At 43.0% G+C, this 72,089-nt stretch overlaps 1 protein-coding gene across 1 annotated transcript; it reads left to right on the top strand.

Moving 5' to 3' along the window:
* The first annotated feature begins 36,766 nt into the window (after positions 1-36,766).
* LOC137095426 (keratinocyte differentiation factor 1-like) lies at positions 36,767-68,857 on the top strand. The gene is made up of 3 exons (XM_067462089.1): positions 36,767-37,835; positions 49,468-49,548; positions 68,771-68,857. The coding sequence occupies exons 1-3, from the start codon at positions 36,767-36,769 to the stop codon at positions 68,851-68,853; spliced, it is 1,233 nt and encodes a 410-aa protein (XP_067318190.1). The 3' UTR covers positions 68,854-68,857.
* The last annotated feature ends 3,232 nt before the right edge of the window (positions 68,858-72,089 follow it).

Raw genomic sequence — 72,089 nt, 5'->3', positions numbered from 1 at the left:
GTGACCCTGGACTCATCGCTGAGCCTGGAGCCCCAGGTTTCAGCGGTGACCAGGGGAGCATTTGCACAGCTCAGGCTCGTGCGCCAGCTGCGCCCGTATCTTGGGAAGTCTGACTTGGCCACGGTGGTACACGCTTTGGTCACATCCCGCCTTGACTACTGCAACGCTCTCTACGTGGGGCTGCCCTTGAAGACGGCCCGGAAGCTTCAGCTAGTCCAGCGCGCGGCAGCCATGCTGTTAACGGGAGCTGGACGCAGAGAGCATACAACGCCTCTGCTGTCCCAGCTCCACTGGCTGCCGATCTGCTACCAGGCCCAATTTAAGGTGCTGGTGCTTTCCTACAAAGCCCTAAACGGTTCCGGCCCAAAATACCTTGCAGACCGCATCTCGGCCTACGAGCCCACGAGGGCCTTGAGATCATCCGGGGAGGCCCTTCTCTCGGTCCCGCCTGCCTCACAGGCACGTCTGGCGGGGACGAGGGAGCGGGCCTTCTCGGTGGTGGCCCCCCGGCTATGGAACACTCTCCCGATTGAAGTTAGACAGGCGCCCTCCTTGATGGCCTTCCGTAGGGGCCTAAAAACATGGCTCTTTGAGCAGGCCTTCAACTAAGTATAGTTAATTGACACTGGAATGAATTAGGACTGCGATTTTTGGCTATGACCCCAGGACTTGACGAAGCGGATTTTTAGTATAAGTGTATGTTGTGTTGTATCTGTCTGTTTTGTATGTCTAGACCCGCTGTACACTGTCTTCTTTGTGTTGTTCACCGCCCCGAGTCGCCTCCGGGCTGAGAGGGGCGGTCAATAAATGCAATAAATAAATAAATAAATAAATAATTGTGTTGCCTGACATTACCACTGCCTGCTGAACGCCTGAACATTGTCCTGATGTGTACTACTTTGCTTAGTGCTTTGTGTTGCCTTACATTTCAACTGCATGCTGAATGCTGGAACATTGTCCCGATGCGTACTACTTTGTGCTTTGTGTTGACTTACATTACCACTGCCTGCTGAACGCGGGAACATTGTCCTGATGCGTACTACTTTGCTTTGTGCTTTGTGTTGCCTTACATTTCAACTGCCTGCTGAATGCTGGAACATTGTCCTGATGCGTACTACTTTGCTTTGTGCTTTGTGTTGCCTTACGTTACCACTGCCTGCTGAACGCGAGAACATTGTCCTGATGCGTACTACTTTGTGCTTTGTGTTGCCTTTCATTACCACTGCCTGCTGAACGCGGGAACATTGCTCTGATGCGCACTACTTTGTGCTTTGTGTTGCCTTTCATTACCACTGCCTGTTGAACGCGGGAACATTGCCCTGATGCGTACTACTTTGTGCTTTGTGTTGACTTTTATTACCACTGCCTGCTGAACTCGGGAACATTGTCCTGATGTGTACTACTTTGCTTTGTGCTTTGTCTTGCCTTACATTACCACTGCCTGCTGAACGCGGGAACATTGCCCTGATGCGTACTACTTTGTGCTTTGTATTGCCTTGCATTACCACTGACTGCTAAATGCGGGAACATTGCCCTGATGCGTACTACTTTGTGCTTTGTGTTGACTTACATTACCACTGCCTGCTGAACGCGGGAACATTGTCCTGATGCGTACTACTTTGTGCTTTGTGTTGCCTTTCATTACCACTGCTTGCTGAACGCGGTAACGTTGCGCTGATGCGTACTACTTTGTGCTTTCTGTTGCCTTACATTACCACTGCCTGCTGAACACGGAAACATTGTCCTGATGCGTACTACGTTGAGCTTTGTGTTGCCTTTCATTACCACTGCCTGTTGAACGCGGGAACATTGCCCTGATGCGTACTACTTTGTGCTTTGTGTTGACTTACATTACCACTGCCTGCTGAACGCCGGAACATTGTTCTGATGTGTACTACTTTGCTTTGTGCTTTGTGCTGCCTTACATTTCCACTGCCTGCTGAACGCGGGAACATTGTCCTGATGCGTACTACTTTGTGCTTTGTGTTGCCTTACATTACCACTGCCTGCTGAACGCGGGGACATTGTCCTGATGCGTTCTTCTTTGTGCTTTGTGTTGACTTTTATTACCACTGCCTGCTGAACGCGGGAACATTGTCCTGATGTGTACTACTTTGCTTTGTGCTTTGTCTTGCCTTACATTACCACTGCCTGCTGAACGCGGGAACATTGCCCTGATGCGTACTACTTTGTGCTTTGTATTGCCTTGCATTACCACTGCCTGCTGAACGTGGGAACATTGCCCTGATGCGTACTACTTTGTGCTTTGTGTTGACTTACATTACCACTGCCTGCTGAACGCGGGAACATTGTCCTGATGCGTACTACTTTGAGCTTTGTGTTGCCTAACATTACCACTGCCTGCTGAACGCGGGAACATTGTCCTAATGCGTACTACTTTGCTTTGTGCTTTGTGTTGCCTTTCATTACCACTGCCTGCTGAACGCGGTAACGTTGCGCTGATGCGTACTACTTTGTGATTTCTGTTGCCTTACATTACCACTGCCTGCTGAACACGGAAACATTGTCCTGATGCGTACTACGTTGTGCTTTGTGTTGCCTTTCATTACCACTGCCTGTTGAACGCGGGAACATTGCCCTGATGCGTACTACTTTGCTTTGTTCTATGTGTTGTCTTACATTTTCACTGCCTCCTGAATGCGGGAACATTGCCCTGATGTGTACTACTTTGTACTTTTTGTTGCCTTACATTACCACTGCCTGCTGAACGCGGGAACATTGTCCAGATGCGTACTACTTTGTGCTTTGTGTTGTCTTTCATTACCACTGCCTGCTTAATGCGGGAACATTGTCCTGATGCGTACTACTTTGCTTTGTGCTTTGTGTTGCCTTTCGTTACCACTGCCTGCTGAACGCGAGAACATTGTCCTGATGCGTACTACTTTGTGCTTTGTGTTGCCTTTCATTACCACTGCCTGCTGAATGCGGGAACATTGCCCTGATGCGTACTACTTTGTGCTTTGTGTTGCCTTACATTACCACTGCCTGCTGAACGCGGGAACATTGTCCTGATGCGTACTACTTTGTGCTTTGTGTTGCCTTTCATTACCACTGCCTGCTGAACGCGGGAACATTGCTCTGATGCGCACTACTTTGTGCTTTGTGTTGCCTTTCATTACCACTGCCTGTTGAACGCGGGAACATTGCCCTGATGCGTACTACTTTGTGCTTTGTGTTGACTTTTATTACCACTGCCTGCTGAACGCGGGAACATTGTCCTGATGCCTACTACTTTGTGCTTTGTGTTGCCTTTCATTACCACTGCCTGCTGAACGCGGGAACATTGCTCTGATGCGCACTACTTTGTGCTTTGTGTTGTCTTACGTTTCCACTGCCTGCTGAACGCGGGAACATTGTCCTGATGCGTACTACTTTGTGCTTTGTGTTGCCTTTCATTACCACTGCCTGCTGAACGCGGGAACATTGCTCTGATGCGCACTACTTTGTGCTTTGTGTTGTCTTACGTTTCCACTGCCTGCTGAACGCGGGAACATTGTCCTGATGCGTACTACTTTGTGCTTTGTGTTGCCTGACATTACCACTGCCTGCTGAACGCGGGAACATTGTCCTGATGCGTACTACTTTGCTTTGTGCTTTGTGTTGCCTTACATTTCCACTGCCTGCTGAACGCGGGAACATTGTCCTGATGCGTACTACTTTGTGCTTTGTGTTGCCTTACTTTACCACTGCCTGCTGAACGCGGGAACATTGTCCTGATGCGTACTACTTTGTGCTTTGTGTTGCCTTTCATTACCACTGCCTGTTGAACGCGGGAACATTGCTCTGATGCGCACTACTTTGTGCTTTGTGTTGCCTTTCATTACCACTGCCTGTTGAACGCGGGAACATTGCCCTGATGCGTACTACTTTGTGCTTTGTGTTGACTTTTATTACCACTGCCTGCTGAACGCGGGAACATTGTCCTGATGTGTACTACTTTGCTTTGTGCTTTGTCTTGCCTTACATTACCACTGCCTGCTGAACGCGGGAACATTGCCCTGATGCGTACTACTTTGTGCTTTGTATTGCCTTGCATTACCACTGCCTGCTGAACGCGGGAACATTGCCCTGATGCGTACTACTTTGTGCTTTGTGTTGACTTACATTACCACTGCCTGCTGAACGCGGGAACATTGTCCTGATGCGTACTACTTTGTGCTTTGTGTTGCCTTTCATTACCACTGCCTGCTGAACGCGGTAACGTTGCGCTGATGCGTACTACTTTGTGCTTTCTGTTGCCTTACATTACCAGTGCCTGCTGAACACGGAAATATTGTCCTGATGCGTACTACATTGTGCTTTGTGTTGCCTTTCATTAGCACTGCCTGTTGAACGCGGGAACATTGCCCTGATGCGTACTACTTTGTGCTTTGTGTTGACTTACATTACCACTGCCTGCTGAACGCCGGAACATTGTTCTGATGTGTACTACTTTGCTTTGTGCTTTGTGTTGCCTTACATTACCACTGCCTGCTGAACGCGGGAACATTGCCCTGATGCATACTACTTTGTGCTTTGTGTTGCCTTACATTACCACTGCCTGCTGAACGCGGGAACATTGCCCTGATGCGTACTACTTTGTGCTTTGTTGTTGCCTTACATTACCACTGCCTGCTGAACGCGGGAACATTGTCCTGATGCGTACTACTTTGAGCTTTGTGTTGCCTAACATTACCACTGCCTGCTGAACGCGGGAACATTGTCCTAATGCGTACTACTTTGCCTTGTGCTTTGTGCTGCCTTACATTTCCACTGCCTGCTGAACGCGGGAACATTGTCCTGATGCGTACTACTTTGTGCTTTGTGTTGCCTTACATTACCACTGCCTGCTGAACGCGGGAACATTGTCCTGATGCGTACTACTTTGTGCTTTGTGTTGCCTTTCATTACCACTGCCTGCTGAACGCGGGAACGTTGCTCTGATGCGCACTACTTTGTGCTTTGTGTTGCCTTTCATTTCCACTGCCTGTTGAACGCGGGAACATTGCCCTGATGCGTACTACTTTGAGCTTTGTGTTGACTTTTATTACCACTGCCTGCTGAACGCGGGAACATTGTCCTGATGTGTACTACTTTGCTTTGTGCTTTGTCTTGCCTTACATTACCACTGCCTGCTGCGCGGGAACATTGCCCTGATGCGTACTACTTTGTGCTTTGTATTGCCTTGCATTACCACTGCCTGCTGAACGCGGGAACATTGCCCTGATGCGTACTACTTTGTGCTTTGTGTTGACTTACATTACCACTGCCTGCTGAACGCGGGAACATTGTCCTGATGCGTACTACTTTGTGCTTTGTGTTGCCTTTCATTACCACTGCCTGCTGAACGCGGGAACATTGCTCTGATGCGCACTACTTTGTGCTTTGTGTTGTCTTATGTTTCCACTGCCTGCTGAACGCGGGAACATTGTCCTGATGCGTACTACTTTGTGCTTTGTGTTGCCTTTCATTACCACTGCCTGCTGAACGCGGGAACGTTGCTCTGATGCGCACTACTTTGTGCTTTGTGTTGCCTTTCATTTCCACTGCCTGTTGAACGCGGGAACATTGCCCTGATGCGTACTACTTTGAGCTTTGTGTTGACTTTTATTACCACTGCCTGCTGAACGCGGGAACATTGTCCTGATGTGTACTACTTTGCTTTGTGCTTTGTCTTGCCTTACATTACCACTGCCTGCTGCGCGGGAACATTGCCCTGATGCGTACTACTTTGTGCTTTGTATTGCCTTGCATTACCACTGCCTGCTGAACGCGGGAACATTGCCCTGATGCGTACTACTTTGTGCTTTGTGTTGACTTACATTACCACTGCCTGCTGAACGCGGGAACATTGTCCTGATGCGTACTACTTTGTGCTTTGTGTTGCCTTTCATTACCACTGCCTGCTGAACGCGGGAACATTGCTCTGATGCGCACTACTTTGTGCTTTGTGTTGTCTTATGTTTCCACTGCCTGCTGAACGCGGGAACATTGTCCTGATGCGTACTACTTTGTGCTTTGTGTTGCCTTTCATTACCACTGCCTGCTGAACGCGGGAACATTGCTCTGATGTGCACTACTTTGTGCTTTGTGTTGTCTTACGTTTCCACTGCCTGCTGAACGCGGGAACATTGTCCTGATGCGTACTACTTTGTGCTTTGTGTTGCCTGACATTACCACTGCCTGCTGAACGCGGGAACATTGTCCTGATGCGTACTACTTTGCTTTGTGCTTTGTGTTGCCTGACATTACCACTGCCTGCTGAACGCGGGAACATTGTCCTGATGCGTACTACTTTGCTTTGTGCTTTGTGTTGCCTTACATTTCCACTGCCTGCTGAACGCGGGAACATTGTCCTGATGCGTACTACTTTGTGCTTTGTGTTGCCTTACATTACCACTGCCTGCTGAACGCGGGGACATTGTCCTGATGCGTACTACTTTGTGCTTTGTGTTGCCTTTCATTACCACTGCCTGCTGAACGCGGGAACATTGTCCTGATGCGTACTACTTTGCTTTGTGCTATGTGTTGCCTTACATTTCCACTGCCTCCTGAATGCGGGAACATTGCCCTGATGTGTACTACTTTGTGCTTTGTGTTGCCTTACATTACCACTGCCTGCTGAACGCGGGAACATTGTCCAGATGCGTACTACTTTGTGCTTTGTGTTGTCTTTCATTACCAATGCTTGCTGACCGCGGGAACATTGCCCTGATGCGTACTACTTTGTGCTTTGTGTTGCCTTACATTACCACTGCCTGCTTAAAGCGGGAACATTGTCCTGATGCGTACTACTTTGCTTTGTGCTTTGTGTTGCCTTACGTTACCACTGCCTGCTGAACGCGGGAATATTGTCCTGATGCGTACTACTTTGTGCTTTGTGTTGCCTTTCATTACCACTGCCTGCTGAATGCGGGAACATTGCCCTGATGCGTACTACTTTGTGCTTTGTGTTGCCTTACATTACCACTGCCTGCTGTACACGGGAACATTGTCCTGATGCGTATTACTTTGTGCTTTGTGTTGCCTTTCATTACCACTGCCTGCTGAACGCGGAAACATTGCTCTGAAGCGTACTACTTTGCTTTGTGCTTTGTGTTGCCTTACATTTCAACTGCCTGCTGAACGCTGGAACATTGTCCTGATGTGTACTACTTTGTTCTTTGTGTTGCCTTACATTACCACTGACTGCTTAACGCGGGAACATTATCCTGATGTGTACTACTTTGCTTTGTGCTTTGTGTTGCCTTATATTACCACTGCCTGCTGAACACGGGAACATTGCCCTGATGCGTACTACTTTGTGCTTTGTGTTGCCTTGCATTACCACTGCCTGCTGAACGCGGGAACATTGCCCTGATGCGTACTACTTTGTGCTTTGTGTTGCCTTACATTACCACTGCCTGCTGAACGCGGGAACATTGCCCTGATGAGCTAACTGTCCACAACTTCAAGATTTTTTGACTGAAAACTCGTGTGTGTGTGTGTGTATGTATGTATATATATTAGTGTGGTGGTGGGGGGGGGTGCCAAAATACTCTTTGCTTACCATTGAAAATTACCTGGGGCCGCCTCTGTATGCATGTATGCTGATGCTGGGGTAATTCTCTCAAGGAATTCCCTCAAGTAATTCCCTCAAGTAATTTGTCTCTAAATAGCAAAGAGCATGAAAGGTTTGATCTGATAATTCCAGAACCATTTGCAAATAGGATCAAACAGTGAGGTCTTCTGTTTGTTCAATACATACTTGTCGGTCTCACCTCCACTTGTCCTTCATTTCTCAGTGGCCACATCTCTTCACTGTTCTGGCTTTCAAGGACACCCTGTCTTGAGTTTAAATTAAGCCTCACCTAGTTCCCCTATAAAAACCCTTAATGCTTACAATGCAATCATTTTTTTAGCATAACTGCATCTGTAATGTATAACTATCTTCTATCTATACATATGTATTTATGCACATGGATGTGGCTGGAGTGTCCACTTACACAAACAAGCTCCTGCCTCCGCAAACAGCTATAGCTCCCACCTCCCGTTACTCAGGAGACACCAAAGGGCCTCCCTCCAATGGCATTGCAGGTTATAGTGAGCACCATAAACATATGCAAGAATCCCTCCAATGTCCTCCACAAATGCCATATTGCCCACTACCCAAGTGAAGGCTTTCATACAGGGACAATTTCATCCTAGATTTTATGTGTTTCCTCCGCCACAGACATCCCAGTGTTCCTTACTCTCTTCATTGGTGTAAAATTTGCATGGCCATACCCACTGCCTCTCCCATAACCCTTTTCTATACTTTTCTATGGCACTCAGCAAACAGGGGAATTTAGCAGCAACTGAACATACTAGAGAAGTTTGGGGAAAATTCACCATGATCTATAGGAGTTGTAGGCACTGGGATATATAGTTCACCTGCAATCTATGAGCACTCTGAACTCTACCAACAATGGAATTGGACCAAACCTGGCACGCAGGACATCTATGACTAGCAAAAAAATACTGGAGGTGTCTGGGGGAAAATTCACCTTGATTTGGGGGAATTGTAGTTCACCTACATCCAGAGAGCACTGTGGACCCAAACACTGATATGCTGAAATTTGATTACTGGAGGCATTTGGAGGGAAGTGACCTTCTTTTCTGGAAGTTATAGTTCACCCACAAGCAGGGAAATTTTGACCTCCACCAATGATGGACCTGGACCAAACTTGGCACACAGAACCCCCATGACCAACTGAACCTACTGGAGGGGTTTTGGGGGACTGACTTACCATGGTGGGAGTTGTAGCCAGAGAGCACATTGAACCCTATCAATGATGCAGCTAGAGCAAACCTGCCCAAGATAACAACTTTAAATACTGATGGGGGTTAGCCTGACATGATGTGAGTTGTAGTTCACCCACAACCTCCTCTACCCCAAAGACTTCAAACTCTTTCTTGAGAGAATTGTATTCACATTCAAAGTCAGTATGCAATCAGTGTAAAAAGTCAGTTGACATGGTTGCTCACTTCAGCTGCTTTATATCATCAGTAGAAAGTGTTGTGTTATCAGAAAGGGCCTGATGTGTTTTGTTAATCATTGGAGAACTTAAAAGTGTAATTCAGTGGAAGCCATGAGATTGATAGGGGAAAATGGATATAATACTCTGGCACGGTAGCCCACAAATTATGTTTTCTTGGTTTTGGCTCCTTTTGGGAGTTAATGTTTCCCTTTCTGGCCTTTCATCGTCTAAATCAATGGTTCTCAACCTGGGGTCCCCAGATGTTTTTGGCCTACAACTCCCAGAAATCCTAACAGCTGGTAAACTAGCTGGGATTTCTGGGAGTTGTAGGCCAAAAACATCTGGGGACCCCAGGTTGAGAACCATTGGTCTAAATGGATACTGGTGCCACAATTTGATTTGTTTCTCAGGACAATGGAATTTATAATTCAGCACAACTGGAAAGTGTCAAATTGTGAAAGGCTGTACTTAAAACAGTGTGTAACAAAATCTGTGATTATGTTTTGCCATTTGTCTGCTGTAGTTCTTCTCTTCTAATCAGTGAAATGATATTTCCTTGTTCTTTAGGTTCTATGAATCATTTATAGCGTGAAACATTGATATCAAAACTCCTTTAAAAATAACTTTTGCACAAAAATATAATGTTGGGCATCTTCCTAAAACAAAAAAAAAATTCCCTTTCAAAGTATTTATTGTTTATTTACTACATTTAGATACCACTTTTCTTTCCCTAAGTGGTTTCCAACATTATAAAGGCAAAATTCAATGCCGTACATATATGTGAAAACCAAATGATAATAGCAAGACAATAACATAAATTAACCTAACCAAATTAAAACATGAGCATAAAAAATTAGACATAAAGCATAAAAAATTAAAATAGATAAAACAATAACATGTATATTTAAACCCATTGATAAATAACACAATTTAAAAACAGTTATTAAAATCACGTCATCCAAAATCGAGTCTGTAGTCATTCCATTGGTCCATTGACTATTCCTTATTATCTTACTGCACTACAACAGTGTTTCTCAGTCTGGGGGTTGGGACCCCTGGGGGAGTCATGAAGGGGTTTTAGAGGGGTCACCAAAGACCATCAGAAAACACACCTGATGGTTGTAGGATCCCCTTTGGCAGAGAAGGTTGAAGTTCTCTCTGCCTGTCCTTCCCTTCCTTTTTGGAATCAGAGGAGAAATCTTCACACCAAAAGCCCTCCTTCCTTGTGATTGGTCAGCCAAGGGGAGAGCTGTTTCCATGTTGGGACAGGAGAGCAGGTGTGCTCGGCACATGGCAATGTGGTACACATATGCGGGCGAGGAGGAGCATTTGAGGCTGGAGGAGGTTCACTCCAGCAAGTCCCTTCAAGGCATGGTGGTTCTGTGTGGGAAGTTTGACCCTATTCTATCACTGGTGGGACTCAGAATGCTCTTTGATTGTAGGTTGTGCTGGTACGGCTGTACCAGGAGCTCCAACTTTATTTTCTTTCTGTTATCTGTTTTGCAGTCATAGGACAGGCCTCCTGTCCATCATAATTAAGCTTTGGTTCCACCACTTGTTCTGGGCTCTGGGAGGGAGCCATTTTGGGCAGTCTCACACAAGGTAGCTAAGCTATAGGACGTAGACCAGCTCGTCCCGTAGAAAAGCTTCCTTTCTCAAGACCATCCACGGAAACTGAAGTCCAGGGAATTCCAGTAACATCGGGGATACAGAAACAGAAATTCCAGGAGAAAGGTCCCAAAAGCTCTAGCTGAGAGCTCTCAGCCTCACAGCAACAGAGGGGAAACAGCCCCGAAGTTTTGGAATCGGTAGTAGCACTCACATTGATGAGGCATAGATAGTAGGCCTGTTTGATCAAGAAAAAATTTGTTTCTAAAATCGATTTGTAATTGGGGTGTTTTTTTGTTTCGATATTTAAAATATTTACAAAACTTTCCAAAAAAATGTTTTGTTATTTACGAAATTTCGTAAATATTTACAAAACATTTTTTAAACTCCATTTGCCTAGTTTCTTTAGAAATTTTTTCTTGATCAAACAGGCCTAATAAACACCTATAAACATGTATACTTCCCACACACATTTCTATTACACAGAGAGAGACAAACAAGCCTCGGTGGAGCACAAAAGAGACAACAAACCAATGCACCTGGATGTGCACAAAACAGCAGAGGGAGAGGATTGGGAGGGGGGGGGGAGCATAAAGGCACCAAGGCTCTGTCATACACAAACACACACACACACACATACAAAGCGACCCTGCATCTTGCAAAAGGGAGGCAGGAGAATGGGAGGAGAGAAAGAGAGGATGGAGGGGGGGGGTTGCAAAGAGCTGCTGCAATCCGAAGGCGGGTGAGAAGGAAGGAAGGAAGGAAGGAAGGAAGGAAGGAAGGAAGAGGAGGGGGCGCCTGGCTGACCTTTCTCTCCTCCCTCTCTCTCTCTGTCTCTCTCTCCAAGGAGGCTGCTTCCACTCGCCCAGGCTGCCTGGCTTCCCTCCTCGCCAGCTTGGTCCCCGTTGCTGCTGACAAGCCCAGCCTGGCTCTCCTGGCTGTGCGGCAGTGGAGGCTGCTTCTGCTTCTGCTTCTGCTGCTGGGCCTGGCTGGCTCCCTTTCACGTGACGCAGCCACATGATCTCACAGCTCGCCTTGCGCTCAAAGCCCCGCAGGAAGTGCTAGGAGGAGGAGGAGGAGGGCGCAGGAGCCCGAGCCGATTGGATGCGCGCGCGCGCGCTCCGCTCACCCTGCACTCACTGCTGGGGTGCTTGGGAGTGCCGGATTGGCTCCCAGGCACCAGCAGCACTCAGCAGCCTCCATGCCATTAACGACACGAGCTGAAGCTCGTAAAATATATGGGGCTGCTGCTTCGATATTTTTAAACCCTTCCGGGTTTGAAAATATGTTTTGATATCGCGTCGGATATGGCAAAAATAACGATTTATTAACGAAATAACGAATTAACGAACTAAACCGCACAGGCCTAATAGATAGAAAGCAGTCTGGGAGAGGTTAAAAAGGGTTTTTCCTACAGAGAAAGTTTAGTTAATCAAAGTCAGGTACCAGTCCATTGAAGACTAGACTAAGAAAGCCTTGAAGTGTTGTTTGAACCTTTGAAGATTTGTTGTTTGTTCCATAATAAAGACTTTGTTGTACCATTAAAGACTCTAAAGACCATCACTTCAGAAAAATCCCTAAGAATATTTCTTTGAGGTGCCCCTGGCTTCCCACTGGGCTTAAAGTATATGTCCCATAGAAAAGTACAACTGCTACAGGCCCAGTGTGCAACAGAACATAAGTGAACTATAAATCCCAGCAACTACAACTCTCAAATGGCAATGTCTATTTTCCCAAACTCCACCAATATTCACATTTGGGCACATTGAGTATTCGTGCCAAGTTTGGTCCAGATCTATCTCCCAAAAATCAAAATCAAGCTTAAGTGAGTAAGGGGGGAAAGGAAGGGGCCCGTGGCTGTTAGGAATTGTGGGAGTTGAAGTCCAAAACTCCTAAAAGGTCAAAGTTTGCCCCTGACTGGTCTAGATTAAGGGAAGTAATTATGTTCAGAGGAGGGCAACTAAAATGGTCCAAAGTCTTCAGACCATGAATCCCTTTGAGGAGCAACTTATAGAACTGGGTATGTTTAATCTGCAGAAGAGACGGTTGAGGGGAGACACGATAGCCATGTATAAATATGGCAAAGGATCTCATAAGGAAGAGGATGCAGGCTTGTTTTCTGCTGCGATGGAGATTAGAAGCAATGGGTTAAAATAAAGGAGATTCCACCTGAACATTAGGAAGAACTTCCTGACTCCAGATCTGTTCAACAGTGGAAGTCTCTGCCTTGGAGTATGGTGATAGGGGTTCCTTCTTTGGAAGCTTTTAAATAGAGGTTGGATGGCCATCTGCCAGGGTGCTTTGGCTGTGCTTTCCTACATGGAAAAAGGGGGTTGGACTGGATGGCCCATGTGGTCTCTTCCAACTAGCCTAAAAGAGTCCCACACCTTGTGTGACCGTGGAACAGAACAGACAACTCTGCATCTGTATGCTTATCCACTGTGCCCTACCTCATGTACAGAGAAAGAATTGTTGGATTCTACAGACAATGCTGTTGCTGTTGCCCGTTTTTGGTCAAAAGATATTTAGCCACTTGTGTTTCTTCTATTTTTATCAATTTTATACTAATTTATGCAATGCTTTTGATACAAAATAAATAAATAAATGATTCTACTTCTCTCCATTTAAAAACATAATTGTATATACCATACCACCTGCCTTGTGCTCCCTAAGGTGCCCATGTGGGTGCAGTGAAGGAGATAAGACTCAACACCAGCCCATTAATCTTCAATATATTCGATGTTACTGTTACATGAAAGAATGGCCTGCCTCAGGGGAGTGTGCCTGTGCCATCAATGTTTAACATTTACACAAATGATCAGCCACTTTCAGAAGGGACAGAGAGTTTCATCTATGCTGACAATTGTGTCATTACTGTTCAAGCAGGGAGCTTTGATATGGTGGAACAGAAGCTCCCCGATGCTTTAGATGTTCTTACTTTAGTTGCTCTTACAGGGAAAACCAGTTGATTCCTCATCCATCTAAAATGCAGGTGTGTGTTTTTCACCTTAAGAACAGACAAGCATCTTGAGATCTGAGGATACCTGGGAGGAATCCCACTGGCAATGGAGCATTGTAGCACACTCAAATAACTGGGAGTTGCTCTGGACTGTGTTCTGACTTACAAAAAAGCTCTGCTTGAATATCAAGCAAAAAGCAGGTGCTAGAAACAATATCATATAAAAGCTGACTAGCACAACCTGGGGATCACAACCAGACACTTTCTAAGATCTACAGAGATACTCATAGGAACACCCCAGCAAGCAAGAGTTCAAAAGTGGCAAGCTAAAACCCAGAACCTCAATCCGTGGCTGATACCAAATGAAAGACTCCCTCCTGGGCACACAGAAGACTGGGTGACCTGGAAGGCACTGAACAAACTACACTCTGGCACCATGAGATGTAGAGCCAACCTTAAGAAATGTGGCCACAAAGTGGAATCCACGACATGTGAGTGTGGAGAAGAGGAAACCACAGACCATCTATGACAATGCAGTCTGAGCCCTGCCACATGCATGATGAAGAGTCTTCTCACAGCGACACCGGAGACACTCCAAGTGGCCAGCTTCAGGTCAAAAGACATTTAGTATAATGCCAAGTTTGTAACTTCATTTGTGGTTTTTCTGTACAATATAACTGTATTCTCAATTTGCTTCTGACACCATAAATAAAGTGTTAGTTATTGTCTGTTGTTTCAAGTACCAAAATGTCCTTGTTGTTTTCTATAAGTGGAGTACATATTAGGACAACAATAAAAAAAGCATTTAGGGTAACCTGGCCAAATAAAAAAGTTAAAATAAATGGGTTTTTTTTAAAGCCAAACCATTATTGGTGCAGTCTCACTACAATATTAAGTGCATATAGGGGGTAAGCCCCATTAAAATGCAGAATCCCATTTCTGCATAAGCATGTTTCTCTCTGCCTTAACACTAAAGGCAATGTGATCCATAGCATGCACTTGATCTCATAACCATATGTGTGTGTGTCTAGAATTTGTATTTAAAATTGATCCCCCCCCCCAAAAAAAAATTTGAGTTGACTTATCCATAATTCAGTGTAAACTGACCCTCCAAAAGAGCACTGGGTTTCCCCCTCTCTGCAGATGACTCTTGACTTGTCCGTAGGTCATATTAAAATCCATAATTTTGTCCCCTTGAGGTCTATTTATGCACAGGTGTATTCAGTATATATATATATATATATATATATATATATATATATGGATTCCAAGTAACAGTGTAGTATGTATGCCAGAGTAGTTACTTATACATCACCCAAAAAAAGCCGTTGCTACAAAATAGTCCTAGGTTTGCATTGAATTTGTATAAGCACTTCTATATGCAGATGAAGTTGGAATGCAATCCTGTTTCCCATGGTAGGAAAGACTGATCAATTCTTCATTGTTGCTGTGCAGCTTCCAGCCTTTATTCTGCGTTATCAGATTCTTTATTATCCAATTTCACCTGGATTTGGATTGGATGTCCTTCAGTTTAATAGGGGGGCATCTTCCAATGCAAGATTGTCACCTGTAAAGTAAGACACATAGCCAACTGTAGTACTGCAACAGCATCTGTTGAAACACAAGGTGTTCAGATGCTGTTGGAACAACAGCATCTGAACACCTTGACTCGTATGTTTTTAGCCCTGAAGGCTGTAAAAATAAGCTTGAAGAAGTGTCAGTAATGCTGGAAAAATAGGAGAGCCCAATGAAGTGTCAACTCTTCCTAAAATCTCTGGCAAGCCAAAAAGACCACAACTTTGGGTGATCCTTTCTTACAGCTACTCTACCTCTTTTCTCCAATTATTCAAATGCTACAGGAATTACTTACTTAGGTGATCCCTCGTAGTCCGAGGATGATAGTCCTCCAAGTTCGGTGTCCTGGCGGTGGGTCCACAGGTGATGTGGACCCTATTCTTGATCTGCATCTTCTTCCGCAGTGAGGGCATTGGTTTCCAGGTGGAAGGCGGTCTCGGGTTTAGCTTGATGCGCCTTCCTCTCTTTCACCCTCCATTCGTGCTTCAAATTCTGCAGCACTGCTGGTCACAGCTGACCTCCAGCTGGAGCGCTCAAGGGCCAGGGCTTCCCAATTCTCAGTGTCTATACCAGTTTTTGAGGTTGGCTTTGAGCCCATATTTAAATCTCTTTTCCTGCCCACCAATATTCCATTTTCCGTTCTTGAGTTCGGAGTAGAGCAACTGCTTTGGGAGATGGTGATTGGGCATTTGGACTATGTGGCCAGTCCAGCGGAGTTGATGGCAGAGCTCTTGCTTCAATGCTGGTGGTCTTTGCTTCTTCCAGCACGCTGACATTTGTCCACCTGTCTTCCCAACAGATTTGCAGGATTTTTCGGAGGCAGTGCTGATGGAATCGTTCCAGGAGTTGCATGTGAGGTCTGTAGACAGTTGATGTCTTTCTGCCATGTTTGGAAGGCTTTCCTTTTCTTGTCAATTAGCTGTTGGATCCCATTGTCATTTTCATCAAACCAATATTGATGGTTCTTGGTTTGATATCCAATAGTTTCTTCACAGGATGTGATGATGGAGGTCTTCAGTTTGTTCCAAAATTCCTCAACATTTTCGGGGTGTTGGGTGGGTAGATGGTCCTTGAGTGCTGTTTGGAGAAGGGCTCATCTGGAGGGCTCCTGAAGGGCTTGGGTGTTCATTATGCGCCTTGTCTTTCTTCCTTGGAGTCTGCGCTTGGGGGCAATCTTGATAGCAATGGTGGATCGGATTCGCTTGTGGTCTGTCCAGCAGTCATCTGCACCTGTCATGGCTCTTGTGAGGAGCACGTCACAGCGGTCTCTGGCATGTGTGATTATATAGTCTAAGATGTGCCAATGCTTTGACCAGGGGTGCTTTCATGATGTCTTGAGCTTGTTTTTCTGGCGGAAGAGCGTGTTGATGATGACAAGGTTGTGTTCTGCACATTTGGTGAGAAGCAGGATGCCATTCAAGTTGCTGTTTCCAACCCCGTCCTTTCCTATGGTCCCTGGACACAGGTCGAAGTCTCGCCCGACTCTTGCATTAAAGTCCCCCAGGAGAATGATTTTCTTCTCCTTAGGTATCTTCAATAGGCGGTGTCCAGTTGACAGTAAAAATTTTCCCTGATGTCTTCATCATCTAGTGTTGGTGCATAGGCACTTATGATGGTTGCCTATTGGTTTTTGGCAAGATCAATTTGGAGGGTTGAGAGCCGTTCGTTGATGCCAGTGAGTGCTTCATTGAGATGTTTCACCAGATCATTTCTGATAGCAAAGCCAACTCCGTGCATTCTTTGGTCTTCTTTGGGCAGTCCCTTCCAGAAGAAGGTGTAGCCCCCTTTTTCTTTCTTCAGCTGTCCCTCTCCTGCTCTCCAGGTCTCCTGAAGGGTTGCTCTGTTGATGTTAAAGCATCCCAGCTCCCTTGCAATGATGGCAGTTCTGCATTCAGGGCATTCACTGTCAGTGTTGTCCATCAGTGTCTGTACATTCCATGTACCAAAGTTCATTTTTCTTTTTTGGCTGCAGGGTGGTGGCCACACTGGACGCGGCAGTCCAGTCAGAGATAAGAGAGGCAGACTATGTTTACTGCACCTTTTCTAGCCCCGTCCCCGTGTAGGGTGAGCAGAGTGGGTCTCAAAAGGGTAACTCAGTCATGGATACAGCTGCCGAACTATTCAACTGCCTCGGACCTTGAGGTAGAATGACTGAGTCCATATCCACCGCCCATGTGCCAGTTTGTGACTAGGGGCTTCCAGATTTCACAGTCCTTCCCCTGTTGCCACTCGCTGATCACCATGGGATTTTGGTTGGCTTGTTTTTATTTTCCTTGGAAGACGCCTGTGCATGACTTTTTTAGTGTGTGGAGGTCAGTGCACAACTGATCAACAAACAGTCTTCACAGAGTGAGGTTCCACTGGTGGTGTAGTTTAACACAATGACCATGGTTTCTCAATCTGTTGCAGCCTTCTTCTGCCTTCATAGCCGTTGTAACATGTACCATATTATCCTCTGCCTGCTCCGCCATTGATGTCTTTGGGTCTTCGGATTATGCTTGGTTTGGAACTTCCCCTGCGGCCACTCCTGGGAGTGCATGACTCCAGTCATTGTGCCCGCAGGTTCATTGGAACATGCAAGCCCCCTCACCACGACAAGATGACAGTCCATTGAGGGGGGCTACAGGAATATTGCCCAGAAGAAAAGGTGTGTTTCTACATATTTGTATTTAACTATTTGTAGTACTGAATATATGTTTATTTCATATAGAAGACAGGAGCAGAATTCAAAATGATCTTAACAGATAAAGAATAGGGTCCTCAAACTTTTTAGACGGCTAACAGTAGGAGACTCCATATTATCTGACATTTTCATTTATCCGATGTTCTGCCATCCCATATATGTCAGATAAGTGAGACTACTATATAAACTACAATTCCCAGAATCCCATCTCACAAAACCAGTGGCCATGCTGTCCAAGGCAGTTGCTTTTTCAAATATTTTTCAAATATCTCTGAGATATTTAATCTCGATCCATGATACTAGCTGTTCTTCAGTCTTTAGAGCTTTCCACTGTCTCTGCACACACAAAAGAGCACTCCTCCTGAACCTTCCAGCTGTTTTGGAATGTATTTTTCTTTTTTATTGTTTTTATTAAATTTTCTACATTTACAATAAAAGAAAGGGGTCGAGGCAAAGGAGTGGGGGTGGGGGGTACATAGACCTTGGAGTGGGGGTGGGGAAGAAAGGAGGGGGGAGGGCAGGAGGGGGACAGGGAACATTATACAGGAGGTAGGGGGGAGGGGGAAGGGGAAGATAGTTTTTACTTCCAGGACTGCCCAGGTTATTTCTATCCATTGCATCAGTTATACATGTTTGTCCTTGTTTATACCTCTTCGAATTTTAACTTTAATACAAAGTGTTGCATTTTTCTTTCCATAGTCTTATTTGAAAAAACCATTTATATTCCCACAAACATATTAATCTCTTTGCTTATTGCTATTTTTATCTATTTTTTTGTCATTATTCTCCTTGGATTTTAATTACACATCCATGATATATATCTCTTTGTTCTGTTCTCTAACAAAATCTAAGACTGCTTTCCAGTCCGTTTTCTTGGGCTTTGCATTACTGAGATTTTTTGAGTTAGTATGTCCATACTGATTATATCTATTATCTTCACTGTCCACTGTTCTACTGTGGGAATTTCCTTTGTTTTCCACACTTTTGCTAGTGTCATTCTTGCAGCTGCAATTAAGTAAAAAAGTACTTAATTTTTTTCTATTTTAGTATCTAATATTCCCAACAGTAGTGTCTCCGGTCTTGGATTTAGTTTTATATTTAAGATATTTTCTATGTTTTTATGAATTTGTAGCCTGTAGTTTTTTATTTTTCTACAGCCCCACCACATATGGATGAAATTGCCTTTTTCTTTTTCGCATTTCCGACATAGGTCTTTCGTTTTACCCTTATTTATTTTTGCCAAAATTTCCAGTGTTAGGTACCATCTAAAGAAGATTTTGTACCAGCTCTCCTTAAGATCTGTAGCATATGTATAATTGATCTTTTTTTTTTTTGTCATATCTACTCCCAATTCACTAATGGAATAGATCGTCCAATATCCCTTGACCAATTTGTCATGTTGTCTTTTATTAGTTCAGTCTCTGTAATCCATTTAATCGTTGGTTATATATTTTTTTGATTAGTTTTGTATCTGTGTTTATTATTTTATCCCAAAAGTCTCTTTCTTTTCGAAGCCTATTGCATTGTCAATTTTGAAATTTTCTTTTATTTGGTGGTACTGGAACCATGATATTGTGGGATCTATTAATGTAAGTTCTTCTTGTGATTTGAGGTTCGCTTCTTGGTTTTCCATTTTGACTAGTTGTTTATAAGTCAACCATTTCTCTCTCGGTAATTCCCTTTTGTGGTAAGCCTCATTGGGTGAGAACCACATAGGTTTTTTTTTGATGGAGTCTTTCTTTGTATTTGTTCCATATCTGCATGAGTGCGGCTCGTATTGGGTGGTTTCTGAAATTTCTTTCTTTCTTGTCCTTCCCCCTCCAGAGATATGCGTGCCAGCCTTGAACAATGTCAAAGCCAACAATGTCAAACAATGTCAAGGATTTACTTCTTTTTTAATGTTACCCAATCTCTTATCCAGGTGAAGGCTGCCGCTTCGTAGTATAATTGTAATTCTGGAGGGGGCCTCCTCTTTTCTTATCATCAATCAATTTTTTTGCACTTATCCTATGCTTTTTCCCCTTCCATATGAATCTCTTTTTGCCATTTCTGAATCATATTGCTTGTTCTTAGTATTGGGAGTGCTTGGAAAATAAATAGGAGATCTGGTAGTATATTCATTTTAGTGATTGCCACTCTTCCCAGGAGAGAGAGGTTTAGATGTTCCCATCTTTTCAATTTGTTTTTAATTTCTGTCCATTTTTTATTATAATTGTTCTTTATCAAGTGTGAGTTACTGGGTGCAATTATTATTCCTAAATACTTTACTTTTGGGACTACCGTAATACCTGTGCTTTCTTGAATCTCTGCTCTTTTTTTATTCCCATGTTTTTAGTAATAATCTGTGTCTTATCCTTGTTGATCTTCAATCCTGCCACCTCCCCGTAAGTTTCAATTTCATTTTTAAAAATAATATCTTTATTAAGTTTCCAGTTTACATTTAAAATCGAGATGTGTGGCCAAAGCCACTGAAAGATGTGAAAGATAGAATATCCCTGAAAAGAAAGGTGGAAAGTGAAAAGAAAAGGAAAAAAAAGATAAGGTAAAAGAGTAAGTATATATTTAAGACCCATAACCGGTTAAAAAAAGAAAGTTGTTTTCGACTTCCTGAGGTCTTCCAATGGTCTTTTCTGCTGATCTTCTCATCTTTTTTCTTTCTCCTCTCTCCCCATATTCTCACTCTTCCTCTTCCTTCCCTCCTTCTCTTCCTTAATTAAATCAGAATTCATTTTCTTTGCTTAAAATATTCCATCACTTTTTCATCACTTCTGTTTCCAGAAATTCTCTTTGTTTGTGTAAGTGTTCTAACATTTGTTTTGCCTCTTTGTTTCTTTCATGTACATTCCTTTGCTTCTTGATATTAAAAAAGTAAGTCTGTCTATATTCTTGATTTCCAAGATTTTTGTTAATCTCTCATTTTCATCTGGTATTTCCTTTCGTTTCCATCTTCTGGCATAGCAAATCCTTGCTACCATTGTTATTAAAAAAAAGAATTTTGTCTGAGTTTTTTTTCTATTTTTAGTTCATGCATCCCTCATAAAAATAATTCTGCCTTCCATGGAATTTTGATTTTTAGAATTTCCTGTAATTCTTTTTGAACCCCTTTCCAATATTCTTTTGCCTTTTTATGGATCCATCAGATATGAAAATATGAGCCTTCTTTCTCCTTGCACTTCCAACACCTTGTGCTGGTATTTTTATTACATTTCCCTAGTTTTTTCGGTGTCATATACCAGCGGTGTGCAGTCTTCAGCCAGTTCTCCTTCAGATCAATAGCGTAGCTATATTTTAGTTTTTCTTTCCAATTTTTTCCCCATTCCTCTTGTTTTATATTTCTTCTAATGTTTTCATTCCATCTCTTTCTGTAATTTTTATCTTCTTTGGATTCCAACTTCCATTCTAACAGTTTTTTATATATATCATCATTATTAAATTCCTTTTTGATTCCATTATGCTATCCCAAAAGTTTTTATCCTGATTAAAGCCAATCTTCATGTAATTTTTATATTTTTCCTTTATAGGCCAATATTCCAACCATGACACTTTTTGTTCTACTGTGTTCAATTCCTCCTGTGATTTCAAAATTATTTCTTCTCTTTCTTTTTTTAGCAGATCTTTATATTTTAACCATTCATGCCATCCTATGCAACGTCTTTGTCTGGCTTCTAGAGGGGATACCCACATAGGGGTTTTAATATAAAGTTTCTTTTTGTACTTTTCCCATTCAGAACTGTCGATCTTATAAAATGGTTACCAATTTTTTTCTCCCCCCCCCCTTTGTACCAGATATAAGTGTGCCAGCCTTCCCGCAGCTCTGATCCTTCCAATATTAATAACTTCTCCAATTTTGCCCAATCTTTGGCCCATATTAATGCGTTCACTTCTAGGTATAGTTCCAAATCTGGTGCCGCTATTCCTCCTTTTTCCTTTCTTTCTGTCAAATTGTCATAGCTAATTCTCAGTTTCTTATTTTTCCAAATAAACTTTTTGGTGTCCTTGTTCCAATCCTTTAAAATCTTCATATTCCTTATAATTGGTAGGTTTTGAAATAAAAATATCAGCTTTGGGAGCACTGTCATTTTCACTGTTGCTATTCTACTAAGAACCGACAAATTAATATTTTTCCACCTTTCCAAATCCTTCCTTATCTCCTTCCACTTTTCAATATAGTTATTTTGTAATAAATGCAGATTTTTAGATGTCAATATTATCCCTAAATATTTTAACTTTGTTACTATCTGTATGTTCCACTTATTTTTATTTCTTCTTGTTCTTTTTTCTCAATATTTTTAGTTATCGCCTTCGTTTTTTCCATATTAATTTTAAATTCTGAGACTTTACCGAATTCTTTAATTGTTTTTATCCATTCACCTAAGTTGTTTTTTGGTTCTTTGATTACACAAATTACATCGTCCGCATAGGCCCGAAATTTATATTCCTGTCCTTGTATCTTCGCTCCTACCAATGTTTTCTCTTCTCTTCTTTTATTTAATAGTACTTCTAGGGTGAGAATAAAGATTAACGGTGACAAGGGGCACCCCTGTCTTGTTCCTTTTCTTATTTCGATGCTCTCCGTTTCTTTCCCATTTACTAAAATTTTTGCTTCTTGCTTTTCATATATGGCTTCTATCGCATTTTGAAAGTAAAAACCCAAATCCATTTCTTTCATTATGATTTTTAAAAATTTCCAATTTACATTGTCGAAAGCTTTCTCTACGTCTAACGCTAATAACATTACTTTATTTTGATGTTTGCTTTCGTAATACTCAATCAAGTCCACAATCGTTCTCACATTTTTGTTTTGGTATCTATTTGGCAGGAAGCCAGCCTGTTCCTCTTTTATATATTCACTGAGTAAGCACGTAAATCTTTCTGCCATTATTATACTGAAAATTTTGTAATCTACGTTCAACAATGAAAGCGGCCTGTAATTTTTAACTTCCTCTGCATCCGAGTTCTCAGACAAATGTTTGCTTGTTTCCATGACTCCGGGATTTCCTTATATATTCTTATTCTGTTCATAATTTCTTTTAGATAGGGTAGCAATTCTTGTTGAAAGGTCTTGTAATATATTGCCGATATTCTATCCGGTCCCGGTGCTTTATTTGGCTTCAATTTATTTATTGCTTCTTTGATTTCTTTCTCTGATATTTCTTTGTTCAGATTTTCTCTTTGTCTCTCTGAAATCCTTTGAATCTTGTGATTGATCAAATATTGGTAAATCTCACTTTCTTCAATATATTCTTCTTGATATATTTTTTTGTAAAATTCATAAAATTGTCCCCTTATCTCCTCCTCTTGAGTTATGCTCTTTTCTTTGTCTTTCAATTTCATAATATATGTTGCCTCCCTTCTTTTTCTTATGTTTGCTAGCCACCTCCCAGGTTTGTTCGCGTTCATAAAGTAGTTCTGTCTTACAAATTTTAACTCCTTTCCCCTTTCTTCTGTTTCCAGAAATTCTCTTTGTTTGTGTAAGTGTTCTAACATTTGTTTTGCCTCTTTGTTTTTGGGGTTTACCTTCAAATATCTTTCCTCTTCTTCAATTCCTTTCAGTAGTTCCTTCATTTTTTTGGTTTTTTCCTTATTTTTTCTTTTGTTGTATAAAGTTTCCTCTCATGACGGCTTTACTCGCCTCCCATAGTGTAAAAATTTGTATGTCTGGTCCATCATTTATCTCAAAGTACTCTTTTAATATCTTCCTGCTTCTCTCTATATCTTCCTCTCTTTTCAAAAGGTTTTCATCCAATCGCCACCTTCTTATTTTCTCCGTTATTTTAATCTCAATTTCCATCGCACAATGGTCCGAATACATCCTGGGCAAAATTTGTACTTTTGTCACGTTTATTTGTCATGATGATGTTATCCAAATCATGTCTATTCTCGACCAATTTTGGTGTCTCAATGAGTAATATGTGTAATCTTTCTTCCTTTCATTTCTGATTTTCCATATGTCCACCAAATGTAGCTTTTGCATCATGTCTGTCATTGACTTTGGTAAATCCCCCTTTTCATTATTTTCCCCCTCCCTTTTTCTTTATTGCACTTCTGTCTAAAGCCTTATTTAATACGCCATTGAAGTCCCCAAGTATTATCATCTGTTCAAACTCCTGTTCTTCAATATTCTTCCTCAGTCTCTCTACAAATTTTGTCTTTGCTTTGTTTGGCGCATATATATTACATATAAGTATTTTTTTGTTTTGCAACAAGATATTTACCCCTCAAAATCTTCCCTCTTAATTCTTGAAAGCTAGTTCGGCCATTATTTTCTTATTTACATATGTCACTAGCCTCTTTTTTTTCTTATATCGCTGAATAGAATGCTTGCCCAAACTTTTTATTTTCTAAATGTTTTGTATGTCTACTCATAATATGTGTTTCCTGCAACGCAATAATATGATAACCTTTTTTCTTTAATCCATTAAATACTTTATTTTGTTTATTCAGGGAGTTTAGGCCGTTAACATTATTAGAATAGATTCTCAACATGTTTCCCTTTCTTCCTCTTTTTCTCTTGTTATTTGCTCTTCTATTTCTTCTTCTTCTTCCTTTCTTATTTCTTCTTCCTCAATTTCTTCCACCTCAGGATCGCTCAGATTCAATGTTCCAGCTCCTTCATCCGAGATCCTTCTCAATTCTTTTTCTGTTTCTTCTTCCTCTGACGAGTCTGTGCATTTTTTATTTTTTTGTTCTTCCCTTCGTATGTTCCCCCTTCTCTCTCTCTTTTTCCATCTTTATTCTCTTTAAGAACTCTGTCACTCTTTCTTCACTCTTAATCCAATATCTTTGTTCTTTATATGTCAACATCAATCCTTCTTCCCTTTCCCATCTAAATCGTATCTTCTGTCTCTTTAGTTCCTCCGTTAACATCATATATTTTCTCCTTTTCAGCACTATTCCCGGATATTCCTTTAATATCACTACTTTCTTTCCTTTATAGGATATCGTTCTTCTGTTATTTAGCCTCAGGACCTCATCTCTCATCGTCTTCTTTACAAAGTGAACAATTACTTCTCGTGCCGTCCTGTTTCTTTTCGCAAAGTTTGTATTGATTCTGTATATTCTGTCTGTCCGTTCCTGCATTTCCTGTCAGGAGCATCCCATTAATTCTGCCAGTATTTCTATTACTTTTTCTCTTATATTCTCGTTGATATCTTCCTGAATATTCCTTTGTCTCAGTTGAAATCCCATTTCTTTTGCTTCTAACTCTTCCTGTTTAGCCTCCATCCTTGTATTTTTTATTTCTATGTTCTTCAGTTCTGTTTGTGTTTCCTCTTGCTCCTTCTTTATGTCATTTTTCTCTTTCTTTAGTTCTTATTGCATTGTTGACATCTCCGTTTTCAATATTCCTATTTCCTCTCTTATATCCTTCTTCAGATCTGACATCTGTTCCTGTGCATTTTTTGGTATATGTCCTGTCTTTCTTTTATTGTTTGTATCTCTGTTTTCATTGTCTGTATTTCTGTCAGCACTTCAGTCATCATTTCTTTCATCATTTCCTACAAATTCATCTCCTCTGATGTTGACATTTTCCTTTGTGTCCCTTTTGCTTCCTTTGCCTCTTTCCTTTCTGCTTATTGGCTGCCATTCTGATATTTAATATTTTTTTCCATTCACGTGTACCAAGCCACTCTCTCATATAGTGCTTTACTGTTGCTGTGGATTTTCCTTTATCCTTTGTATCTTTTTCCTTCTTATTTTCCTTCTGCTTCCACTTCTTTATTTCTGTTTATTAAATCATTCAATTTTATTATATTGACATTTTATTATCAATTTACTTTTAGTCATATAGATATATACACATTTATCTTCTTGAATCCCTTGCCTTTTGTCTTATTTTAGTTTTATTATTTTTATTTATTTATTACATTTTATTATTATTATTTTATTATTTTTATTATTATTTGTTATTATTTATTAGTATTATTTATTAGTATTCCTCTTATTATTATTATTCCCTTTTCCACCTTCTCCCCTTCTCCTTCACACTTACTTTATTTTGGTTGCTCTAGTTGTCTTAATTTCCTCTTTTCATCCGTCTGTTTTTTATTTCTTCTTTTCCCCTGCTGTTTGGCTTTAGTATTTTCCTTCTTTTCTCGTTCTGTTTCTCTTCCGCCCTTCTTCTTCTCTATTGTGACCATCTTCCTGTCTATTATTTTGCCCTTCTTCCTGTTTGCCCTCCTTCCTGTTTACTGTTCTCGCTCTTGCGAGGTTTCCTTTCTCCCTTTTCTCGTATTCTCTCACTCTCTTCTCGCGATGTTTGTTCCTTCTTCTCAGTTCTCGCGAGATTTCTCTTTTGCTGAGATCTCTCACTTTCTCACATTATTTCTTGTGTTATTTTGTGTTCGCTTCCTGCTTTGCTCCACTTCCTGCTTTCTCCAGCCACGTGCGTTTTCTCTCCCCTCTATCTTCCCGCTGCAGCGTCCTTCCTCTTTGCCACGTGAGCCACTTTGCAGACTAAACAATCCAATTCAAGGTCAGTTCAGTCTTTCTCTCTATCCTTCCTCCTCTTTCTTATCTTGCCAGTTGTTGATTACCGCCAAAATTTTGTTAATACTTTGCTATATTTTGTTATATATATTTTAATTCCACCTTAATTTTTTGCTCTTCGCCAATCTTTCTCTCTTTCTCTCCTTTATACCTCTCCTTTTCTCTGTTTTATTTCTTTCCACTTTATTGTCCCTTTCTTGTTATCTCTTGTTATTTTTCTATATTTCTTCTATATTTCTATATTTCCTCTTTCTTTATTTCTTCTTCTCGTTATTTCCTTGTTATTCTTTTTCCCACTGATAGTGATGTTAATGTTAATATTAATATTCCTTCTACGACCTACGTTCCAATCCTTCTCTCTTCTTTCTCTTCTCCCCTTCTAAGCGGGGATCTCTAGTCATACATTCTCTTTCTTTCCTCCCTCTGAGAAGAGCTTTAAGACCTCTTTCCAACCCCTTTTCTCTTAATGTTGTTGTTTCTTCCCTTCTCCCGCCTTACCTCCTGGCTCTTCTTCTTCTGTTAAAAAGTGCAGTCGGTTGGAGATTTGCAGACTTTGTCTGCCATGATCAGGGCAACCCGCCGTACCTTGGCGACCATGTTTCAATTTCATGTATCCAGTTATTTATGGTGTTTCTAGGGTCTTGTATAAAGCATACTATATCATCCGCAAACGCGATTTTAAAAGTGTGGTTCTTAGTTCTTAACCCTCTCAGTTCAGTATTTTTCCTGATGTTGGATAGAAGGGTCTCAAGTGCCAGGATAAATAACAACAGGGAAAGAGGGCAGCCTTGTCTGGTGCCTTTTGATATCGGGATTTCTGTTGATTGCTGGCCATTTATTGAAAGCTTTGCTTTTTGCTTTGTGTATATTGATTCTATAGCGTTCAGAAAGTAATATCCTATGTCGATTTCTTTTAAAACGGCGTTGACATATTTCCAATTAACGTTGTCAAACGCTTTCTCAGCATCCAAAATCATTAGGGCTATTTCTTTCTGATTTTTTTTCATAATATTCAATAACATTTAAGACTGTTCTTATATTGTCTTTTAGTTGGCGTTTTGGGAGAAAGCCTGCTTGATCTTCTTCTGTCCTGGTGCTTAGTAGTTCTTTTAACCTGACAGTTAGTATACCTGTGAATATCTTGTAATCCATGTTTAGTAATGATATAGGCCTGTATAAGTAATGATATTGACCATTGTGTTATCTGAATTCTCTTTATGTATTAACGTGATTATTGCAGCCTTCCAGGATTCTGGTATTATTTCCTTCCCATTATTTGTTCATAACCTTTTGTAATTGCGGTATGAGGATGTCTTGGAATGTCTTATAGTATTTTGATGTGAGGCCATCGGGCCGTGGAGCTTTGTTTGCTGGCATAATCTGTATTACTTTCTTTATTTCTTCTTGCGTTATTTTCTTGTTTAAACATTCTCTTTGTTCTTCTGATATTTTTGGTATCACCTGTGCTCCTAGGTATTTCATTATTTTTTCTCCTGATATGTTGTCATCCTTGTACAGTTCTTTGCAATATTTTGAGAATTGCTCAATAATTTCTTTAGTTTGGAATTAACATTTGCCCTGAGATTCTATTTTTGTTATATGTCTGCTTTGTTTCCTTGTGGCAATTTTTTTCGTTAACCATTTTCCTATCTTGTTAGTGTTCTGAAAGTGATATTGTCTTGCAAATTTAAGCTTCTTTTCTAATTCTTCTGTTTGTATTATGTCCATTTGTTTCCTTAATAATTCCAATTGAGTGATTTTTTTTATCTTTTGGGTTTTCTTTAGCTTTTGATTCCCATTTTGTTATTTCTTTCTCAAGTTTATTATATTTTTCTCTTTTTAGCTTGTTAAGTCTTGCTCTATGAAATGGCCTCTCATATAGGCCTTCCCTGCGTCCCATACCATATTTAATGGGACCTCTGTATCCTTATTTAAATTAAAGTATTCTTTTTTTCTCAATACATCAAGAGTGTCAATCATCGACATATCTTAAAATAAAAAGCGGTACGGGGGGAGGAATAATAGTAGAGAGGATGGGAAAGTAGGGGGGAGAGGGGGGAGTGTGGGCAGAATAGGAGGGAAGTGCGGAGAGGGTGGAGGTCGGGGATGGGGAGGATTAGTTGGATAATATACTGATTTTAACCCATAGCGCCTGTTAGTGCTGGTGTTGGTAGTATTTTCTTTGCAAGCTCCTCCTCTTTCTAAATTTAGTTAATGTTGAAGTAATTTTTGACTGGGGACCAGTCAGTTCTGTTTTTCTTCTTGTTTTTTTCTTGTTTGTATATTTCTCAGGTGTTCCGTTAGACAGTCCATATTCATTATATCTAATAATTTAAGTATCCATTCTTCTATCGTTGGTGTCTCTTTGTTCTTCTATTTTTTGGCCACCACTATCCTTGCTGCTGTCATCATATGGAAGAGAAGTTTATCTTTGTTCTTCTCTAGTTCAAAATCAAAAATACCCAAGAGGAAATATTCCACCTTCATTTCTTTCTTTACATCCAGAATTTTGCTTGTTATATTGTGGATCTCTTTCCAAAATCTTTTGATTTTGTCACAAGTCCACCAGCAATGGAATAAAGTGCCCTTTTTTTCTGGCATTTCCAACATAGCTCGATACATTTTTATACCATTTTGCAAGTTTGCTGGGTGTAATGTACTACCGATACATCATTTTAAGCCAGTTCTCCCTCAAGTCGTATGAATTTGTCCATTTTAGCTTTGTATTCCAAATCTTTTCCCAATCTCTTGTTCTTATCGTATGTCCTATGTTTCTTGTCCATTTCATAAGGCAATTTTTGTTTTGGTATTTGTTGATCTTCCACTCCAATAGGATCTTGTATATTTTGGTGATTCCCTTCCTTTCTGAACACATGAACTTATCCCATTACTTTTCTCTGGGCTCAAAGCCCATTTTTTTTGTCTCTGCTGAAGGCTTCTATCAATTGTCTGTGTTAGAACCATGTGATTTCTCCGTAAGTTATTCTTATTTCTTCCAATGTCTTAATTCTGCGTTCATCTCTATCTTTCTTCAAAATATCTTTGTAATGTGGCCATTTCTCCCAGCCCAGCTCCCTCCTTTGTAGTGCTTCGAATGGGGATACCCAGAGGGGTTTTTTTTTATATAGAATTTAGTTTTGTATTTTTCCCAAATTTTGATCAGTGAGGACCGAATAAAATGATTGCTGAATTTTTTTCAATCTTTCGTTTAGAGCACCACATGTAAACGTGCCATTCGCTACGCAAATCATGGCCTTCTAATGCTAGGTCTTTCATCCTGTTGATATTGGCCCATTCTTTTGTCCACAATAGTCCACAGACGTCATGGTAGAGTTGTAAATCTGGAAGCCCCAGTCCGCCTTTTTCTTTCTTATCTGTAAGTATTCATATTTTATTCTAGGTTTCTTCCCAGCCCAAATAATTTTTTTAATTTCTGTGTTCTATTTCTTTATGATCCGTAGGTTTCTGATTATTGGGATGGTTTGAAAGAGAAAAAGGAGTTTGGGCAGAACCATCATTTTAATGGCAGATATTCTTCCGAGTAATGAAAGTTTCAGGTTCCTCCATTTAGCTATTTCTTTGTTGATCTCACTCCATTTCATTTCATAATTATTTTTCATCAGATGTAGATTTTTTGCTGTCAATGTTATTCCTAAGTATTTTATTTTCTTCACTACTTGAATACTGCTTTTCTCCTCGAGGATTCTCTGTCTCTCTTTTGTTAAGTTTTTTGGTAGTATTTTTGTTTTACTTTTGTTCAGATTGAAGCCCGCTACTGCTCCGAATTCTTCTATTTTTTTTAAACCAATTTTGTAGTCTCCAATGGCTCTTCAATTATGCAAATGAAATCATCTGCGAAGGCTCTTATTTTGTAAGAGTGTTTCCTGACTCTAATTCCCTTGAGTTCCTTGTCATTTCTGATATTGTTTAACAGAATTTCCAATGTCATTATTTAATTTTATATATTTATTTATTTGATATATCTGGATCTTGTTTAGCTTATATGTTATTTTTTATTTGATTATTATGTTAATATGATTAATATGATTGGCGTTCCCTTGAACTCTCCCATTGGCTTCCTTTAAAAGGGTTGCTTTATTGTTTACTTGATTGATTAAATCGGTTGTGTACTTACAACTCTCTGCCGGGTGGGTGGTTCTCTGTTTGTGTACTTATTTGCTTGCTTGCTTCTCCCTACTGCCTAGTTCTTAATCTCTTAATCTTTTTGTTCCTCGACCTTTAGTTTTCTCACAGTTTCTTTTGGTTTCTTTTATTCTTCTTCCAATTCTAATCCAGGTAGTCCTTTGCTCCTTATTGTTATTCCTGATGTTGGGGTGGGGAGGGTGAAGGGGGAAAGGCTTCTATTTCGGAGCCGCCTTCACCGCTCACGTATTGCTTGTTTGCTTGCTTGTATCCCCATTTCCCCATTCACTGTTGAGGTCGCTAATATCTGTCATATCTATATTATCTCAGTTGCTATTTAGCATTCTGAGTTCTGTTTTCTGGGTGGTGAGCTGGCCGATTCTACTCAGCATTTTAATTCCATCTCCTCCTGCCCCTCTCCTCGCCCCTCTCCTCGCTCGCTCTCCGTGTAAAAGGATGGTCAGTCAGCAGTTGTCCCACTCCCAGGTCCCTGGTGTGGGTTTCCCAGCTGCAAGCGCTGCTCTGATGCCTCCTTTCGTCCAGGTCTTTGGCTGGTCCCCTTGAGGGGGAACCCGCTCTTAGACCATCGGATCGAGGGGCTGCGGGTTTGGCGTCTCTCAAGCTCTCAATCTGGCCCAAGATTGGGGGGTTATCCTGCCCCCCGCTCACAACTTGGGAATGACTCACGGGAGTGACTCCAGAGTCCTGCCAGCCGCAATTGCCATCCAACCGGAAGTCCAAATTAAAGTATTCTTCTATAAGGGCTCTATTTTCCTCTTGTAGTTTGGGATTTGTTAGGAGGTTATATTTTAGTCTCCAGTTAAAGCATTTTCTCATGTCCTGTTTATCACATATTATAATTTCTAATGGTGAATGGTCAGAGGATTTTGGTAGTATTGAGGATTTCGTTATGTTTGTCATGATTGTTTTAGTCCCCCAAATTTTATCGATTTGGGACCATGTCCTGTGCCTGTTTGAGAAAAACGTGATTTTTTTTTCTCGTGTTGGTGCCTTCAGACATCATATAGTCATAGTTCTTCTTTTAGGTTCTTAAATTTTTTGGGTAGGGGCCTTGATGATCTTGGATTTCTTTTCTTATTTACTATTGTTTTGTCTTTAGTTGGATCTAATACTCTGTTGAAATCTCCCATGATGATCAAGTCATCATATTCTTGGTCTTCTATAAAGCTTTTTAGTTTGTTCACAAATTTATCTTTTGTACCATTCGGAGCATATATATTACATATCAGTATCACCTTAACTTCTAGTTCTAATTTAATCCCCATTAATCTTCCCTCTTCGTCCTTAAATTCTAGTTCTGTTTTAATTTTTTTTTGGCATATATCACTAACAATTTTTTTTCAGGGCCTGATGTGTAAAACATCTTCCCCAATGATTTTTGTTTTAAATGTGATGTATGTTTTTGCACAATGTGTGCCTCCTATAACAAAATCAGGTCATAACCGCCTTTTTTAAAATTTTAAGATTTCTTTTCCCTTTTATTAGGGGAATTTACATTATTACAATAAATCTTAATTTTCCGATCCATCTTTATTTTTATTTTCTAAAATCAAGTCCATTTTCCCTCAGCTCCCTTCAATTGAAAAGAATAGTCATTGGGGGATTTTTCCCTTGCTCTTTTCCTTTTGTTTTCTTGTTCCTCTTTTTTTTTTTTGCTTCCGTTGTTCCTGGTGTACTGTCCTCTTCTTCTTCTTTTTTTTTTTTTTGATATTATGCTTGTCTCTCTTTCCTTTTCCCCATACATGTCTTCTTTGCTATTTTCTTCTTTTTTGATATATTTTTGCCAGAAGGCCTTCACTTTTGCCTCTGATGTAACCCAGTATTTGTTGATCCTCCAAGTCACCATGATGCTTTCTTTTATCTCCCATTTAAATTTTACATATCTTTTTTTAAGTTGGTCAGTTAAAAAGTAGTATTTTTGTCTTCTCTCCAGTGTTGTTAGTGGGATTTCCTTTAATATATCTATCTTAGTTCCTTTGTAAAATGCTGGCTGGGTTGTATTTTCTCTTAATATTTCATCTTTCAGGGATTTCTTTGTACTGCAGACAATTACATCTCTTGGTGTTTTAAATTTTCTTGAGTATTGAGTTTGAACTCTGAATATCCTGTCCAGATTTGATTCAATCTCCATTTTTGTTTCCTTGTGACACTTTCTAACAATTCTGCAATGATATCCTTGATATTTTCATCCTCTTCTTCTTTTAGGTTTCTCAGTCTTAGTTGATATTCTTTTTCCTTTATTTCTAGCGTTTCCTATTGGTCTTGAATGGAAGCTATTATACCCTCTAAATTATTTATTTTCTTTTTCAGCTTTACCTGTTCCGCTTTAATAGACTCATTTTCTTCCCGTAGTTCTTTATTGTCCTGTTTTAGTTGTCTTATATCTTCTTCCATGAACTCCATCTCTTTCCTAATTGTTTCTTTTAGTTCTTTTCTAATTTCCTTTTTCATTCCTTCCATTTTGCTTTTAAAGATTTTGTTCTGGTTTTCTTGGTTATCTTCACTTCTGACTGCAATTTAAGAATTTCCTTCATAATATCCTTTATTCCTACATCTTCTGCTGATGAATTTTTCCTTGCTGATCCTGTCCCTTTTTATCCATGTTTCCTGGTATATACTTTTTATGTATATATCTGTCTCTTGTTTATCTTTATATCTCTATATGTGTATATCTGTTTTCCTTCTGGGTTGCTTATGTTTCCCAATGTTTGAGTTTGTTTTATGTTGGGTTCTTTCTTTTCTCCTTTGATTTTTATATCAGGGTCCGGTTCCTTCCTTTCGCTCTGGTTCCTTCCTTTCACTACAAATGATTGCAGAGTCTGGTTCTTTCAATGTTCAACGTTAATCAATAGCAATATCAGTAGTAGTGTCAGTAACAAACAATCAATTATCAAAATACAATCAATTATCAGCAATCAGTAATCCTTAATCAGTAGTAAACAGCAATATTCCACAATGATCAATAGCAGTAATTGATAGTCAACAATAATCTATAGTCGTTTGTCAAAAATAGCCATCAGCAAGTAGTCAACAATCAACAATCACCAGTCATTAATCAACAATCAACAGTCAACACTCAACTTTAAAATATCTGCAGCTTAAATTCATTATTTTCTTGATGTTTCCTTAATAATCCAATACACATTCAATTTTACCTCTCCCTGAGTTCTTTATTCCTGATTCCAGACTCCAGATTCCAATAGCTCAATAGCCGATAATTCATTAGTCCATCAGTCTAGTTATTTCTTTGACTAATTTACTACATTGTTGAGCTGATAGATCTTTACTTCATAGTATATTGGGTTGGTATATCTTTAGTTCATAGCATAATTCATAGGCTGTAATATTTCCCTTGACCCTTGGTATGCACCTTTTTTCCTTTAGTCCTTTACAGCTTTGGTTCTTTGGGTTTTAGTAACTGTCTATGTTCGGGTTTATATGTTCTTGTTTTTTCTCCTTGTTTCTTCTTCCTTCTCTCTACTATTATCTTTCTCCATTTCTCCGTTTCTTCTTAAGTTGGGTCCACCCCTTCCACTTCCCACTCTCCTGTATAATCTCCTTCTGCCTCGGGGGTCTCTTGCCTTCCTCAGCTTGTTCCATTTTATTTCATAAACATTGCTTGCCTTGGGCCAAGGAGACTGCAATCTGCTGTGGGTGACCCCCTCTTTCTCTCTTCCTCTCCTCCTCTCTCGTTCAGTTGGGGAGTGGAGAGGAATGGTGAGGAATGGAGAGGTTTCGCCGAAGGGTGTTATGGAGGCAAATTAGTAGCTCTAGGCTTGAGGCTTGAGATTCTGGGCTCAAGGGAAGAGGGGGGGGGAGTGGAGATGAATGATGCGGAATGGAGAGGTTTCGCCGAGGGTTGTTGCGGAGGCGAGTTACCTTGTCTGCGAGGTTTTGCTCGGTGTTTGTTTGTTTGCCCTTATTCTTCTAGATTCCTCCCGATGCTCCGAGCTAGTAGCTCTAGGCGTGGGGGTTTTCTAAGAGACTTTGGAGAGACTTTAGTCTTTAGGAGAGGCTTTAGGCTTTGGACTGCTTTGGGCTTTGGGCTGTTTTGAACTAAGAATGTAGACTTGAAAGGCTTGAAGGTTTGAAGGTTTGAGAATCAGGTTACGGTCTCCTCGCCGTGCAAAGCAAAACCAGAACAAAGTTTCTATATATATATGTAAAAAATTGTTTTTAAAAAAACGTTTATTGCAAATTTCAATATACATAAAAACCAGAGAAAAGGGGGGTGGTGGTTTGGGTGAGGGAAAAATGGGGAGGAGCTGGGAAATGGGCAAGGGGGGGGTATGGACAATGGGAATAGACGGGGGGTGGGTGGGGGGATAACGTCAAGGGTAGGTTGCAGGGGGGATTTTAAGTTACAAGTACTTCCAGGTTAAACAGAACAGGTAATTATTTCTCTTTTACAAAAAGGAGCCTGATGTTATATCAGGCTCTTTTCCATGGTATTTGAGGTACAGATCAGTCTTCATAATTTCTTATTTCTCCTTTTCAAGATATTCTGTGAAGTTACCCCAGTCCGTGTTTTTCCTCTTGTCGCTATTAACTGTTATATATATGTAAATTTGACCCGCTTCTTTTTCTAAAGGTCTTTTATCTTCGTTTCCCAAGGTATGTTAAGTTTTCTTACCCAGCCTGGGGTTCCTTTCTTCTTTCCTTTGCATCTGTGTTTCCATCTTCTTAAAATTTAAAATAGCAGCCAGCGTTCTGTTCCCGGCTTTTGCCGGGTATCCTTGCTGCGCCCTGCACGACTCTCCTTTTATGGCCCCAATATGAACTGAAAGATCATTGTTTTTGTTTTGTTTGGAAGGCCAGAGAGTCTTTAGCGGCCAGCCGCTTCTAGCTACTGGGATGGGGGGAGCTGTGGGAGGGACCCCGCTCAACCAAGGGCTGCGGAAAAGTGGGTTGTTGAAAAACTTGGTGAGGAGCTTCAACAAACCCTGGTGTCTGCCATCATGCCCCTACTGGAAGTGGATGGATTGTAATTTCTTAACATTCCTAACCTTTGACCGTTCAGTCTGGGTTTGGTGGGAGTTTAAAAAAGTGCCAAACAACTAGAGGGCATTGAGTGAGACTTTACTATGACACTTTCTGCACAATTCCAGAAAGCTGGTTGTAAAAGTTAGGAACAGAAATTCAATATGAAACAAAGCATTGCAGTTGGAAAGTTCAGTCTGTCAACATTCCTCATCTCCTTCCCACAAAGCAGAAACATTTGAATGCTGGGATGTGGATGTCTGCATCTCAGCCATATTTTTGGAGCCATAAAGGCTAGAAACTTGGTTTTTTAAAAAAAAAGAAGAAGAAGAAGAAGAGGAAGAAGAAGAAGAAGAAGAAGAAGCTATAGTTCCCCAAGAAGTTGAACTCTGCACCTGATGGATATACAGAGTTGCAGGACTCAACACAGCCCTCTCTTTATGCTCTTGTTTTTAAACATTTCTTCCATCAAATGCAGATTCTAGTCCATGAAACTTTGCTTCTTAATATTTATTTATTTTATTTCATACTTCTCACCCAGAAAGGGGGGAGGGGGTAGACTCAGTGCGGCTTCACAACAAACACACACACACTCTCTCTCTCTCACACACACACACACACAAGTTGCATATTTATACCAAAGGGGTTCAGGGCAGTATAAAAAGTAAAGGTTTTCCCCTGACATTAAGTCTAGTCATGTCAGATTCTGGAGTGCGGTGCTCATCTCCATTTCTAAGCTGAAGAGTTGGCGTTCTTCATAGACATCTCCTAGGTCATATGGCCAGTATGACTGCATGTATCGCAGTTACCTTCCTGCAGAAGCAGTACCTATTGAACTACTCACATTTGCATATTTTCAAACTGCTAGTTTGGCAGAAGCTGGGCTAACAGCAGAGGCTGTGCTCCACGCAGTCATGCTGGCCACATGACCTAGGAGGTGTCTACAGACAATGCCAGCTCTTTGGCTCTGAAATGGAGATGAGCACTAACCCCCGGATTCAGACTTAATGCCAAGGGAAACCTTTACCTTTTATTTGTCAATATTTCCAAAGCCTTGGTGGGAGTTGAATTGTTGATCCCTTCACATCCTGGTCTACATGTGGTTCTATTTTGTATTAATTTGTGTTCTCCTGCTAAAGTACAGCACAAATAACTCAGAACAAAAAGTGCTTTGATTGTTAATGAAAACATTGGCTCACCAGAGGGAGTTGTGAATATTATTATCTCTTCCCAGCTTATCCAGTTCTAATGTGGAGGGAATGTGTGTCTTCTCTGTGTTTCTGACATTAGGTGTTTCAAGGGTGGCAAGTCATGCTTGGAAGGAGACAAGGCCTTCACCAAAATCTAAGTGACCATCACCAGCCTCATGAAGATGTGGCTGTCTCTCCAAGAATCGTTACTCCCAGGGCAAACAATATTAACCTGGAGGTGTTCAGTGGCTCCACCCCAGAGCTCAAGCCAACCCGCAAGTCAGCCCGGGATAGGAGACACTGCAAAGCTGATCCCAAAGACAGCAATGGGAGGGAGGGAGAAACAATCACCTTTATCTCTGGCCCTTCAGAGCCCCCTCAGTCTACGTGCTGCCCCAGCTTCTCTCAGGCCTGGAGTGCATACAAAGCAATCTTCTGCTGCATCGTGACTTGTGGGGGCTGCTTCAGGGATTGCAAGCCCAAAATCCCATACCCATACATTGAGACATTGACAGAGGATGTCAAGAGCCAAGAGTGCAATGGGCATTCACCAAGCAGACTGGCCAGAAGTTCCCCCACTGAAAAGAATGGGAGCCAAACCAAAAAGAGCACTGTGGGCAGCAGTTTCAGCTACCCAGATGTGAAACTGAAAGGGATCCCAGTTTTTCCAAACCAGAGTCCTTGCTCTCACACAGACACAGATTCCTGTTACAAGGAGCCTCTGCAAGAAAAACGTCCCTGGATCTACCAGAAGCAGCATCCTCCCAGTAGCCAGCGGAGCTCTGAAGAACATTATTCCTTCCATGAGTCGGATTTTGAGTTTGGGGAGCTGAATAGTTCCATGTCCAGCAGGGAGATTGACGTCCTGATCTTCAGGAAACTGACTGAGCTCTTCAGTGTCCACCAGATTGATGAGTTGGCCAAGTGTACCTCAGACACGGTCTTCCTGGAGAAGACCAACAAGATCTCAGACCTTATCAACAGCATCACACAGGACTATCACCTGGATGAGCAGGATGCTGAATGTAGACTGGTCCGGGGAATCATTCGTATCAGTACACGCAAAAGCCAGGTTTGGCCCCGCATCTGTGTCCCTACCCTCCCAAGCCAGGAGGAGAACAGCAACCGGGGCAACCCACCGGACAGTGGCAACGAAACCATGTTGGCTTCTGTGCTCACTAGCAAAGAAAGTATGTATGCACGCCCACTCCATGTGGGACAAAGACATTGATATAGGAGACAGTTTGGCCAGTATGCTGAAGGGCCACACCTCTGGGGAAGCTCAATAACTTTGGGGAGCTGTTCAGTGAAGTACAGGAAGATAAGTCAAAATGACAAGAGGAGAAGACAACTAAAAGCCTTCTACGTGGCACACAGATGAATCATTTCTTTTGTGTGCGTGAGGCCTGGCCAAATGGGCAAACCTGGGCCTTCCAAGTGTTTTGGACTTCAACTCCCACAGTTCCTAACAGCCCGAGGCCCTTTCCTTTTCCCCCTCAGTCACTTAAGCAGAAAAGGAAAGAGAAAAGGAAGAGTCCTGAGGCTGTTAGGAATGGTGGAAGTTAAAGTCCAAAACACCTGGAGGACCCAAGTTGGCCCATGCTTGGTCTAGACTGAGGCATCAGGGGAAGTACTGCTCTCCAAAACTAGCTGCTTCACTGCCATAAGATGTAGCTATGGTTACTAGTTAGGCACTCTTGCAGATGAACCTACCCACATACAGGGCCATAGCCAGAAAAATTTTTTGGGGAGGGTTGACAATTTCGGTGGGGGAGAGGGGGTAAAAATTTCAGGGGGGGGGGTTGAAAATTTCGGGGTGGGGGGGTGGGTTTGAAACCTGCCTCCTAGCTCACGCTGAAGCAAAGAGGCAGAGCAACCTTCAATAGCCCAAAGCTCCGCCCCTGTCAACCACCTCCACCAAGTCTGGCCTCTTTAATGAGAGCATTCAACACACATACACACAACTTGGTTGCTTCACTACATCGGCTGTTGCTGCAAGCAATGCCAGTGTGAATAAATTGTCAATATTTGCTTGAGATAGTGCTTACAGTTCTGAAGGGACTCTTAATTTTTTTGCATCTCATAGACTTAGCATGGGGATTTGGTTAACCAGTTAAAATTCGTGAGTAAACCAGGTTTTTTTTTAAAAAAAAAATCTGAAACATTTCGGGGGGGGGGGTTGAACCCCTAAAACCACCCCCTCGCTACAGGCCTGCCCACATATATACTACTTATGTATAAGTCAACCCCTTGTATAAGATGAGGACATTGTTTTCAGGCCAAGATTATGGATTTTGATGTGATAAGCTGTGGAGAGGAGAAAATGCCAACTATCTCTAGTCACCTCTGCAATCAAAAAAGGCCAGAAATGATGCCAAGGTGGAGAAAGTAAAAGGGATTGATATTTCTGTTGTTCTGTAATGTGTGGCTGATTGAAAATCACACATAGTTCATGTCTTTACCAATCCACACGCTGTTTTGCTAGAGAAAAGATATGCCACGCAGATGATCAGTAAAGAATAAGGTGCTTACTCTTCGTTATGCAGAGCATCATATATACAGACATTTGAACAGTTGCATTGACTCACACAATGTCCTTTGAGAGAGATTCAAATAGTCTTTAGGTATCCATGTGAAAGATCTTCCAGCAGCCCAGAAGCAAAAATGCAAACTGTCTTGGTAAGCTGCTGCTCAGAAAACCTAAAAATGTAACTGTTGCCAAAACTCCCAGGCTCAGCTAGCATCTCAGCCATAGCCCAACCAATCAGCTTTGTGCTTTGCATTCTCCAGTTAACACACTCACCATCTGATTTTGCATGCTCCTACAGGATGGACTAAGTTCTTGCCTTTCACCAATCTACTGAGAGGTGATTTCTTTTTTGATAAAATAATAAAGGTGCAGTACATACATTGACACGTGGATAAGTCATTCCAAGTTTTTAGGCTTGCTTTAAAATATTTCTTTTAGATTGTACACAACAAGTATATACAGTACTTAACAGAGGTCTTACAAGTTGCTGGATAAAGTCCATTTCATGTCTGTTTTTCCCAATGTGCAACCTATTGTTCAAAAACACATAATGTTTTTGAACTACCTTGTCAATATATGACATATTTAAATGCTTCAGTATCAGTCTGACATGTTATTGTGCATCTCTTTTGTTTGTTTGAAGAGGAGGCCCCAAGCTCCTCTTATAACACAATGTTTGTCACAACTTTATTCTTAAATCCCGCCACCATCTCCCCGAACAGACTTGGGGCAGCTTACAGGCGGCACAAAATGCCTAAAAACAAACATAAACATGAACACAATCAGGGGCGGCTCAACCCATTATGCAAAGTAAGCATTTGCAGTACAGTTGATTTTGCCCAGGAGCACTCTTGAGCCACTCTTGGGGGAAAATAGACCTTGACATATGCGAGTTGTAGTTACTGGGATGCATAGTTCACCTAAAATCAAAGAGCATTCTGAACTCCACCAGTGATGGAATTGAACCAAATATGGCACACACAACTCCCACGATGAACAGAAAATATATATCAATGATTGGGGGGGGGGGGGCCAAAATACTTCTTTGCTTACCGTTGAAAATTACCTAGGGCCGCCTCTGAACACAATATAAAATACAATAAAAGAAAACATATGCACATATAAAAATATAAAAATGATAGAAATTTTCCAGGCCCTTATTAAAGAGAAAAACTTGACAATAGAAAAGTAAGATGTATGCACAGTCAGATTTCTTATTTAGATAGTGCTAATAGGCCTGGGCAGTTTCGTTTCGTTAATTCGTAATTCGTTAATAATTCGTTAATTTTTCCAATTACAAAACGATAACGAACCATTCTGGAGCAATCATTAAAAAAAACGAATTTTTGAACACGTTTTGTAAATGCTTCGTATTTCGTTATTGTATTTGTTTCGTTATTGTTTTGAGGTCATTTCGTTATTATTTCTGCATGTCTGGGCCAGTTTTATGGTTTAATTAGTGAAAAAAAAATATGATATCACACCAACAGTCAAGAACAGAGGGAGAGGGAAGCTTCAGAAGTTTTTGGAGGTTTTTTAGCGTATATTTTGCGGTCGCGTCCGCCATTAACGAATCGATTCGTTATTGTTTCGGAAATCGATTTGTTAATTTTTTTACCATTTACGAAATTTTGTAAATATCGAACTTTTTAAAAGGAAAATTTTGTAATTATTTTAAATATCAAAACAAAAAAACCCCCCAAATACAAATCGATTTTAGAAACAAATTTTTGCGTTGTTACCCAGGCCTAAGTGCTAAATGAAGATTTGATGAAAATGTTTGCTCTAGAATAGCACCTTTCTAGTATGCTTACCCTGGACCCCCTTTCTAGATGTCCTTATCTGTAGCCATTGTACTACGGACAAGAGCAGAAGAACATGCTGGAGCAGGAAAAGCCCTGTCTACTCAACCATATTGATTCCATAATAGCCAGTTGTGAGTGAATTATAACCCTAATTCTTGTTTCCAACAACTGATCCTAATTTGAGGCATCCTGACTTGGATAATCGGAAGATGAGTCCATATCTCACCATCTTGATCAGGGGTCATTTATAGCCTGATTTCCCTTGAATTGTCTCTCATACTACCACTTAGTGCAGGCAAGGGCAAACTAGCTTGGAAGCTGCATGCTAGGACTCCCTGCTAGGAGGACTAGCTTCCCGGTGATGGAAGGGAGGAAAGGAGGATAGAAAGGGAGAATGAAGGAAGGATGTAAGAAGAAAGAGGGAGAGAGGGAAGGAAGGATAAAGGGAAGGGTGGAAGGGAAGGATGAAAGAAGGAAGGAAAAAGAGAAGGAAGGGAGAAAGTGAGGAAGAGAAGGATGGATGGATGGATGGATGGACGGATGGATGGATGGATGGATGGGAGGGAGGTGCTTAAGATTGTCTGGGGAGGCCCTGGTATCGGTCCCGCCTCCTTTGCAGATCCGATTGGCAGGGACAAGAGACAGGGCCTTCTCAGTGGTGGCCCCTCGACTATAGAACACCCTCCCTAGTAATATCAGATTGGCCCCCTCCCTCCTAACATTTTGAAAGAAAGTTGAAACCTGGCTTTTTGAGCAGGCATTTACAGATGCAGTGTAACAAATTAATTTAGACCCACAGAATGACTGGATGATGCAATGGAAAAATGATTTTAGTGATGAGACGCTGAGAACTTGTGTTTTATGGTTTTTATTGTTCTACTTTTTATATGATCTATATTATATCTTATCATTTTAAACTATATTTTATGTTGTGGGGGGCATAGATTCCTGACTGAAAACCACCTCGAGTCACCTTCGGGTTGAGATAGGTGGTAAAAAGTATGGTAAATAAATAAAGGAAGGAAGGAAGGAAGGGAGGGAGGGAGGGAGGGAGGGAGGGAGGGAGGGAAGGAAGGGATGGAGGAAAGAAAGAGATGGAAGGAAGGAACTGAGGAAGAGAAGGATGGAAAGAAGGGAAGGATAAAGGAAAGAGAAAGAAAAAATACAAAAGAGAGGGAAAGATGAAAGGGTGGAAGGGAAGGGTTGAAGGAAGGAAGGAAGGGTGGAAGGGAATGGAGGGAGGGAGGGAGAAAGGGAGGAAAGAGAGAAAGACAAAAGGGAGGGAAGGATGAAAGGGTGGAAGGAAAGGAAGGAGGGAGGGAGGAAGAAAGACGATGATAAGGAAAAGGGGAAGGAGGAAGGAAAGAAAGGAAGGAGTGACAAAAGGGTAGAAGTGAAGAAGAAAGAAGTAGGGAAGAAGGAAAGAAAGAGAGAAGGAAGGATAGGATGGTGAGAGAGAATAGAGATTGAGAAAAGAGCCCAAAGGGCTGCATCTGGATTTGCCCACATCTGACTTAGTGCCACTAGCAATTTCCTACTGGCAATTCCTTGAACATGTTATAGAATGAGCACATTCACATCGTAACCAGATATAGAGCAGCAATGAGTAATCCAATTTATTTATTAATTCCCATTCTAAGCTTAAATCTGTTGACATTGGTTTTCCATCTACGTAATAGGAGAGGCTAGGTTAGATGTATGCATGGGTTTTGCTGACACAAGAATTCACTGACTCCTTTATTAACAAACTAGCTGTACCCGCCATGTGTTGCTGTGGCCAACCTTCCCTCCCACTCTCTCTCTCTCCTTCCCCCTTTCTTTCCTCTTTTTCTTTCCCTATTTCTCTTCTTTCTTCCATCTCTACCTGTTTCTTTCCTCCCTTTCTTTGCTCTTTGGTTACATCCTTCCTTCTCTCCTTCCTTCCTTCTTTCCTTCCTTCCTTCCTTCCTTCCTTCCTTCCTTCCTTCCTTCCGTATCTTTCGTTCCTTGTCTCCTTCCTTCCCTCTCTTTTTCCTTTCACTTTTTTATTTCCTTCTCTCTTTCCTTGCTTCTCTACTTTCTTTCTTTCCTTCCTTTTTTTCCCTCCCTCCTTCTCTCCTTCTTTCCTTCCTACCCCCTTTCCCTCCTCTCTTGTTACTTCTTGACTGTCTCTTCCATTTAATATTGTATATAATATTGTATAATTAAGGAAGGAAAAAGGGAGGGAAGAAGGGAAGGAAGGGAAGGAAAGAAAAGAAAAGAAAGAAGGAGGGACAGGAAGGAAGGAAGGGAAAGGACGGAGGGGATGAAAAAATGAGGGAGGGAAGGAAATGTAGGGGAAGGAAATGAAGAAAGGGAAAGAAGGAGGAAAGGAGAAGACAGGAAGGAAAAGAAGGAAAGGAGGGAAAGGAAGAAAGAAGGAGGGACAGGAAGGAAGGGAAGGAGGGAAAGAAGGAAAGGAAGGAGAAAGAAGGAAGAAAAGGAAAGAAAGGGAGGGAGGGAGGGAGGAAGGGGAGGAAAGAAGGGAAGGGAGTGAGGGAGATGGTGCTTCAATCAAGCACCATCAAACTTCCTCGCCGCCTCCTCCTCCTCTTCCCCTTCTTCTTTGCCTGTGGGCTCCGCTGCCACCGCTGTCACTTATCCAATCCTTCCTGTTCCAACAGGGAAAGGAGGAGGAGGAGGAGACTGCCCTCCTGACATAGCAGGGAAAGAGAAGGGGCTCCATGCGGCAAGCCTCCACCTCCACTCCCATGGTGCCCACTCTTGCTTGTGTGTGTGTGTGTGTGCGACCGTGCACGCGCGCCTGGCTCCTCATGCTTTAACAGCCGGCTGTTTCCCCATGAGGAGGAGGGGGAGTGGCCATATGTCTCTTTGTGGGCCTGCAGTTTCTCCTTTGTGGACATGTAGTTTAGAAGTCCTTTCTGCTTTTTGTTTTCATTGTTTTTTGAGTGAAGGACATACATTGGGTTGTTAGGTGTATCGTGTCCAAATTTGGTGTCAATTCCCCAGTGGTTTTTGAGTTCTGTTAATACCACAAACAAACATTACATTTTTATTTATATACTAGCTGTACCTGCCACATGCTGCTGTGGCCAACCTTCCCTCTCTCCTTCTTTCCCCCATTCCTTCACTCCCCCCTTTCCTTCCTTCCTTCCTTCCTTTCCTTCTCTTCTTCCTTTCTTCTCTATCTCTTTCCTTCCTTCCCCCTTTTTCTTTCCCTCCCTCTTTCCTTCCTTCTCTCTTTGCTTCCATGCTTCCTTCTCCCTCTCCTTCTTCCTTTCTTTCCTTCCCTCCCTTTTTCTCTTTTCTTCCTTCTCTACCTCTTTCCTTCCTTCTCTTTCTGCTTCCATGCTTCCTTCTCCCTTTCCTTCTTTCTTTCCCTCCCCTTTTCTCTTTTATTTATTTATTTATTTATTTACTGCATTTGTTGACCGCCGTTCTCAGCCCTAGGGCGACTCACGGCGGTGTACAACATATAAAAAGACAATTTACAATGAAAGCAATATCATAAACAACAATAACAACATCACTATTAATAATACCATTACACTAAATCATTCGCGACGTCTCATCATAGAATCACAATCCAATCTCGTTATCCATATTCCGTTCCACTCATCATTGCCAATTTGTTGTAGCACTTAGTCAAACGCCTTCTCAAACAACCATGTCTTTAGGCTCTTGCGGAATGTCATAAGGGGGGGCGCCTGTCTGATGTCTACAGGGAGGGTGTTCCACAGCTAGGGGGCCACCACCGAGAAGGCCCTATCCCTCGTCCCCGCCAGGCGTGCCTGTGAGGCAGGCGGGATTGAGAGAAGGGCCTCCCCTGACGATCTCAAGGTCCTCGTGGGCTCATAGGCCGAGATGCGGTCACATAGGTATTTTGGGCCGGAACCGTTTAGGGCTTTGTAGGCCAACACCAGCACCTTGAATTGGGCCCGGTAGCAGATCGGCAGCCAGTGGAGCTGGGACAACAAGGGCGTTGTGTGCTCCCTGCGTCCCGCTCCTGTTAGTAACATGGCTGCCAAGCGCGCTGGACTAGCTGGAGCTTCCGGGCCGTCTTCAAGGGCAGCCCCATGTAGAGAGCATTGCAGTAGTCAAGGCGGGATGTGACCAGAGCGTGTACTACCACGGCCAAGTCAGACTTCCCAAGGTACGGGCGCAGCTGGCGCATGAGCCTGAGCTGTGCGAATGCTCCCCTGGTCACCGCTGAAACCTGGGTGTCCAGGCTCAACGATGAATCCAGGATCACACCCAAGCTGCGAACCTGCGCCTTCAAGGGGAGTGCGACCCTATCCAGCACAGGCTGTAACCCTATACCCTGTTCGGCCTTGCGACTGACCAGGAGTACATCTGTCTTGTCTGGATTTAATTTCAATTTGTTCGCCCTCATCCAGACCATTACAGCGGCCAGGCACCGGTTCAGGACCTCGACAGCCTCCTTAGTAGCAGGTGGGAAGGAGTGACAGAGTTGGACATCATCTGCGTACAGATGACACCGCACCCCGAAACTCCGGATGATCTCACCCAGCGGCTTCATGTAGATATTAAACAGCATGGGGGACAGTATAGAGCCCTGTGGAACCCCACAAGTCAAAGGCTGTGGCGTTGAACAGGTGTCCCCCAATAACACCTTCTGGGTGCGGACCTCCAGAAATGACCGGAGCCACTGCAGAACAGTGCCCCCGAGGCCCATTTCCGCAAGGCGCCCCAGAAGGATACCGTGGTCGACGGTATCGAAGGCCGCTGAGAGGTCCAGGAGCACCAACAGGGACACACTCCCCCTGTCTAGCTCCCGGCGCAGATCATCCACTAAGGTGACCAAGACTGTCTCAGTACCATGTCCCGGTCTGAAACCAGACTGTGCCGAATCCAGATAATCCGTGTGTCTCAAGAATACCTGGAGTTGTGAGGCCACCACGCTTTCCATGACTTTGCCCAAAAAGGGGAGATTGGAAACAGGCCGAAAGTTGTCAAATTTAGTGGGGTCCAGTGATGGTTTTTTCAACAGCGGTTTTATAATAGCTTGTGTTAAGCTCACTGGAATTTTGTCTTCCCGAAGGGAGGCGTTAACCACCACCGTTACCCACTCAGCCAATCCCCCTCTGGCCTCCTTCAGAAGCCAGGATGGGCAGGGGTCTAGGATGGACGTAGTGGGCCTCATTCCTCCAAGTATCTTGTCCACATCCTCGGGCTTCACAAATTGAAAAGAATCCATCAAAATAGGACAAGCAGGTGCTCGTGTCACATCCTCAGAGACTTCATTTAACATGGTGTCCAGACCAGAACGGATCAAAGCGACTTTGTCTGCAAAGAACCGAGCAAATGCTTTTCAGCGCGTGGCCGAATTGTCAGAGCTCCCGCCTGAGATGGCGGGAGTTAAAAGACCTCTGACAATCCGGAACAACTCCACCGGACGGTTCCTTGCAGACGCAATAGTGGCCGCAAAGAAAGTTTTCTTTGCGGCTTTTATTGCCGCGGCATATGCCCTTAGAAAGGACACAAACCATGTTCGATTTGACTCGCTCGGATCTAAATGCCACACGCTCTCTAGTTCCCTCTTCCTTCGCTTCATCACTGCGAGCTCCTCAGTAAACCAAGGAGCTGGTTTAGCTCGGCTACTTGAGAGGGGACGTTCCGGAGCGATCGTGTCAATTGCCCTGGCCATCTCTCCATTCCAGAGAGCGACCAAGGCTTCGACAGGGTCACCTACCAAGGTGGCGGGAAAATCCCCAAGAGCCGTCAGGAATCCATTCGGATCCATAAGCCTCCTGGGGCGGACCAACTTAATGGGTCCTCCACCTTTGCAGAGGTTGGGGGGCGCAGTGAGCCTAAATCTGACAAGGAAGTGGTCGGTCCATGGCAACGGAGAGATGGTCAACTCCTCAACACCGCCACCTTGCTCCCATCCCTGGCAGAAAACCAAGTCCAATGTATGTCCAGCACAGTGGGTGGGGCCAGATATTTGTTGGGACAGCCCCATGGTTGCCATGGCAGACATGAAGTCCTGAGCCGCTCCTGTGAGGGTCGACTCGGCATGGATATTGAAGTCTCCCAGCACAAGAAGCCGTTGAGACTCCAACGCCAGGCTCGAGACTACCCCCGCTAGCTCAGGTAGGGAGACTGTAGTGAAGCGAGGTGGACGGTACACTAACAGAATCCCTATTCTGTCCCGGTCACCCACCCTCAGGTGGACGCATTCAAAATTTGTTGACTGCGGGATGGGACTCCTGGTCAGATGAATGGAATCTCTATAGACCACTGCGACCCCGCCTCCCCGCCCTCTGGATCTTGGTTGGTGCTGCACGGAGAAGCCTGGGGGACAAAGCTGGGTTAGATTCACGCCTCCAGCTTCATCCAACCAGGTCTCCGTGATGCACGCCAGATCTGCCCGCTCATCCAGGATTAAATCCTGGATAAAGGTCGTTTTACCGTTGACAGATCTGGCATTCAACAGCACCACCTTCAATCCGGAGGGCCCGCCATCCTGGTTACACCAATTTACCATAGGAGACCGGTTTGGAATTATTAATGTAGATAAGCGATCCGAATTAGGCCGAATTTGTGGTCTCCTTTTCCCGCATCTCCCCCTCCCCACCACGACCTCTATGGGGGCCCCTCGGCTAGTGGAACACCTCCCCTCCTCCATGCCACAGTCCAAATCCAAGGTCTTAATTTCTGTTTCATTAATGGTTGTTTGGATTGTTGGAGTTTTTTCTTGCCAACTTCCTTCATTCCCTTTCTCCCCCCTCCCCACCTCATTGTTACCCACGGCCTCCAGCTTGCTTCGTCCCTTGCCCTTTCCACAAGTCACTAATATCAAGGACAATACAAATAGGGGAATAGGGAACCACATGGGTGATAGTAGTAGTACACTTCAGTAAGACTGATAGTAACAAAGTGCAATAAGCGTCACAGCTGTGACAGTTGGTAGTTCGTAAAGTGCAAGAGTCTTAAAGTGCAAACACAATAGCGTCACAGCTGCGTGCCACTGGGGTGATTCCTAAAGTGCAAGATCTTAAAGTGCAACAAGGTACCCGAATCTGGCTCTAAGTGCTATCTAAAGTGCGGCATGGAGGGATAGGGAGAGGGTGGGTAGTGCCAGTTCAATTTAGCAGCAGAAGAGGCAGGCGCCTTAAAGTGCTATACTGAGTTCTTAGTACCAATTAGCAGCAAATTAGGCAAGGAATGATAAAGTGTTTCTTTAAGCAATATGTAAACATTGAGCAATATGTAAACACAACGTTAGAGAGTTGACAAGCAATATCAGTTTGTGAAGTTGTTGTGATTCAAGATGTAGTCTATGGACAGCTGATGTAAAATAGCGAATGGAACTCTCAGTCTTTCTGGAGATGGTCCACACGGCGGTTGGTCAGCACAAGTTGGTCTACACACCGCTTAATTGCACAATCTTTTCTTCCTTCTCTACCTCTTTCCTTCCTTCTCTTTTTGCTTCCATACTTCCTTCTCCCTTTCCTTCTTTCTTTCTTTCCCTCCCCTTTTCTCTCTTTTCTTCCTTCTCTACCTCTTTCCTTCCTTCTCTTTTTGCTTCCATACTTCCTTCTCCCTTTACTTCTTTCTTTCTTTCCCTCCCCTCCCCTTTCCTTTCTCCCTTCTCTACCTCTTTCCTTCCTTCTCTTTTTGCTTCCATGCTTCCTTCTCCCTATACTTCCTTCTTCCCCCCCTTTGTTTTCTTTCTTTTTCTCTCTCTCCCTTTCTTCCTTTTTTCTGTATTGTCATTTAGCTTTTCATCATTTAGCTTTTGGGAGGGCTTTTAAGTCCCTTCTGCTGTGTTTTTCAGTGATTTTATGAGTGAAGGTCATACATTGGGTTGTTAGGTGTCTTGTGTTCAAATTTGGTGCCAATTCCTCCAGTGGTTTTTGAGTTCTGTTAATCCCACAATGAACATTACATTTTTATTTATATAGATATAGAAGATTCATCCGTTAAGAGACATTGAGCATGGTTGACAGGGTCAAAGTGTTGAAATTCTTTGATTATTAAGGATTGATGGTTTGATCGGCTTCATTTCAGGACTTCCTGTTCTCCCCGACCTTAGCAGTAATCTTCTCATAGGAGTATAGAGTATGGCTCTTCTCCCCAGCAACAGCAACAATATATTCTTAGGCACTATCACTCTTGTAATGCAAAGTGTGTTGGAATGCTTTGATCTTGAAGGAACGATTACGTCCTATTAGGTTTACAAATGATCTCCTTCTAGCAGAGATGAAAAATGCTAGAACTGGTTTGATATGGATCAATGTAGCTGCTTGCAATTTAGGATTCCCCTTGGGGCCATGACTGTCATGAATGCCTGCACCTCAAAATTGAGCATTACACTCCACTAAAAGAAACAGAGCTTGTTTCACTACCAGGTAGGATTGCCAGGGTGCAGTGATTGGGCTGAAATTCCCATTTAAGGGCATGTACAGTGTATTAGTAAAGAAACTCTGTGTGGTAGGATACAAGTACTTTTAAATACCAACATTTCTGTTGCTCCTTTTTTAGACTTGTCTGTGAAGATATCGGTAGAAACCACAGCAGATGTGAAAGCCAGGTACATGAGGCATGGGCCATATAGCGTTACAGGTGAGCTTCCTTTACATTACAGCAAGAACTTTGGTGATGGTGATGTTTCGATCTATAGTGCTCAGACCATAGCTTTCCAACAAACAGCACTTCTCATAGTGTTCCCACCCACTGGGCAAAACAAATGGTTCATATAGATCTTAATACTATGAACTCCAGAGGTTTTGATTTGCAGGATTTGATTTCCCATTTAACCCTCTGCCCTTCCATTTTTCCAACTGCTTTTAATATGTCCCAGTTTCTCACTCTTTTCTCTTTGTCCTCTTGCTCTCTGAGATCTCTCCTTCTTCCTTATTTATTATTTTATTTATTTATTATTTAAACTTATATGCTGCCACTCCCCTGGGGCTCGGAGCGGCTTACAAGAATAGCTAAAATCTAACAAAGTTTAAAAGCAATTTAAAACAATTTAAAAACAACAGTATCAAACATTAAAAGCCTGTCGGAACAGGTATATCTTACATGCCCTGTGGAAAGCTGGTAAGTCCCGCAGGGCACGAACTTCAGGTGGCATAGCATTCCAGACTGATGGCACCACTGCTGTGAAGGCTCTGCGTCTGGTTGCCGTTAGACGCAAGGTCTTGACACTGGGGACTTCCAATAGATCTTGGTCCTCAGAACGGAGGGATCTCTGGGGTTGGTAGGGGGTGGGACGATCCCTCAAATACATTGGCCCCAGACCATGCAAGGCCTTAAAGTTGAGTACCATCACTTTGAAAGTGATCTGGTGCTCAATTGGTAACCAATGCAGCTGTAGTAAGATTGGTGTTATGTGGCATCGGAATTCCTGCAAGAAACCGAGCAGCTGCGTTTTGTACCAACTTGAGCTTCCGAATCACCTACAGAGGGAGGCCAATGTAGAGGGCGTTACAGTAGTCCAGTCTTGAGATGACCGTGGCCTGGATCACCGTAGCTAGGTCGTCCCTGGACAGGTAGGGGGCCAGCCATCTAGCCTGCCACAGGTGAAAGAAGGTGGTTCTGCTCACGGCACAACTAATTCTTTAAAATGGTCCTTAGTATGTTATTTATTGTGTCAGAAGCAAACTGAGGGTACAGTTAAAATGTATTTAAAACACAAACAAAGTTTAAAACTGGCATTATGCTAAATTATGCTAAATTTCTTTTGACCAGAACCTGGCCACTTGGAGTGCCTCTGGTGTTGCTGCAAGACAATACTCCATTGTACATGTGGCAGGGCTCAGGTTTCATTGCAGCAGGTGGTCTGTGGTTGCTCTCCTCCACACACACACGCCGTGGAATCCACTTTGTAGCCCCATTTCTTAAGGTTGGCTCTGCATCTTGTGATGCCAGTCTGTTCAGCTTCTTCCATGTCACCCAGTCTTCTGTGTGCCCAGGGGGTCTTAGCCACTGATTGAGGTTCTGAGTTTTAGCCTGCCACTTTTAGACTCTTGCTTGCTGATGTGTTCCTGAAAGTATCTCTGTTGATCTTAGGAAGCTGTTTTTTTTTTAAGGCATTGGCATGCTGGCTGATATCCGAACAGAGGATGGGTCTTTCATTATTGGCTGCTACTTCCCGACGAATGTCAGGTGGTGCAATACCAGCTAAACCAGTGGTGCTCAACCTGTGGGTCTCCAGGTGTTTTGGTCTACAACTCTCAAAAATCCCAGCCAGTTTACCAGCTGTTAGGATTTCTGGGACTTGAAGGCCAAAACATTTGGGTACCCACAAGTTGAGAACCACTGAGATAAACAGTGTCATGTCTCTAGTGGTGTGGGGCGTAGACATCCTGTGATAATGCAGCATGTCTCATTAAGAGCCACATCCACTTTTTTAACATGGTGAGATGCATTCCACACTGGGCTTGCATATTCAGGAGCAGAGTAGCAAAGTGCAAGGGCAGATGTCTTCACTGTGTCTGGTTGTGATCCCCAGGTTGTGCCAAACAGCTTTTGTATATTATTTCTAGCACCCGCTTTTTTGCTTGATAGTCAAGCAGTGCTTCTTATAAGTCAGAGCATGGTCCAGAGTGACTCCCAGGTATTTGTGTGTGCTGCAATGCCCCAGTGGGATTCCTTCCCAGGAAATCCATAGAGCTCGAGATGCTTATCTGTTCTTAAGGTGAAAAGCACATGTCTGTGTTTTAGATGGATTAGGAATCAGCTGGTTTCCCTGCAATAGGCAGTAAAAGCTTCTGAGAGCTTCTGTTCAACTATTTCAAAGCTCCTTGCTTGAGCAGTGATGGCACATTCATCCTTAGTATGAAAGATCACATCAGATAGAGGGAAGACAAAGTCTGTCCCTCACAGTTTTTGTATAATTGGACGAACCCTCTCATTTCTAGAAAATTGTCTTAATTCAGAGCCTCGACAATTCAGAATATAGCTGGACCCCTCTGGAAGAGTACACTGCATTTCCCCTTCAGCAGCATCCTTGAATGCATATATTCGTTGAATTTATGTATGAAATTCATACATGTATCATTATACCCATGATTTTAGCTGTATTACAGGAAATCCTGGAAGGCAAAATGTTATAGCTTTTTTCCCTTCGTTTCTTCATATATTGTTTGGCTATCCTGGGCATGATAGAGCAGGGCTTCTATTTGCATGTCCAGGGTATTTTTGAGACGATCTTGCCGGTAGGGCAGGAAAAGAGCATAAGGGCAGGAAAAGAGCAAGCAAGGTTTTTGTTTGTTTGTTTGTCCTGCAGTCAACAGACTGTCAGAACAATTTATATATTATTTATTTATTTACTACATTTAGATAACGCTTTTCTCCCCCTAAGGGAACTCAAAGTGGTTTCCAACATTATAAAGTCAAAATTCAATGCCGTACATACATGTGAAAACCAAAAGATAATAACAAGACAATAACATATAACTATAACTTAATTTAATCAAATTAAAACATGAATATAAAAGAACATTTAGACATAAAGCATAAAAATTAAACATCGATAATACAATAACATTTATGTTAAAACCCACAGATAAACAACAGTTATTAAAATCATGACATCCAAAATCAAGTCCATTGGTCCATTAACTATTCCTTATCTTTTTGCACTATGAGCTTTGCTGTCCAAAAGTTTGGTCACATAATCACGTTTTTGCTTTCTTCCTGAATTTATATATTTATTTATTTACAGTATTAATATTTCACCCTTCTCACTCTGCAGGGGACTCAGGGCGGATTACAATGTACAATGAAGTACTTCCTCATTCTTTGCATGCTTGCTGGAGATTTTTATGTCCTCACAGATTAGTTAAATTTGCCTCCCCGCATAAGCGATAGCTAAATTTCCTACTTGACAGATGCAACTGTCTTTCGGGCTGCAAAGATCAACAACAAGCTACACAAATGTCATGTTAAATATATTCTAAATCAGGATGTCAGACTTGTGGCCCTCCAGATGTCTGAGCCTCCAATTCCCAGACACCCTTGTCCAATGGCCAGGAATTCTGGGAGCTGATGTTCAAAGCACACAAGTTTGGCACCACACTTCTCAAGCAATATCAACAGGCATTCATATGATGAATTTATTTCCAAGTATTATGGAATCTTCTTTTCCAAATAATTCGATTGCATTCCTTTGCTCATCAAAATAATTTTGCTGTATGGCTTTGAGCCATTTCTGATTTTAGGTCGCAATATCAAGGGGGTATTTTGTTCAGAGGGAGTTTGCTTTCTCTGGAGTTGAAAGAGCATGACTTCCCATAGGGTTTTCTTTATGTCAGGAGTGACTTGAGAAACCGCAAGTCGTTTCTAGTGTGAGAGAATTGGCCGTTTGCAAGGATATTGCTCAAAGGATGCCTTGATGTTTGATGTTTTACCACCCTTGTGGGAGGCCTCTCTCATGTCCCTGCATGATGAGCTGGAGTTAACAGAGGGAGCTCAACCCATTCTCCCCAGATTCGTACCACTGACATGTCTGTCAGCAGTCCTGTCAGCACAAGGGATTAACCCATTCCATCTAAGGGAGCTCCTACTTCCCATAGGTCACCCCATGGCTTTCCTTGTTTGAACAATAATTCGAACCCAGATTACCGGAGTTGCTCTCCAAAACAATACGCAGGCACAGTAAATACATAGGAACATCAGAAAGTGTCTGTTATCGCAAACTACTTGGACAAAATCATTCATAACCTTAGTGAAAGGCCGCTGAGACCAACTAAATACACATATTACCAAAGGAGCAAGGCACATCAATTGGAAGGTTTCTTTATAGTTGTAGGGCAACCACTTTTTGCTTTCCAGCCTAATTGATCTTAACAGTTGTCTCTCACCAGCAGCATGTCTGAAAGAGATCTTAATGTATAGGTGGAGATCACCTTTTAAAGAATGTTCCCAAACCATTTATGTCATCCTAGATTAACACCCGCATTTTAACTTTAGTCTGGAAATGTACTGGTGACTGTGTTTTGCCCTCCTATTTGCTAACTTAATATTTCAGTGCTATTTATGATAGAGAAGGCTTGGTTGAGGGAAGGGGATTTACAGAGTTTTACACAGTTTTCATGTTTGACTCGCTTTAAATTCTTGGATGTTCATGTCACTAACACAAAATAAAATGCCCAGTAGACAAATGAAATACATTGTTGAAGGCTTTCATGCCCAGAATCATGCCCAGTTGTGAGTTTTCTGGCCTGTATGGCCATGTTCCAGAAGCATTCTTTCCTGACATTTTGCCTCCATCTATGGCAGGCATCCTCAGAGGCTACCAATATTTTTTAAAAATCCCTCTAAAATCAGGACAGTCAATAAAGAGCAACACTCTGAAAACAGGTGAATTCCAGATGTGAAACAATTAGGACCAGCTAATCACCTCCCAACAAAGGATTCCCCTAGGCAGGGAGCAGTGAAGCTTTGAAGCTACTAGGCTATTCAATAGGCTTGGGCGATCAAGGAAAAAATTGGTTCTAAACTCGCTTCATTTCTTGGGGGCGCTAGCGTTTCGAAATTCTGTGGACTTCCGAAATTTGAGATTTCAGAGTTTTGTAATTTCTGAAATTTTGTTAATTACAAATCGATTCGTTAATGGCGGACGCGATTGTGCAATGCGCTAAAAACACCTCCAAACGGGACTGGGGGATATTCTGAAGCTTTCCTCTCCCTCTGAATTTGATTGCTGGTGTTACAACTAACAAACTGATTAAAAATTAAATAAATTAAATAAATTAAATAAGTTGATTGCTGGTGTTACAACTAACAAACTGATTAAAAAATAAAATAAATTCTGGATGAAATTAAAGTACAGAAAGTTTGTAAAAATACAAATTAAAATCATTTTAATCAATTAATCAAATAATCAAATAGAATAAAAAATTAAATAACAAAATAATAAAATGAAGTAATAAAATAAGTAAGATAACAAATTAAAATGTAATAAAACACATAACTTTGTAATAAAATATAAAATAATATATAAAATAATAATATATAAAAATAATATATAAATAAAATTAATATAAATAATTAATAATATATATAAAATAAAAATAATATATAAAAATATAGAAATTAAATATAAGAGAGTAAAAACTAAATAAAAAGTAATAAAAATTGCACTTTGAAATAAACTATGAAGTTATTAAATTATGGCCAAGTTATCTGGCAAGTGTACATATTAATTATAATTCCTCTAGCAGTATTGCAAGTTAAGTAAGGACCAATTCCCCCTGGGAGGGGTGTGTGTGTGAAATCAAATACATTAAGTAAGTATATAATTTAAAATCAACAGAAATTAATTTATAAATGAAAAAACATTACATTAAAAAATAAACAAATCAACAAAAATAAGAAATAAAAAATAAACAAATCAACATAAATTAATTTATAAATGAAAAAACATTACATCCAAAAAATAAAAGTAGTATAATAAAATGTTATAAAATACATACATTACATAAATACATACATTACATTTCTGAAGGCCCGTGCCCCATTCCGGCCTTCTCCAAATCCTCCCGGAGGGGGGGGGGGGGCATTGGCCATCAGCCCCTTTGGAGTGTTAGAATGCATTCTACTTTCACAGCATATCAGCCGTCCTCCAGTGAGACTATCTCAAAGCCCTACTGGGTGCCTTGCTCCTGGCCCCCCCGGGACTTACTGCTTGCTTGCTGGGTGAAGGCCAATACCCTTCCCGGCCTTCCTTCTCCAAGTCCTCCAGGGGGGCATCGGGCATTAACCCCCGGGAGGGTCATAGTGCATTCAACTTTCACAGCATATCAGCCATCCTCCAGTGAGACTGTCTCTAAACCCTCCCGGGGGGCATTGATTCTGCCCCCCCCCCCGGGACTGCCCGCCTGCTGTGTATAGGCCAGTTCCCTTTCTGGCCACCTCCATGCCCTCCCGGGGGGGTTATGTCCATTAACCCCCCGGAGTGTCTGTATGCAATCAACTTTCACAGTATATAGCCGTCCTCCAGTGAGACTCTCTCTAAGCCCTCCCGGGGGGTTTTGATCCTGCCCCCCCCCGACTGCCTGCCTGCTGTGTATAGGTCAATTCCCTTTCTGGCCACCTCCATGCCCTCCCGGCGGGGTTAAGTGCATTATGTGCATGTTGTTTGAGGCAGCAGATTTCAAGGTAAAATGGTTTCACAAAATGGGATATACAGCCCTTTGGCCAACGCGGCCAGAGTCAGGCAAAGTATGTTGTTTGTGGGAGCAGATTTCAAGGTAAAATGGTTTCACAAAATGGGATACACAGCCCTTTGGCCAACGCGGCCAGAGTCAGGCAAATTATATTGTTTGGGGCTGCAGATTTCAAGGTAAAATGGTTTCACAAAATGGGATACACAGCCCTTTGGCCAACGTGGCCAGAGTCAGGCAAAGTATGTGGTTTGTTGGAGCAGATTTCAAAGTAAAATGGTTTTACAAAATGGGATACAGCCCTTTGGCCAACGTGGCCAGAGTCAGGCAAAGTATGTGGTTTGTGGGAGCAGATTTCAAAGTAAAATGGTTTTACAAAATGGGATGCAGCCCTTTGGCCAACGTGGCCAGAGTCAGGCAAAGTATGTTGTTTGAGGCTGCAGATTTCAAGGTAAAATGGTTTCACAAAATGGGATACAGCCCTTTGGCCAAACTGGACCTGAGTTAGGCAAAGTATGTTGTTTGAGGCTGCAGATTTCAAGGTAAAATGGTTTAACAAAATGGGATACACAGCCCTTTGGCCAACGTGGCCAGAGTCAGGCAAAGTATGTGGTTTGTTGGAGCAGATTTCAAAGTAAAATGGTTTTACAAAATGGGATACAGCCCTTTAGCCAACGTGGCCAGAATCAGGCAAAGTATGTTGTTTGTGGGAGCAGATTTCAAAGTAAAATGGTTTTACAAAATGGAATACAGCCCTTTGGCCAACGTGGCCAGAGTCAGGCAAAGTATGTTGTTTGAGGCTGCAGATTTCAAAGTAAAATGGTTTAACAACGTGGGATACACAGCCCTTTTGCAAAAATGTCCATAGTCAGGCAAAGTATGTTGTTTGAGGCTCCAGATTTCAAAGTAAAATGGTTTTTCAAAATGTTTGGCCGAACTCCTATTATAAGAATAATAACTACTACTACTGCTAATACTAATCTGTATATATAATAAAGAAGAGTGTTTGTTTGTATCGGACAGAGGAAGGGCGGAGGGCGGAAGGGCGGAAGGGGTATGTGGCAGCGTTCTGATTGGCCAGCCTGAAAGTTCCAACATTCGGATTGGCTGCCGCAGTGGTGCTATTTGCATATGGTCTCTGATTGGCCAGCTTCAATAGGAGCCCCTGGTGGAGAAAAGAGTTCATGGCAGAAACGGGGACATGAGAAGGAAATTTGCATATGGTCTCTGATTGGCCAGCCTCAAATCCAAGATTCCGAGATGAGAAAGAGAGGAAAGGAAAGGCCAAAGGGGGCTGGGTCAGAACACTCCCAATACAGACCGAAATAGGCACACAGAGCCCCCATCACCCACTCTACATCCTACTGCAGTTTGGAGGACAATGAACCATGGATGATGGGACTTGCAGTACCATCACTCACATTCTGAGACCGCTGCTAACCTCATCCAATGACTGATCAGGACCAAACTTGGCACATAGACCTCTCATGACCCACTTTACGTCCTGGTGTGGTTTGGTCGGGGATGGACCATGGATTATGGGACTTGCAGTACCATTGCTCAATTCTTGAGACCACTGCAACCCTCATCCAATTACCGATAAAGACCAAACTTGGCACACTGAGTCTCCATGACCCACTCTACATCCAGGTGCAGTTTGAAGGAGGATGCACCATGGACGATGAGACTTCCAATACCTGCACTCCCTTCCTAAGACCATTACAACTGCCAACGATGATGGATCAGGACCACAATTTACACAGAGAGTCCGCATAACTCACTCTACATCCTGGTGCGGTTTGGAAGAATTTGACAATGGATGATGGGACTTGCAGTCACTTCACTCACTTCCTGAGACCACTGAGATCCTCGCCAATGACTCATCAAGACTAAACTTGGCACATGGAGCTTCAATGACCCACTCTACATCCTGGAGCAGTTTGGAGGACGACAGACCATGGATGATGGGACTTCAAGTACCTCCACTACCCAAGACTGCTGCAAAACTCATCTAATGACCAATCAAGACCAACGTTGGAACACAGAGCCCCCATGACCCACTCTACATCCTGCTGCAGTTTTGGAGAAGGGTGGACCATGGATGATGGAACTTCCAGTACCTTCACTCACATTCTGAGACCTCTGCAAACCTCATCCAATGACGGATCAAGACCAAACTTGCCACATAGACCTCTCATGACCCACTTTACGTCCTGGTGTTGTTTGGAAAAATTTGGAGATGGATGATGGGACTTGCAGTACCTTTGCTCACTTCTTGAGACCACTGAGACCCTCACCAATGACTAATCAAGACTAAACTTGCCACATGGAGCTCCAATGACCCACTCTACATCCTGCTGCAGTTTGGAGGAGAACAGACCATGGATGATGGGACTTCAAGTACCTCCACTCCCTTCCAAAGATTGCTGCAACCCTCTTCTAATGACCAATCAAGACCACACTTGGCACATAGAGCCCCCATGATCCACTCTACATCCTGCTGCAGTTTGAAAGGGGATGGACTTTGGATGATGGGACTTGCAGTACCTTCACTCACTTACTGACACCACTGCCACCCTCATCTAATGACTGATAAAGACCAAACTTGGCACACAGAGCCCCCATGACCCACTCTATATCCTGCTGCTGTTTGTAGGAGGATGGCCCATGGATGATGGGATTTCAAGTACCTTCACTCACTTCCTGAAAATAATGCTGCCATTATCCAAAGACCAATAAAGACCAAACTTGGCATACAGAACCACTATTACCCACTTTCTCTAATAACCCGGGCAACGCCGGGTCCCCAAGCTAGTAATAATTATAAAAATAAGAATAATTACTACAAATTTTCAAAGATACTGCTTCCCCTCCCAACCCTGAAGTGAATTCTCTTTCTATGCCTTTGGCACCCAGAGGCAGGTACCCAGAGGCAGGCTCCCACAGACAGTCAGGCACCTTCTAGTTCCAAGCTCCGGCCCGCCCAAGCCCCAGCACAAGCTCCAAAGCCACAGCCAGAGTTCTCAGCCCTCCTCCCACCTTAGCTGTCCCGTCCAGAATGAGGCCACATGGCTCGCGCAGCCGCTTTTAAGGGCTAATGGCAACCCAAACCACACCCCACCATCTGACATCTCCTGATAGGCTACAGCAAGCAACTCCCAGCATCCTTCCAGGTCTTACATCACTTCCGATACTGGTGGAAGTGCTTACGAAAATGGCAGAAGCTGCTTCGTTATTGGCAAAGCACTTCCGCGTTCCTAAAATATTTCAAAATCACTTCTTATTAATTAAAAATAATGAAATAATAACAGAATACAAAATAAACGACTTGGATCGCCCAAGTCTACTATTCAATGCTTATCAAGGTTGCCAATTGCAGCATTCACACTTGCCTCAAACAGACAAGAGTTCTTTCTCCCATCCTGGAAATTCCACAGATATATTAACCTCACTTACTTAGTTTCCAACAGACCCCTCAACCTCTTAGGACAATGTTTCTCAACCTGGGGGTCAAGACCCCTGGGTGGGTTGTGAGGGGGTGTCACAGGGCTCACCAAAGACCATCAGAAAATACAGTATTTTCTGTTGCTCATAGAAGTTCTGTCTGGGAAATTTGGCCCAATTCTATCCTTCGTGGAGTTCAGAAAGCTCTTTCATTGTAGATGAGCTATAAATCCCAGCAACAACAATTCCCAAATATCAAGGCCTATTTTCCCCAAACTCCACCAATATTCACATTTGGGCATATTGAGTATTTGTGCCAAGCTTGGTTCAGCTCCATCATTGTTTGAGTCCACAGTGCTCTCTGGATGTAGGTGAACTACAACTCCAAAACTCAAGGTCAATGCTCACCAAACCCTTTCAGTATTTTGGGTTGGTCATGGGAGTTCTGTGTGCCAAGTTTGGTTCAATTCCATCGTTGGTGGAGTTCAGAATCCTCTTTGATTTTAGGTAAACTATAAATCCCCCAACTCCACCAGTATTCAAATTTGGGCATATTGCTATTTGTGCCAAATTTGGTCTAGTGAATGAAAATACATTCTGACTATCAGATATTTACATTACAATTCATAACAGTAGCAAAATTATAATTATGAGTAGCAATAGAAATAATTTTATGGTTGGGTGTCACCACAACATGAGGAACTGTATTAAGGGGTCGTGGCATTAGGGAGATTGAGAAACACTGCCTTGGGATGCCTGCCATACATGTGGGTGAAATGTCAGGAGAGAATACTTCTGGAACACGGCCATACAGCCCGAAACACTCACAGCAACCCAAAGAAACATTTTGTTTTCGGGGTTTTGGCCCTCTAATAAAATACAGCTTTCCAGATATGTGAAAAAAATCCTTTTTTGTATTGTTATTCATTTTCTGCTAGCCATGGAGAGAGGCAAAGCACTGTACAAGGTATGAAAGCTCTGCTCTTGGACTGCTGGAAGTGGTGCTCCAATGCTTTGCTGGTTTCGGAGGTTTCTTCAGGCATAATTGGTATATTCAGGACTTGATCCAGGACGAGGGGATGGATCTGGCTTGCATTACCGAGACCTGGTTGGATGAGCTGGGGGGAGTAAATCTCACCTAGCTGTGCCCAATGGGTTTCGGAGTGCATCAGCAGGCCAGGCTGGGGGGGGGGGGGGGGCAGGGAGGAGGGGTTGCAGTCGTCTATCGGCAATCCATCACCGTGGTCAGATGCTCTGTTCCGCAATCATCTGGGTTTGAGTGTGTCCACCTGAGGGTGGGGAACCGTGACAGCGTGGGATTTCTGCTGGTGTATCATCCACCCCGTGACCCAGTAGTTTCCCTGTCTGAGCTAGCAGAGGTGGTCTCTAATTCGGCCTTGGTCTCCCAGCGCCTGGTTGTACTGGGAGATTTTAACATTCATGCCGAGACCTCCTTGACAGGTGCAGCTCAGGACTTCATGGCCGCCATGACAGCCATGGGGTTATCACAAATTATATCTGGATCTACCCATCAGGCTGGACACACACTCGACCTAGTTTTTGTGGCTAACAGTGGAATGATCAGAGTGGAAGAACAAAACATCCTTCCTGTGTCATGGTCTGATCACTATCTGGTCAGTTTTAGACTCTCTGCGACCCTTAACCTCCGCAGGGGTGGAGGAGAGATTAAGATGGTCCGACCCAGGAGACTGATGGATCCGGAGGGATTCCTGAGGAATCTTGGGGTTCTTCCTGCCATGGAGCCTGGTGATCCTGTCAATGTCTTGGTCGATCTCTATAACAGGGAGATGACCAGGGCAATAGATACGATCACTCCTGAACACCTCATCACGTTGCATCATGACATGCCGTCTCCCTGGTTCACCGAGGAGTTGGCTGTGATGAACCATACGAGAAGGGGGCTAAAGTACTTTAAAGCAGAGGTAGGCAAATATTAATACTGTGTGGTCTCCTTTCTTGGTTTGAAATTCACCAGCCTGAAACAGGTGTAAAATTCTTGGGGAGTGTCATGCACTCAGAATTATTGGAAATGTGTCCTTACACCAGAAATGGGGTGATTTCAGACATCATGGAACAGTTTGATGTTATATGAGTCCAAGATCCACCAAGTAGAGCCAGAAGAGAATGACATACACTGAGATTTAAATATCAAGGTTCCTCTTGTAGCGGGAATGATTCACCAGTACTCCAGGTAAACTCTGGACAAATTTAGGAGTCCGCTAAGGCCTGGGCAGCAGTGTAAGGAAGAGCCCATAAGTTGGATTCTTACTACAAAGACTTTTATTACGGGCCAAAGCAATATGGTTACAGTAGAAGCCCACAGTGGCACAACGGGTTAAACCGCTGAGCTGCTGAACTTGCTGATTGAAAGGTTGGTGGTTCGAATGTGGAGAGTGAGGTGAGCTCCCACTGTTAGCCCCAGCTTCTGCCAACCTAGTAGTTTGAAAACATGTTGCTCCCTAGATTCAAACTGCCAACCTTTTGGTCAGCAAGTTCAGCAGCTCAGCAGCGCCATAGCTGTGCTTTAAGAACATATAACTGTGGCAGTTTGAGGTCAGCAAAAATAGCTCATAATCAAGTCATATTCTATTTGCTTGATTCAGGAATGGTTCGATGAAGTTCTTTCCTTTTATGTGAGATCTCAGGATAGTTATTAACAAGGTGGTGAATGTTGTATGCACCCACAACTTCAAATGTGCACATTTGTTGATCTTCATTTGCTTATCTTTAAACTGTGTGACTAGTGATTGCATGTAGTACAAGATACAGTGCAATCATAAAACATACAGTGCAACCCTAGCAGGATGGTTTCTGTGGTCTGTCAGGCTTGGTGCTCCTCTCTGTGGCAAGCAGAAACAGGATTTTTAAAGAGAGAATGATTGAAAAACATTTACATTAATACAGATTTTCTTTTCTACATACATCATGATGTTTGAGGGCTGTACATTAAGTATGGGTACTTTTCTGAAAGAAAAAAAGTTGTTGGTGTTCTTGGTATTTTGACTGACTAGGCTTGCTAATTTGTGCCATTTCAAATACTGGATATACTTGAGTATAAGCCAAGTTTTTAGGCCCTTTTTAAAGCTGCGAAAGCCCCCACATGACTTATACTTGAGCTAAGGTTATTTATTATTTTACTCTGTTGTTAGAATCATAAAGTTGGAAGAGACCTAATGGGCCATCTAGTCCAACCTACTGCCAAGAAGGAAAATTACATTCAAAGCACCCTGTTGTTGTTATATAATAATAATAATAATCATCATCATCATCATTTTACTCTATTATTATTATTATTATTATTATATCTATTGTTTTATTCTATTGTTTTTATTACATTGACATTGTTTTACTATTTTATTACATTTATTATTTTACTCTTATTATTATTACATTTATTATTTTACGGTCTTTATTATTATTATGTAAGCACATTTACATTGAAGAAAGTCAGAATAATGGTTCAATCAGAGTTGGGCAGTCTTATCTTAAATTACAGTTTTATGTAAATATTTAAAAACATTTAACCTACTGATGCCTGAATTAATGTAATTTTATTGGTATCTATTTTTATTTACCAATAGCTGCTGCATTTCCCACCCTCAGCTTATACTCGAGTCAATATGTTTTCACTGTTTTTTGTGATTAAACTAGGTGCCTCGGCTTATACTCGGGTCACCTTATACTCAAGTATATACTGTACATTTTAATGGGGTGATCCAACATTATTTATTTATTTATTTGATGCATTTATTAACCGCCATTCTCAGCCCTTTAGGGCGACTCATGGCGGTGTACAACACATATAAAAAGGCAATTTACAAAGAAGTAATTACAACAACATATTAACAATACAACAATTACAAAATTACCCTAAAAATCCGCTTCGTCTCATAGTGGAATCATAACCAATCTCATATTCCTTGTTCCTTTCCAGTCGTCTTTACCACATTTTTATAGCACTTAATTAAATGCCTTCTCGAACAGCCATGTCTTAAGGCTTTTTCGGAAGGACATAAGGGAGGGCGCCTGTCTGATGTCTGCAGGGAGAGTGTTCCACAGCCGGGGGGCCACCACCGAGAAGGCCCTATCCCTTGTCCCTGCCAGACGTGCCTGTGAGGCAGGCGGGATCGAGAGAAGGGCCTCCCCAGACGATCTCAAGGTCCTCGTGGGCTCGTAGGCCAAGATGCGGTCCGAAAGGTATTTTGGGCCAGAGCCATTTAGGGCTTTGTAGGCCAAAACCAGCACCTTAAATTGGGTCCGGTAGCAAATCGGCAGCCAGTGGAGCTGGGACAACAAGGGCGTTGTGTGCTCCCTGCCTCCCGCTCCAGTTAGTAACATGGCTGCCGCGCGCTGAACCAGCTGAAGCTTCCGGGCCATCTTCAAGGGCAGCCCCATGTAGAGAGCGTTGCAGTAGTCAAGGCGGGATGTGACCAGAGCGTGTACCACCGTGGCCAAGTCAGACTTCCCGAGATACGGGCGCAGCTGGCGCACGAGCCTGAGCTGTGCAAATGCTCCCCTGGTCACCGCTGAAACCTGGGGATCCAGGCTCAACGATGAGTCCAGGGTCACACCCAAGCTGCGAACCTGCGCCTTCAAGGGGAGTGCGACCCCATCCAGCACAGGCTGTAACCCTATACCCCGTTCGGCCTTGCGACTGACCAGGAGTACCTCTGTCTTGTCTGGATTTAATTTCAGTTTGTTCGCCCTCATCCAGACCGTTACAGCGGCCAGGCACCGGTTCAGGACCTCGACAGCCTCCTTAGTAGCAGGTGGAAAGGAGTGACAGAGTTGGACATCATCTGCGTACAGATGACACCGCACCCCGAAACTCCGGATGATCTCACCCAGCGGCTTCATGTAGATATTAAACAGCATGGGGGACAGTATGGGACCCTGTGGAACCCCACAAGTCAAAGGTTGTGGTGTAGAACAGGAGTCCCCCAATAACACCTTCTGGGTGCGGCCCTCCAGGAATCACTGCAAAGCAGTGCCCCCAAGGCCCATTTCCGCAAGGCGCCCCAGAAGGATACCGTGGTCGACGGTATCGAAGGCCGCTGAGAGGTCCAGGAGCACCAACAGGGACACACTCCCCCGTCTAGCTCCTGGCGCAGATCATCCACTAAGGCGACCAAGACCGTCTCGGTACCATGTCCCGGTCTGAAACCAGACTGTGCCGGATCCAGATAATCCGTGTCTCTCAAGAATACCTGGAGTTGTGAGGCCACCACGCTTTCCATGACTTTGCTCAAAAAGGGGAGATTGGAAACAGGCCGAAAATTGTCCAATTTAGTGGGGTCCAGTGATGGTTTCTTCAACAGCAGCTTTATAATAGCCTGTTTTAGGCTCGCTGGAATCTTGCCTTCCCGAAGGGAGGCATTCACCACCACTGTTACCCACTCAGCCAATCCCCCTCTGGCCTCCCTCAGAAGCCAGGATGGGCAGGGGTCTAGGATGGACGTGGTGGGCCTCATTCCTCCAAGTATCTTGTCCACATCCTCGGGTTTCACAAACTGAAAAGAATCCATCAAAATAGGACAAGCAGGTGCTCTTGTTACATCCTTAGAGACTGCATTTAATGCGGCGTCCAGCCCAGAACGGATCAAGGTGACTTTGTCTGCAAAGAACCGAGCAAATGCTTCACAGCGCGTGACCGAATTGTCAGGGCTCCCACCTGAGGTGGTGGGAGTTAAAAGACCTCTGACAATCCGAAACAACTCCGCCGGACGGTTCTTTGCAGACGCAATAGTGGCCGCAAAGAAAGTTTTCTTTGTGGCCTTTATTGCCGCGGCATATGCCCTAAGAAAGGACACAAACCGTGCTCGATTTGACTCGCTCGGATCTGAACGCCACACGCACTCTTGTTCCCTCTTCCTTCGCTTCATCACTGCCAGCTCCTCAGTAAACCAAGGGGCTGGTTTAGCTTGGCTACTTGAGAGGGGACGTTCCGGAGCAATCATGTCAATAGCCCTGGCCATCTCCCCATTCCAGAGAGCGACCAAGGCTTCGACATGGTCACCTACCGAGGTGGCGGGAAAATCCCCAAGAGCCATCAGGAATCCATTCGGATCCATCAGCCTCCTGGGGCGGACCATCTTAATGGGTCCTCCACCTTTGCAGAGGTTAGGGGGCGCAGTGAGCCTAAATCTGATCAGGAAGTGGTCGGTCCATGGCAACGGAGAGATGGACAACTCCTCCACACCGCCACCCTGTTCCCATCCCTGGCAGAAAACCAAGTCCAATGTGTGTCCAGCACAGTGGGTGGGGCCAGATATTTATTGGGACAGCCCCATGGTTGCCATGGCAGACATGAAGTCCTGAGCTGCACCTGTGAGGGTCGCCTCGGCATGGATATTGAAGTCTCCCAGCACAAGGAGCTGTTGAGACTCCAACGCCAGGCTCGAGACCACCCCCGCTAGCTCAGGTAGGGAGACTGTAGTGCAGCGAGGTGGACGGTACACTAGCAGAATCCCTATTCTGTCCCGGTCACCCACCCTCATGTAGACGCATTCAAAATTTGTGGTCTGCGGGATGGGGCACCTGGTCAGATGGATGGAATCTCTATAGACCACTGCGACCCCGCCTCCCCGACCTCCGGATCTCGGTTGGTGCTGCACGGAGAAGCCTGGAGGACAGAGCTGGGTCAGATTTACTCCTCCAGCTTTATCCAGCCAGGTCTCCGTGATGCACGCCAGATCTGCCCGCTCGTCCAGGATTAGGTCCTGGATCCAGGTCGTTTTTCCGTTGACAGATCTGGCGTTCAACAGCACCACCTTCAGTCCAGAGGGTCCGCTCACCTGGTTACACCAATTTACCTTAGGAGACCGATTTGGAATCGTTAATGTGGATAAATGGTCCGAAGTTAGCCGAATTTGAGGTCTCCTTTTCCCGCATCTCCTCCCTCCCACCACGACCTCTATGGGGGCCCCTCGGCTAGTGGAACACCTCCCCTCCTCCGTGCCGCAGTTCATGACCAAGGTCTTAGTCTCTGTTTCACCAGTTGTTTGGAATGTTCGCGTTTTTTCTTGCCAGTTGCCTTGGTTTTCTTTATCCCCCCTCCCCTCCTCATTGTTCTTCACAGGCTCCAGCCCACTTCCTCCCCTGCCCCTTTCACCAGTCAATACTATCAGGGACAGTATACATAGGAGGGTGGGGGACCACATGGGTGGAAACAGTACACTTCAGTGGATGGTAGTAATACAAGTGGTAAACGTGTAGCCGCGAAAGTAAGATGATACCTAAAGTGCTAGAGTCTTAAAGTGCAACAATAGTTAACTCCATGGGTACAAGCCACTAGGGCGATTCATAAGGTGCAGGATCTTAAAGTGCGACAAAAAACCCAGAAATTGGCCCTCAATACTACTAAAGTGCGGCAGGAGGGATCGGGGAAGGGGTAAAGTGCAAAAACAGTTGGCAGCAGAGGCAGGCGCCTTAAGGTGCTATATTATGCTCTTATTACCAAATTAGCAGCAAAGGTAGAAAGGAACTGTAATGTGCAATGTTCGCAATATATAAACACAGTAATTAAAGAGATTGGCAGTTGGCAAAATGCTGTGATTCAGATGTAAACTATAGACGACTGATGTAAAGAAAGCGGATGGTCCTCCGGAGGTGGTTAACACGGCGGTGGTCAGCCCAGTTGGTCTATATCCAGCTAAGTTGCACAACAGGCAACACACTGTCGGTCTACACAGAAAGCAGCCCGCACAACAAGATCTAAACAAAATCGGTCTGCACAATATCGATCAACACAAGGTCTACACAACAACACAATGAAAGTCAGCACCAGAGAAGAGGTGTCCACAGCTTGCCCGATGGCGAGGGCCAGATGATGGAGAGGTAGGGGTCCAGGCGGAATAGGCGAGGATGGTGAAGGCTCAGGTAGAGTTGAACCCAGCGACTAGGTTGTTTGATGGGCCTAGGTAGCCGACGCCTAGTCGGCCCAGCGGCGAGGTAGGGAAACGTGCAGGCCCAGATGGTAGGGTCGCAAGACCAAGCAACGCGGCAAGGGACCAAACAACGCGGCAAGATGGCGGCCGCGGCGCGTCTTTCACGGCACGTCTCCTTCGTCTCCCCCTCAGCCGCAGCAGCAGACGGCGGGTCTGAGCAACGCTGCAAGAATGGTGGCCGCAGCAGGTCTCACTCCGGCTCGGTTCGGCCAGCCGGCCGCAGATGGCTAGGGTCCGGCTCAGATAGCCCCGGGCCCCGTTCCAGTAGTCCTTGCAATGCAGCAGCCTGCTCGCGGGGCCTAGATGGAAGAGGCCTAGCCTTATGCAGGCCGGATGGAGAAGGCCCAGCTGGGGAGGTCTGATAGTAGGCCTGGCCGGGCGACACTCACAGCCGATTAGCTCCAGCAGGGGGGCGGGGAGCAGAAGGCCCAGATGACAGAGCTGGCCAGATGGTAGAGAGTCCAGCTCCAGCCACCCACAGCACGGCGGCTCGCCCAGCGAAGGCCCAGCCGAGAGGGCGTCTGCGACGCTATGGCCCAGCGGCCCACCCAGTAAGGCCCAGGTGGCAAAGGCCCAATTGGAGCAGCGTTCACGGCAGCAGTAGGCCCCAGCAGTAGGCCACAACTCGCTCCCCACACTCCGCAGAGGGGAGAAACGAGGCCCGATGGAGAGGGCAGCAAGGCTGAAACCGCCAGGGCCCGGCTCAGGTGATCCCCGCGATCCACACCCAGTTGGAAAGGGCCTGGGGCTTCTCCTACTCACAAGTAGCCCAAGGAACAGCCAAGCTGGATGGAAGGATTCAGGACCCCTGTGGCAGCAGAAGCAGCAGTCTGAGGCAACATATATATTTATTTTTATTTATTCCCAGCATTCATTCATTCATGCAGTTTATTTATTGATTGCAAGAACGTTTTAAAGACTCATCAAATATGCATTTTAAAATGGACTTTCCTGAACTGGTAACATCCAGATGTGTCAGACTATAAGTCCCACCATCCCCTTTGGAGGGTGTCTTGTTGAGAAGACTTACCATATAAATGACAGGCCTCGCCTTTCAGTGTCTTAAAATAATGTAAACCCAAGCAAATGTCCAGAATTGTCCCATACTGTTTTCTTGCACAGAATCTGAGTGAAAACATGTTATATAACACAACCCTGATTACAGTCTAATATACATTTATTCCCCAGTTTTGCTCTGTTACTGGTATATAGTTTGTTATGATTTTTATCCTCTTTTTGTCTCCTGCTTGGCACCCCCAGGATCCCCACTGAGCAGAGGCTCTTCTTATCAAGACACAGAGACAGACTCTTCCGGAGCCCCTCTACTTAAAGCGTACTGCTGAGAAAGTGGACCTCAGGAGCACGCAGTGGGCAATATATCCACCGGGGCAAGTTCCTGTTTTGTAAATGACAAGCACAACGCCACTTGTTAGTCTGCTCTTAAAATTCATTTTGCCTCATTTTAATTTGAGTTTTAAAAGACCCTGACAAGCAGGTGGCACAGGTATAGTATAGAAGCCAAAGAACAGGAAAGGAACTAACATGTTAATAGGATCGCTGCATTTCTTCAAGCCTGATTCTGCTGTAAATGTGCCTTCTGATGACCGCTTGATGCCTTTTGTGAGCAACCTTCACTAATCATCCCTGAATGCAAAAGCCAAAAATATGTTTTTGTGCTCTTGGTGTGCAAGATTTCATATGTTGACATGAATCCATCCATTTTGTGGCGCTTTTGAAGATTTGGAGGACTTGTGTCCATAGCTACAAATTTGGTGGATGCCATGCTTAAACCGAAAAGTGCCTGCTCAGTCCTTTGCCTGGACTACAAGAGACTTCAAGCAACGTAATCTGGGACTACTTGTTGTCAAAGCTACATAACATGAGCTACAAACGAACTCGCCAAGATTTGAGTATATGTTGATCACTGATTGATTATGTTGGAACGATGAAGTGCCAGAGTCAGAAGTCAAGGTTGGAGAGCAAATTGTTCTTCAGTCATCCCATTGAAAACAATGATGCTGAAACAGGACAGATAGGTTCAGAGTGCCAGTTGAATGCCATGGGGTGCTGTTTCAAATGAAGTTGTCAGTTCTGCTTCTCTAATCTTATCCTTCCCAACCTTCCCAGAGTTTAATTCTTGGCCAGTAAGATAAAAAGCTGATTTACAACTGAGCAAATAATAGTTTTCATTGTAATTATGGCTCAAGAATGCTATCAAATAACTCTCCCCAATATGTGACGGCGCGTGTGGTGCCATATATATGTAGTACTGTTAGTTGCAGGATTTAAACTGTCATTTTATTCCTGTCTACCTTGTATATGTATAGTTAAATTTCATTGGTTATTATAGCTGTCAATTTATTGTTGTTGTGCACCAATTGGCTTGTTTCCTCAGTTCATTTGTTTAGGCTCCGCCCCTCCCAAGGTAGAAAGCAAAGATATCTCTCTCACCTTTTTTACCTCAGAAATAGAATCATTGGATGGGCGTGTGCAAAGCTTGGCCCAGAGCCCCTGGTCAAGGCATTTTTTACCATCAACTCTTAGGTTTTTACCCCTGAGTCTTATACTTTATGTTCAAACCCACTGAACGACATTGTGAAGATCTCAGGTGCCTTCATTCCGGTTTTTTGGCACCATAGGAAGGTCTTGTCCTTCAACATAGGCCACTGAACTGGGGTGGTTTGCTTCAGCATTCACAGCCATTGAGAGAGAGGGAACAGAAAAAGCTTCTCAGCTTACAACTCCTAGGACCCTGGACTTTAACGTTTGTAAAGTATTTTTTCCTGTTGAAACATCAAGTTTGTGCTTAAGAAAGTGAACTCATTGTAAACAATAAACACCATTTCGAGTTACCTGTTGTGTTCTGGTCCTTGGGAGTTCCAGTTTCCCTAAAGGAGGGCAAGAAGCAATCCTCTGGGGAAAGATGTCACGTCCATGCTTCTTTCTCTATAGCCCCAGGTGCGACGGCATACAATAGGTTTTGTCTATTACAGAGAGGAACAAAAGACTTTGGGAGAGATGAGTAGGAATTTGTTGCATATCTACAGAGGCAGAGTAGTTTCAGCCTAATTTGTTTTATCTTCTCATGACAAACAATAGAAGCTGTAGTTTAGGGCAACCCTTTTAGATATCTTCCCCTATTTGTAAGACTGAGATATCTGAGGTTCTATGGCTGAAAGCAAGTTGAAAACAATCCAAAACTGGTTTTACATTTGTAGTCTGGATATGTCAGTGTACAATTTTCATGAAAGCTATGCTTTCAGCTTAATGCTTCAGCTCTATGTTGCTTCTCCTTAAAATTGTGAAAGGGACTATGATGTAAATAGTTTCTGCAGCTGGTATAAACAGTTTTGTCAAATGGTTGTAATTATTTTTCCACCATGGCACAGTTAAATCAGTCTATGGCAGTGGTTCTCGACCTGTGGGTCCCCAGGTGCTTTGGCTTACAACTCACAGAAATCCCAGCCAGCTTTCATAGCCAGAATCACTGGGTTGTTGTGTGTTTTTCAAGCTGTACGGCCATGTTTTGGAAGCATTCTCTCCTGACGTTTTGCCTGCATGTATGGCATTTATGGCAGGCATCCTCACAGGTTGTGAAGTCTTGGAAACCAGGAAAATTGGGTTTATATATCCGTGGAATGTTTCCAACAGACTTCACAACCTCTGAGGATAACTGCCATAGATGCAGGTGAAACGTCAGAAGAGAATGCTTCTGGAACATGGCTATACAGCCCAGAAAACACACAACAGCCCAGTTTACCAGCTGTTAGGATTACTGGGAGTTGAAGGCCCAACATAAATATAGAATAGATATAGATATAGATATAGATTAGCTGTCCCCTGCCTCGCGCTGCTGTGGCCCGGTCTGGTGATCTGGAAAATAAAATAATGAGAAAGTGTTGGTTTCTAATATATGTAATTCCTTTATGCTTGTGGGTAAACAGTATTTCTTGTAGTTTGTCAGTGTTGATGTGGAGATTGTCTGGTTTGCCTACTCTGGAACAGGCAACATACAATTGTCCTTCTTTAGGGGTTGGTCCCTTTCAAATCTATAACATTATATCTGTGTGTCTGTGGATCATATATAGCTATCTAATCTATATATATGGCTGGATAGCTCTTTGTCAGTAAGGCTTTGATTAAGTTTAGCTGGGTTAAGACAAGCCGTTTTAAAGCATTTTAAAGACTGGATTCCTGTAAGTGCTGACTCCATTCTTACTTTGGAGTGTTTTTGGATGGACATCTCATTCTGACTTAATCTTCTGCTTTTGGATGTGCTATGGGCTTGGGACAGTTTTTTGATAACACTTTTCCTTGCTTCCACCTTGTTTCCTTGTGTATTCTAACCCTGTGATTTTGAAGCAGTTTGCTTGAACGTTCTGTTATCCCAGATTATATACCAGGATAATCCGGATTATTTGCTAAATTATGTTTTTTGTACAGCAATTTGCTACAGACTTTAAGTTCTTGATAGATTAGATACACTGAATTAAGTGTTTCTAGCTATTTTTGTTGTTATAGTAATAATATAATAATATAATATATATAAATATTATAATATAACTAGCTGTACCCTGCC

Source organism: Anolis sagrei, chromosome Y, assembly GCF_037176765.1.
Source record: "Anolis sagrei isolate rAnoSag1 chromosome Y, rAnoSag1.mat, whole genome shotgun sequence".
Lineage (NCBI taxonomy): Eukaryota > Metazoa > Chordata > Lepidosauria > Squamata > Dactyloidae > Anolis > Anolis sagrei.
This window is presented reverse-complemented; position numbering and strand designations above follow the sequence as displayed.

What these genes read in the sequence shown, in the direction of transcription:
- LOC137095426 (XM_067462089.1), top strand. Translation starts at nt 36,767, where the DNA reads ATGCTTGGAAGGAGACAAGGCCTTCACCAAAATCTAAGTGACCATCAC. An exon ending in TGTGCTCACTAGCAAAGAAA is followed by an intron (nt 37,836 to 49,467) that starts GTATGTATGCAC and finishes CTCCTTTTTTAG; the next exon opens with ACTTGTCTGTGAAGATATCG. An exon ending in TGGGCCATATAGCGTTACAG is followed by an intron (nt 49,549 to 68,770) that starts GTGAGCTTCCTT and finishes TGGCACCCCCAG; the next exon opens with GATCCCCACTGAGCAGAGGC.